The 57500-nt window shown below is 31.6% G+C and overlaps 3 protein-coding genes across 5 annotated transcripts in view; 2 read left to right on the top strand and 1 right to left on the bottom strand.

Moving 5' to 3' along the window:
• Positions 1–2541, bottom strand: part of LOC130796942 (uncharacterized) — a 2996-nt gene extending 455 nt beyond the window's left edge. Inside the window, exons 1-3 of the mRNA XM_057659391.1 lie at positions 2253–2541; positions 178–655; positions 1–91 (exon numbers count right to left, since the gene is read on the bottom strand). The exon at positions 1–91 is cut by the window's left edge and continues 455 nt beyond it. Of these exons, the coding sequence (XP_057515374.1) occupies positions 26–91; positions 178–654 (543 nt within the window). The 5' untranslated portion in view covers position 655; positions 2253–2541 and the 3' untranslated portion in view covers positions 1–25. The remainder of the gene's footprint in view (positions 92–177; positions 656–2252) is intronic.
• Positions 2542–5435: 2894 nt separating this feature from the next.
• LOC130796941 (protein SUPPRESSOR OF QUENCHING 1, chloroplastic) lies at positions 5436–33247 on the top strand. 3 transcript variants are annotated; one of them, XM_057659389.1, is made up of 29 exons: positions 5436–5707; positions 5798–5848; positions 7623–7723; positions 7843–7899; positions 7971–8065; positions 9130–9229; positions 10023–10081; positions 10316–10440; positions 10740–10815; positions 11106–11193; positions 11371–11449; positions 12257–12317; positions 12454–12529; positions 13305–13415; positions 13973–14068; positions 14487–14609; positions 16283–16480; positions 26384–26488; positions 26622–26686; positions 27462–27555; positions 27692–27849; positions 28567–28616; positions 28719–28840; positions 28979–29086; positions 29332–29424; positions 29908–29944; positions 30327–30574; positions 31945–32091; positions 32839–33247. In XM_057659389.1, the coding sequence occupies exons 1-29, from the start codon at positions 5488–5490 to the stop codon at positions 33001–33003; spliced, it is 3108 nt and encodes a 1035-aa protein (XP_057515372.1). In that variant the 5' UTR covers positions 5436–5487; the 3' UTR covers positions 33004–33247. The 3 variants fall into 3 exon arrangements, with proteins under 3 accessions (XP_057515372.1, XP_057515373.1, XP_057515371.1); XM_057659388.1 differs by having other exon boundaries at positions 5437–5848; XM_057659390.1 differs by lacking the exons at positions 29908–29944; positions 30327–30574; positions 31945–32091; positions 32839–33247 and adding an exon at positions 29661–29878 and having other exon boundaries at positions 5436–5848.
• Positions 33248–42310: 9063 nt separating this feature from the next.
• LOC130796939 (transcription factor bHLH149-like) lies at positions 42311–44145 on the top strand. The gene is made up of 3 exons (XM_057659387.1): positions 42311–42550; positions 42652–42737; positions 42835–44145. Exon 3 carries the CDS (start codon positions 42884–42886, stop codon positions 43535–43537), a length of 654 nt encoding a protein of 217 aa, XP_057515370.1. The 5' UTR covers positions 42311–42550; positions 42652–42737; positions 42835–42883; the 3' UTR covers positions 43538–44145.
• The last annotated feature ends 13355 nt before the right edge of the window (positions 44146–57500 follow it).

Genomic DNA, 57500 nt, shown 5'->3' with positions numbered 1-57500 from the left:
GCAGATAGACAGTAAAGAATACCATTCACATACACACTCTTTTTAAACCTCTCACGCCCAACATCATAATTATCTTTGTGGACATTCCCATCTGCCAGTTTCAGATGAATATATGTAGAAGTTAAAAAGTATACATTGTTACTCGATAGCAAACTACTTTGAAGTGAGGGGACCTACTTGGATCAAAAGCCAATGAAACATAACAATGCCGGGAAGCTTCATAACAAGTAGGAAATTCCACCCATTGTCCGGTAGCAGGATTGTACACACAAAAAAAACAAGTTTCGGATAAGAGAAATAACCATTGCAACATCCACGGAAATGACGCGACTTTGGCACAGAGGGAAATGCACGATAAAGGTGTTCAAAGGAGCTTACAATATCTCCACGTGTTGCATCATGTGGAACATGAGTTACAATCCAATATACATCCTTCGTATAAACAAGTTCACTAAGGTGTACAGAAGCAAATGCTTTAGGAATGCTTATATTAACAATAGTGTCATTCCATGATTTGCATACTACTTTACATCTCACCAATTCACTATCAGATAAGCGAATGAGTATATCGACTAACAAATCAATGGGAAGTTTAGACCAATCACGAAAGCTAGCTCTGCAAAAGACCATTGTCTCTTGTCCTTCAATTGCCATTCTGGAGAGGAAAAGTGAATAATGTAAAATGCAAAACATCAATATACAAAAGATTTCAAGTTATCGGAGAATATAAAACAACAAAAATTAAGCATGTGTCAGAATGTCCAAAGCACCCAAGCTGCTCAAATGAGCTACAATGTGTGGAAGTGAGAACACTTATGATATCTGGTATCAAAGGGGTATTTGGTAGGACAGAAAATGTTTACATGTAATACACTTTTCCACTCCTAATGTGTTTGGTAAGACAAGGGAAAATTAGGGTGAAAAACTAAGTGCAAAACACTTTTCTATTATAAATCATTTCATTTTTCTTTGTTGGCCCTTAACTTCGAGTTTTCCAACAAACTAAACATTTGAAAAAGTTATTTCCTTTTGAAATTTTCCAACTGAAAATTTTTCAGCCAAACCAAACACCTCTAAGACTTCAAAAACAACACCACCAAAACTTGAGAAAAAAAATTGAACATAAAACTATCCAATACAAAAATAACAAGATATACTATTCAGAGTGCAACTTTAATACAATATTTCAATTATGTTTATAATAATTTTGGTAAGGAAAAATTGTTAGAAACTACCTAGAAAAGCTCACTTTTGCGAAATAGCTTGAACAAATTATTTTGTCAAAAACTACCTAGAAAATTTAATTTGCTTGTGTTTAGGCTTAGGGATTTTTGTGGATGTATTTCATGAGCATATGAGACCTCCATTTATAGAAGTCATTACATTAATAAGTATTGCATACTTAATACAAGGAATTAACTCCATAATAAACAGCTCCAAAGAACACCAAGAGTCAAAAACCGAATCCAATGCTCGATCAAGGCAATGCTTCATTAGTTGGATGCCTCGTACAAGAATCTTCACCTTTTAGTTTTCTCATTAATTATCATTCATCAAGCCATAATTCATCTTTATTACACCCATGTTTAAGTCTCTTGTTAAATGAAATGCATCTTTATTACACCCATGTTTAAGTCTCTTGTTAAATGACTCATTTCATGCATACAACACCCACTTAAACTCCACATTCGTCTCACTGTTATGGGATTCCATCTCTATGCTCACACTAGATGATGCACTGAAGTCACCAATTACTTCCACAGGCACGTTATTTTCTGGGTAGTTTTATTTTACTTTTTAGTTGAATTTGAAATACTAACGGGAAAATAAATGGTTCTGATATAAGGTACTCTTTGACAAACAAATCAAATTTTCCATGTAATTTTTGAGAAAAAAAAAAATTGTTTTAAGTAGTTTTTCACAAAAATAAACTTTTTCTAGGTAGTTTCTAACAATTTTTGCTTTTGATAATTATTTTTGCAATATTAAGCATCCAATTCGACTCATTACGCATAACTCATTACCAATTTACCAAAAACATTCACAAAAACACTTTTTTTTTTTGAAAACACATAATTAAGCACACTCATTATCAATCCATTATCTCAAAAAATTATCAATTCATTAATACGTCATGCATTATCCAAAATAATCATCCCAAATTCCCAAGATTAATAAGTGATGACAATTGAAGAAATTAAATTGAAGTTTCAAACTAAAAAAACCTGATTTTGCTGATTTCAAAATAATACCTGAAATTTGAATTAGAGGTGGTGGTCTGGTGGGTAACGCCCGGCGGCCAGGATATGCAGCAGCACTCCGCGCGACAAGGGGCGGCACGCGAACTCCAACTCAGTCTAGGGAGAGAGAAGGCAGTGATGTGATGTGTCTTGTGTGCAGCGGTGGTGACTGGTGAGAGACGCCAGCGAGGGGTGGGCGTGGGGCGTGGGTGTTTAAGGTAGTTTTAGGTTTTAGGTTTTCTGATTTATGAATCTCAACCTAACATGGAGTATATTGCAAAATAAATAGGTTGTTTAAAGGTAGATTTCAATTAAAAATTAAAAAAAACTACATAAAATGGAGTAATATTTGGCAACTTTATAGTTTTATTAAAAACTAATTGATGTGTCTCAACAAAAACTACAGCCCATCTTGTATTTGACCGTCTTACGATGAGACCTCAAAACAAAAAGCCCATAAGTAAAATTTTTTATAACTAAACTAATTAATTTAAATATGAGTCGTCTCACAGTGAAATCGTTTCATAGAAGAATATCTAAAATCCAAGTTGTGACTAATTCAAAGAGACGTGACCCAAGAAAAATTAATTAAATGTGAACACTATTCCAAAAAAAAAAAAAACAAATGCCCAAAATTGCAATCCAAATTTACATAAAACCTTATTCCATTCATAAAGGCAGTTGATTCCATTGCAAAACAATACTAATTTCAGGGGAATAACACCGAAAAACACAGCATAAACAATTGTATTTGTACATATAAAATTTTTTTATATTAAATGGAAAAAAATTGTTTTAAAAATCCACCATAAAGGACGACTAATATCCAGGGCCGGCTCTGGCCGGGCCTACGCCTATGGCCCACTAAAAAAATAATTAATCTGTCATTAGGAGAATTTAAATTCAAATCTAATGTGTGGTAGATAGGATTGTTAACCATTAAATTAGGTCATAACTCTTATCTTAATTACAATGTTTATTGATTTTAATCAGGTATAATTGCAATAATTATAATATAGTGTGCACAATGGACATACACAAAATTTAAGTAGACTTTTAAATTATTAAACTTTAGGTAATTTTCCTAATAAATACTTTTTTAATTTTTTGTGAGTGTTCTTTTTTTACGATTATAAGTCTCATAAATTTATGAATTTTTTTATATTTTCAATTTCTTTCCTTTTTATATTGTTTTGCTTATGTGTTTATTTGACTAATTTCATTTGCGTTAATTTTATTATTATTGGTGAGTACCTTCAATATTATAGATATATAATTTTTTTATCTATATTTTATACTTTTTTTAGTTATATAATCTCATTGTGATACCACTTGATGTGACAAATAAATGGTGAATGTTATTATTAACAAACAGGATCCATTATGCAAATTACGAGACAAAACCGAATGTTACCTGATTCCTGAGCACCAAAGAAATTTGGAGAACGAGAGCGATTAGGTATTCTTGATTAATAGTATTTCCCAAAGTGACGATCCTTAATGTTGACACTTTTCATTCTCTTTGATAATGAGATAACAGTGAGAAAATTAATATGTATAACTTAGAGAGTAGAGACCATAACTACTATATATAATAAATTGTAGTTAGTATTCAGTCCATCATAGAATACGACCATAAAATGAGTCTCTACTAGGCCCGCGACCTATTGATACATTTAAGCCCAAATTATTTAACTTAAATTAGATCACTTTAAGTAGGGCATAAACACAGTTTTAATTCATTATAATGACATACAAATATTCACAAATTCTTTTATGAGACGATCTCACTGTGAGACATGTGTCATACTGGGTTAAATAGCTTAACAATAGAAACTTTTAGTTTATGGACTTCTTTTTTTGAAGTCGTCTCACCGTGAGATAGATAGTGTCATACAAGACGGGTTGATAAATATTTACATATAAGCCCAACGTTGGACCGGTCCAACAAAACTAACATAAAACACTTCCTGAACTCCTTATTACTTAATCAATGCACAATGTTATGAATCCAACAAGTGTGAAAGCAAGGATTTAATGGTGAGAAAAGGTTAATTAACGTGGCTTGAAGGCACTAATAATGAACATGACTATAATCTAAGTAATAAGATGACATTTGCAAAAATAAATGACAAACAATACTATCAAATTATTGAAAAATAAATAATCAATATTTCGTATTTTGTATTAAAAGATAATGGAACTTATAGCTCAACAAACAATGAAAGTAATACTCCTGCGATTCATTAAGCATGTAATATTTGAGAAGAAAAATGAGTACACAAAAATATGTAAATGAGCATGGAGTGAATAAAGATGCATTGAAGCCCAAGCCTTTAGCTTGGCTTGCCCTACCTTACTTACAAAGAATATGTATAGGCAAAAGTAAAGGGTATAAAAATAAAGTTGTTGAAACTTTGAAAACCATTAGTCAAAGTCTATTCCATCGAGTAATAACCAATAAGGTTGCTAGATCGAGCAACTTTAGTAAGAACCTTTTGATCTCTATTTTTATCGTTTCTCGCTAGAGTTATAGGCTTATTGGATTAAGTGTAAATATATCTGGCTATTTTCTCATACATTCACGTGATCGCTTTAAGTCTCCAAAGCCAATGTTCTCAATTTACTTAAAGACCAATCAAATGCCTTTTATCATCCTTCAATGCTATAAAGAGCAAATTTTAAGTAAGTCTATTGAAAAATAAATCACTTGTGATCCTACATCGAATAACTAGATAGATTATTAATATATAAGTTTGGCTGCCCTTTATGTTGTCTATTGATTTTAGGATTGAGCATAATCGAATTTATGTGCGTCAACTCAGATCTGCTTGAACGGCTTTCATATTCAAATACTAATCACCAAATTAGTCCATTTTCAATTCTTAATAATTATAAGCATACATTAATAAATTTCTCAACGCAAATGACTAGAAGTATAGGAGAAAGTCACACTCTTCACTATAATTTAAGCATGAGAACATCTCATCTCCAATGAAGAAGATGAAATGCAAAAGATGGATTTGGAAACGAATTCATGTGGAGTAGATTGCTTTAAGATATTAAAATTCTGTCCATCACCAAATCAAATATTATTCAATACCCAAACTACCCTCCATTAGTAAACTCCTTTTCAATAATAAAGGGTAGTTTCGACTTTTCATTAGCAGATAAAATCATAATTAGAAAAACCCACTTCCCCGCCACTCAACACCATAATCACTTGAAAGAAGAGAGAGAAACAAAAATGGCGCTGCAACTCTTCTCACCACCATCAATTTCTCTCTCTTCATCTTCTTCAACTACAACTAAATTATCCATTTTCCATCTCAGCACTTTCCGATCAATCTCCGCCGTACGACTGCAGTCACGAACCGAAGGTTTCAGGACAATGAAGACGACACCGTTTTGCGTGAAGGTGGAAGAAGGAGAGAAGGTTCTTGAAGAAGAGAGCGGAAAAGAGTGGGGTAAGGTTTCTGCTGTGTTGTTTGATATGGATGGTGTTCTTTGTAACAGTGAAGAACCTTCTAGAAGAGCTGGTGTTGATGTGTTTGCAGAAATGGGGGTTGATGTTACTGTTGATGATTTTGTGCCTTTTATGGGAACAGGTAATATATTATTTTCTATCTTTTGTACGATTGAATTTTTTGTGGAATGTGGTAAGAATTCATGAAGTTATTTGATTTTAGGTTGTTGGACTTTAATTATATTACTGAAGTCAATTTGTCGCAAAAACTGAGGCCTTGTTTTCCGTATTAGAACTGAACTCAACTCATCTGAACATATTGGAATTGAATTGAAGTATATTGATTGTAGCCTATTAGAACTTATTGCATTGTAGAGATATGAGTTAGAAGAAGATGGGAAGAACTTATTGGAATTGGAGTTGATAGAGTACATAACATATTCTTAGGCTACAACATTAAATCTAAGTTTTTGGTTGATATGGTTCCATGACATGGTATCACTAGTGACACACAAAATATCACAGGGTTCAAATCAAACTCTTCTCTATCAGACTATGGGTAAGTTTTACGGGTTCAAACATAGGAGTTAGGAGCAATATATAGGTTCGTATGACCTTGGGTGCTTCATGATTGTTTTGATTTATTTCTAGGGTTTTGAATCGGACTATGGGTAAGTTTTACTTGGAAATTTAAGCCACATTGAGCAGTTAAACCATCGTAAATTTGGGAGAGGGTGTGGGTGTGACTAGAGGTGTTTAACAGGCTGGGTCGGGCAAAATTTAAACGTGCCGAGGTGGGTCAAAGCCCGTTTAAACCTAACCCAACGCGTTTTTCAAAAGTTCATATAATAGCTTTTTTATTCTACTTTATAGCTCGTTGAGTCTACCCTCCTAATTGGTAAATTTTTTTTTTAACCAATTTCTTTAATTGTCCGACTCAACCCGGCCCGACCCTTTACACCAAGGCCATTTAATGACCCGACCCGCTAATGATCCGTTAAAATATGATTTGACCATCGACCCATTGGGTCGATCTGCCCCCTTGAACACCTCTAGGTGTGATAGGGGCAAGAAAAACATCAGCACTATGTTTGGAGTTTGGATAAAATTATGGAAGGGAGAGGAAAGGGAGGGAAAGGGGAGGAAGGAGATTAAAGAAAGGGATGGAGAAGATGGAGTTCCATTGCCCCTCAAAATCTCTACAACATTGGAGAGTATCAAAGAGGAAGGGAACTGGATCCGTCTTTAAGTCTTTCCTTTTCTCATTTCTTTGTCCTAAAGAGGGTTTTGTTATCCTTCCTTTGTAAAGTAGTGAGGGCTAATGGTGATGGTGGTGGATGGTATAGCCTATAGAGGATGAAAGGGAGAAGTGATTGAAGAGGAGAGTGGTTTAGACTTTAGAGTATGCAGTTCAATGAATAGAAATATAGGTCCATTTGGACTTTGGAATTATAACAATTTTCTTATCGAATCTGATATCCTTGCAGATTTGTTCGAAGATTGTTAAACTGTCAGGGAATGGTTCAATGGAGTTGATGTACATCATTATTTCATTCAAGTTCTCGTTTTATGAATAGGGAATACGGGTATCCAATATCCTCATAAGTTGTAATAAAATACTTAATTACTTTGAAGTATGGTAACAATTATTGCTCAACGGTCCTTTGGCCTATACTTTCTGCTGTGGGGGAATGTGGTCTTTTGTAGTTAGTAGAGTGTATTCAATCGAACTCTCTCAAGCTCCAAATTCAATTTGCTCATATTCTTATGTCCTTTAAATTGTGAGTGTATCTTTATCTTGGTTCCTTTTCATAGTAATAATATTAGAGTTCATGCTACTTGCAATGATATAGGTTTTGTTAGATGCTTTTAAGAGTTCTATTTTCCCTATGATCTAATTCAAATGTATTTGCTAGGGGAAGCAAACTTTTTGGGAGGCGTGGCTTCACTGAAGGGAGTTCAGGGATTTGATAACAATGCTGCCAAAAAAAGATTCTTTGAAATTTATCTCGAAAAGGTAACTAAAATTCTTTTTCTTGTTTGATTTTTGGGCAGCATTTGGAGTTGGGCAATTGGATGGTATTTGTGCTCCTCTCAAAATTGTCATTAGATTTTTACCCATCGTTTCTATTTCAGTATGCAAAGCCAAATTCTGGAATTGGATTCCCAGGCGCTCTTGAACTTATTACGCAGGTATGATTCTTTTTATTAAATGAAAAGAATAAAAAGAGATGTTAACAGAATACTAAAGTTCTACTGGACAGTGCAAAGCGAAGGGCCTCAAAATTGCTGTTGCATCTAGTGCTGATCGTATCAAGGTGGATGCAAATTTAGCTGCTGCTGGGTTGCCACTTAAATTGTAAGATGGTGTTTTTTTTGAAGTGCTTGTAACACTGTTAAATTTGATTGATGTTGTGTTTTCATTTGGTGTCTGTATTTACTTTATCCTGGTAGTTGGAACTGCATTCAATCATATTTGTATTCAATTCTAATAACTAATATATATATATATATATATATATATATATATATATATATATATATATATATATATATATATATATATATATATATATATATATATATATATATATATAAAGTACTGTGATGTAATTTGTCAGCTGTTAGGTAGCTCGAAGCACTCCTTTCAATTCTCAAATTTTGTGATGTATCAAAAAACAAATAAATAGATAAATAAAGTGTAAGGGTTACTGAGTTAAATAATAATCTCAGGAACGTTGCATGTTAAGTTGTCACGGACAGCATCTACTTTATCCTTTGTTTTCTTGCAATGGTACTCTCAAAAGTTAGGTAGTAGATACAGGCCTGAAATATCAGATTGGGTTGCATCAATATATAATCCAAGAGAAATGGCTTTTGTTATGGTGAAAGGTCTTGTCACTAGATAAAGGGATACATTAGGATCTTCACATGGATGTAAAAGGCATTTACTTCTGTTTGAATTCTAGGAAATCATGAAGGATGCTCATGAAACCAATGCCAGAACTTACTTTAATTACGGGGTATAAGAGTTGATCCGAGGCCTGACCATATCAAGATTCCATTCATATAACAATAAGACAGGAGCCCTAATGTGCATCAGATATTATATAACGGATTTAAGGTTCCAGTTTATCCAACATTGTTTAGGCATTTGTGGGTTTATGATAAATGTTCATGGCTTTTTACAAACTAAAAAAGATGAAGTAATGCATAAAATATGTAATTTATGTTTAAACATATGACCTTTCTGTGGGATGGCTGGGAACTGATGGTGCAAATGCTAAAAATTTTTGAATTTCTATAGGTGTCAAAGTCACTGCAGATTCTGACCAAGAATGATTGAATTTTACTTGAATGAAGAATCTTCCTTTTTTAGTGTTGTAGTCTGTGTACTCATGTAGTTTATTTGATATGAATCAGGTTTGATGCTATTGTGTCGGCAGATGCGTTTGAGAATCTGAAGCCTGCTCCTGATATTTTTTTAGCTGCATCAGACATACTTAACGTGCCACCTAGTGAGGTATATCTTCCACAGATTTTTGTTGCTGGCTGTTTATTTGTTTTTTTTGCAATGAACTTATGTTTAATAGAGAAGGGACTGCTATAGCTATTGGACATTTTATCTACATATATTTACATTGTTGTGCAACCGTTACCGTGACCGTAGTTTTGCACTTTGAGCACGTCATACCAATTAAGATTACGGTGGGTTCAAGGTTAGGGTTAAGGTTAGGGCCGTTTCAAGATTTGGGTCGCTTTAAAGATTAAGATCCTGAGGCCGGTTCAGAATTGGCATGCGAATTTGGCAATTTTTAAATGAAAATGTTTTAAAGGATATTCCAAAGGGCAGACCGATTCAGAGGCCTATTTAGGTTTCAGGGTCTAAAGTCATGACTGAAGATCGTTTTAGGGATAGGTTCAGTTTAGGATTAGGAGTGCTTTAGGATCAAGGTTGGTTCAGGGTTAGGGACGGTTCCAAACTGTTAGAATTTAAAGCTGAACCGGCATGATTTCTTGACTGAGTGAAAGCTAGTTTGATCCTGGCTTTTTGCTTTAGGGTTGGGTCAGTGCTCGCCCAATATCATCGTCACCTTTAATGATTTCCTCTTTAGTTATTTCTTATGTTCCTTCTATCTTTTTAGTTAGGTGGTCTTCTGCCTTTTCCAATTGGTCGATCCTTCTTTTGCTGGATGGAAGTGCATTTTTTGAAGGATATTTAGTGATTTTAAGAATTGTTAGCTTGTTTCATTTACTGGTTGTTCATCTATGTCAAGTCATGCCCTGAATTGTATGTCCATTCCTTTTTTTCCTAGTGCATTGTAATTGAAGATGCACTTGCGGGATTACAAGCAGCTAATGCCGCCAAAATGAGGTTAGTATATATTCATTGTTCAAATACTTTTTATTTGGCAAATGTTTTGTATTGGCATTCATTATCAGTAACTATAGTCTTTGATACTAGGTACTATATAATCCATATAGAGCGATGATATTCTTCAATTTTCACGATGAACTTGACTTCAGTTGTCACTTCAACGTAAGTTAAATCCCATAATTTTTTGTGTCTATTTTCCGTTAGTTTGATTTGGGACCTTGATGATTGCAGATGTATAGTTGTGACAACAACTCTTTCTGAAGCTGCTCTGGCAACTGAATCTCCATCGTTAATCAGGAAGGATATAGGGAACATTACTCTTGATGATATTATCAGTGGTGGATCTAGCCTCCACAGTATGTAGTTCCTTAGCGTTTCAGAGTGTTGTGAACTGTAAACTTTGGAGCTACCACTTCATCAGTCACCTGTTTAGTGATTTTAGTTTTCATCTGTGGATGATTTTGTCATTTTATCCACAACATTGGGAAAATTTTTAGCCTTATGGATACATGAAAAATTTAATGTTTAACATGAAATTGAGTTTATTAGCAATTTTTTTTATCATGAAATGACCATGTCCCCTGTAAAAGTTTCCCAATATCGACAATATCAAAGGTGTTTCGCAAGAAATTTTGATGTATATATGACATTGCAGATGAGAGGTTGCAGGCATCACCACAAACTGGAGCGGTGTCAAAAGAAGAAGAGAGAAATTCCTTCTCATCTGGAGGGTAAGAGGCCTTAGTCTCAGATAAATTTGGGGTACCTATAGAATTTTGGAAAGGAGATGATGGGAGCGGTAGTTGTTTTGCCACAAGAGTGATATAGCCTAATAGTTTTATTTGTGAACAATGAAACATATCACTTTATGTATAAGCAAAGTGAAAAAAAGCTCTTTTATTAAACATCTCAAATTGCGTTCAAGGGGGATTTTATAATGGGGAATTGTAAAGATGAAGAAAAATATTGAATTACTATTGAACTAAGGCTTTTATGGATCACGAAACCCTTTCATGGGCAGGTTGCAGGTTTCCAGGAGAAATATTCTCAGATATGGCAGTTTAGGGATTTCTGTATCTTGTTTCATCTTTGCCATCTCAAACTGGAAGGTATAACTCTCTTGGCATGGAAAATTCAAAATCATATCAAAGTTACTAAGTTGGTTGCTTTTCTCTATGTTAATGTAACTGTTCAAGTGATCACTTGCATGTAGGGAAAGTTCTATCTGGTATAATTGCTACTTTGTTCTAATTTGTATGTCCATGGAAGTTGTTGTGATCTTGCAGGCAATGCAATATGCATCACCAAAAGCTCTTTGGAATCTTGCATTTGGAGTGAACAACCCAAGTTTTGAAGCAAATGAAGGTGATAAATAATTCTTTTGTAATCATATTAACTTTTATCTTTTCCAATGTGTTTGTTATTCTTGCCTCCAGAAACTTGGATTCTCTTGCCTGTCCTGATGTGCTAAAACATTTATTTTTACCTGTTTCTCCATTGATCTCCCTTGGTTATAGTGATTGCCTTACGTTCTATTTTGGCTTCTTGAGTACATGTTCAAAATAAATGGATTATTTTTCTGCCACTCTCTAATTAGTGCACATCTCTGCTCAAATCTGTGACTGTCCGGCTTTTAGGCCTCAGCCTTCAGCTCATATTAGTATGAATGTTTTGCAACTATACAGTCCTTTTAAAAACCAATGGGGGGCAGAAGATAAGTTTACAATCAAACTGCTTTCAACTATTGTTCACTTAATATTTTTGTTCAAATATGTATTTCTGTGAAATGAGATGTATTTGAGAGCAGAGGGACTATACTTAAGGAATAATTAGTCTATTCCTGTGGGGCATTTTGATTTTTGGCTTATGGGTATGGTTCTTTGTGTAATGGGGAAACAGCTTGGTATTACTGTGTTCTATAAAAGTGGCATTTGTTATCTTCCCATGCTTGTACTCCAATATGACTGTTGAAATTTAGAAAGAAGATTAGGGGTCTCTACTCTCTAATGGCTATTGTAAAATGAATCTTTAGGACTTGTTCCAAGAATTGCAGGCTTTTAGCCAATGCTACTAGTCCTGTTTTTACTGAGTTTGGTCTATCTTTAGCCGAGATTGAAAAAGATATAGCTGTTGATTTAAGTCGTATTGTTTCTTCTATCTGACTGCCTATAGGAGGGTCACAATCTGCAAGGGTACAACAGCTTGTGAATTACATATCTGATGTTGAAAAAAGGTTAGATCTCCCCCTTGATATTTCCGTAGTTAATATGTTGAAAAGATTGATTTAATCAATATTAAGTGACTATCAATGTCATGTTTTTAAAATATTTTTCTTGGTGTTGAATTGCTTATGAATTCATTACTTACAGGGGAAATGCTTTGACTGTGCCCGAATTTCCTTCTAGACTTGATTGGCTTAATTCTGCACCCCTTCAGTTTCGCAGGGTAAGCTGTTTTTACTTGTTCCCAGTTTGAAAATTCTTTCTGATTTTTCAATGCAAATGTGGTAAAACAGGACTAAGTTATGTATTGATTATTGAATTCTGCATGACAGTTGTGTTCGGTTTTCTGATGTTATAGTAGGGTTAATTTGAGTGGCTAAAATTACTCCGTTGTATAGAGACCAAATGTTTGGCGAGAATGCGAGATGGGAAACAGGGACAGACTAGGGTGGAAAAAATGAATGGAGAAGGATAAAAAAAGTAGAAACTTCATGTAAAAAGGCTTTACTCATGAATGACATACATAGTATGTGCCTCTGATTATTATAGAGTTACTCTCTAGCGTGTTGCAAATCACCGGCATTACAAGTCACAAGTCACAACATTGTGACTATAATGTAAACATTTTTGAGCTTCGGCAACTGAACTATTGGCCAATCTTGAAATCATCTGCATTGACCACGAAAATCATTTCCCCGATCGTGACCTCTACCGTGCCAGTATCCTTGATTTTGCACTATGCTCTTTACTAAGTGTTGATTGTCATATGTGAAAGCTTATGGTCTTCTGAAACTAGAAAGCTTATTATCTTTGGTTAGAGGCAAATCTATGGTTGAGTCATATGTTCATTTATGTTTATAAAATCTTTTGCAATGGGATTAGGGCAAATTTGTTTTGGGCAAGTCTCTCTACATTTCACATGTACCTGCACACGATGTTGTAAAAGATATTTAATGATTGTAATTTTCTGTGTCCTAAAATAATTTTACTGTCGGCAGGATCTCAAAGGAAAAGTGGTAGTCTTGGATTTCTGGACCTACTGCTGTATAAATTGTATGCATGTGCTACCTGATCTTGAGTTTTTGGAGAAGAAGTACAAAGATATGCCAGTAAGAATTATTGTCTTACAAGATACTGTTTGTTGTATAGAAAGGAGTTTATGGTTTTGTGACTTTCCCTGCTTACTTGTATGCTATGTCACTTGGGTGTGTGTCCAAGTATTCGATTTGGCTATTTTGTGAAATTTTTCTTGATTTTGGTTCAAAATGAAGTGTCAGAGATTCATACTGATGCCAGCCTGTTGTGGATCCGACATAGTACTTAAGGTAAAATTAGAGTCCTAGTAACAAAGCTTACATGCATGCAGACCGTTTGTTTATGTTTCCTAGTAGTTAGTTTAACTTGTGAACTAATTGTGGCTTTGTTCATGCTTGGTATCGATTATATTTGGTGGTAAATTGTTGATTTGTTGTAAAAAAAAAAAACCTTTTAAGTGCAAGATGCCCCTTAAAGAAAGAGACAATTCCTTGATTTCTCTTATTCAAGTCCCCTGATTGTTCTGGACATTAACAATCAGAATTCCGAAGCTGGATGGTGATATTTGCTTTCATCAGCAGGTATACATCATTGTTTTTTTTGATATATTTGATTGCTTTTGCTCCTGCAGTTCACTGTTGTTGGAGTACATTCAGCTAAATTTGACAACGAAAAAGACTTGGAAGCTATTCGCAATGCAGTTCTGAGATATGGAATTACTCACCCGGTATGTTAAGTATTGCTTTGAGTAAAATAAAGTTTTTACTTATACTTCTCGATTTCTTACAAGTGAAACAATACATTGATCTAGAACTGGTGATTTTCATTTTGTAATACGAATGTTATTTGCTAACTCAAAGTATATATAATTTTGTGAACTAACTCATCCTCTAGTTTTCTAGTTCATTGAGTACTTCATATCTTAATAATCTTAGCCTATATTTGGCGGTATGCCAAATGAATCACTCTCGTCACCGCATCACCGTGTCTTTACTGCATTTTTGCACTATGCTTATGACTAAAGCTTTGACCATAGCTTGATAGCATAGTAGCAGTTGGTTTTATAATTGTTTCATGTATGTCCCAAATCTATCTTTTTGGTCCTTGTGTAAGTTTGGTGAATTTTTCGTCTTATGTGAATGCAGGTAGTAAATGATGGAGATATGTTTTTATGGCGTGAGCTAGGGGTTAATTCATGGCCAACTTTTGCTATTGTTGGACCTAATGGTAGGCTTCTAGGGCAAATATCTGGAGAGGGTCGCCGAAAGGTATCACCATAGTTATTGTTGCCGACATCATTTATGTTATTTCTTTTATTTTACTATCAAAAACCTCATGATTTCTTTCCAATGGGATTTGGAACTCTTGTGCTTCACATGGCTGCTATTTGCTTAAAATATGAACTTGAAACTGATAACTTGGTTGCTCTACAAGGATGGTGCTTAGAACTTAATAGGTGGTTTCAATTGACTCACTGTAAAATCATTTGAATTAGTTCATATGCTTGATTGGAAAAGTTCCGAGGATTAACCAGTGATGATTGATCTTCTAGTTAATCATGAAGGGGTTACAATTTGATCCTAGATTTTATCTGGGGCTTGGTGATATGTTATGATGGAAGACAATTTGCAAGTGAAAACCGAGTGTAAATCAATGGACACAAAATAAACAATGCAAGAACACAAAGTTAATTAATGGGGTATCTTGGATACCTCTTCCAAGACCCTCTTTGTGCACCTTCTTGCCTTGTTCAAGACACTCTATATGCACCTCATCAATGAACTCATGTAGTGTTCCAAACCTCAACCTGCCATACTTCCTTGCACTCCCAACTTCCTTCTCCAGTGTTCAAGCCATAGAATGGGCTATGAGATGAACAAAATCATCTCCTAAGCTAAGAGAGCTGACACTTGCACTGACACTTAGCTCTTGATTGTCAACATCTGGAAAAAGGTTGAAGTATTTCTCTTTGTTGATGTTAGGTTTGTAAGGAAGTATAATGGAGACTTAATCTGTAGACTTGGAGTGGTGAGGCCCTGTCTTCAAACAATTTGTGCTTTTGGCCACTATAATACTAGACATTTACATTTTTTCATGAGTCATGACAGCTAAATGAAACTCCATAAATCATTAAGCCTTGCATGTTTTAGAATTTCAAGCATGCGTACATATGTTCAACTGTCAAATATTTACATTGCGAAAAAATCAACTATTTGAATGAATCATAATTGTGTGCTTTAGTGTTAAATCCTTTGTTATGTATCATACATTTCATTTTTTCCATGGCTTTCTTTTTTTCCTTGTTCCAATTCATGATTCTTTTAGTCCAAGTCATAATTTCTTTTAGTACACCCTCCATTATCTTAGATGCAAAGACTAATGGCCTGCATGGTAAATGTCCCTTTTCAGGCTACTATTATTGCTGGGCATTGGGAGGGTAACCAAATTCAAGCTTTTTCTTGTCAATTTGGTATCGCCATTACATTGTTCACAAATCTATTTTCTGAAAGACTTGATGGCGAGACCTGACTTCTACGGAGTCCTAGTCCTGAACTATACAAGTTGTTATCTGTGCTAATATGATATCTCTAAACTCATTTACCTTGAAGATCTCATCTATCATCATTTATGCTTATAATTATCATTAATAATGTTGCTTATATAATAGTAAGAACGTGGATATAAATATTCCACTCTCTTATTCTCGTTTATCCCATGGAACATTTGGTATGATCTACTCATATTTGGCTCTTAGTGCATATGGTCATGTTCGTACGCTATTGTTGGACCTTCGCTTTTAGTTTTATTAGGTCAGATGGTCATTCTGATGTAAAATGCATGTCTATAATCTTGAAAAGATTTTCAGAATTTTAGTACATGTAAATTGTCTTACATTGTTGCAGTAGTGATTTCAGCATAATCCTTGGTTCTCTGGCTTCAGGATCTTGATGATGTTGTGGGAGCTGCACTTCTATACTATGGTGAAAGGAAGATGTTAGATAACACACCCCTTCCTCTGCGCTTAGAAAGAGATAATGATCCCCGATTACTTACCTCTCCTTTGAAGTTTCCGGGAAAACTAGCTGTGGATGTGCTGAATAATAGGCTGTTCATTTCAGACAGTAACCACAATCGTATTGTTAGTTCTCTTTTCTTCCTTCCTCTTGTTTCCTTCTTTATGATGCACAAATTCAAGTAAAATTTGTAAAAAAAACAAGGGGGTGGGACTAGAGGAGAGACTGCTAATGTTGTGTATGGAGTGGATGGTTGTGTGTGCGCATTGCAGTGAATTTAGATAATTCTATCCATGACAACACTTACCAGTAACTTAAATCTTTTTTTTTTTTTTTTGTAGAACCCTCTTTATGCAATATTTTAAACAATATTTTCCCTCAAAATTTATAATTCTCTTTAGAGTATTATGGCTATACTAATTTATTTTTAATTAACACCTGCTTTTTCATCCGTCCTTAGCGGTTTTGATTTCATGTAAGAGATCGAAAGTTCAAGGGTGTTACAAAACCTTATACCTTTGTTGCCATGCTCATGAGTATGGCAAGCGGTGCAATTAAATAAAAAAGTGTATTCTAATCATCTTTCAATTCATAAGAACATGTAAAACTCCGTCAACTTTTATTTCATCTTCACTACAATCCCAATTGTATGAAGTTGAAAAAACAATATATAATTAAGCAACTGATTTTTTTTTTGAAGGGTAGCACATTGTCACGAGTAAAGCTTTTAAACCCTAAATCTCGGGAAGATTGGGATTCTAGAAGAGATTAGAATACTTCAAAAATGTCTAGAATGTTCTAGAAGAATCTAGAAGAAATGTAGAGAATTCTAAAGTTACGAGTTTAAAAAGGCTTGCCTATTAATAGGCACCCATGTCATTTGTACAAACTATCTTGGAAAAGCCTTGTAAAGTTCTCTTAAGTAATACATACGAAGTATTCACTTATACACTTTTTCTCCTCTTTGCTAGTATTCTTTCCAACACCTAACCCACAAAAAGCTTTAGTACATAGTCACTAATGTTTCCCACTTAGCTTCGCTTGGCTTGATTTTTCTTACGATGGGAGTGTAAGCAAGTAGCTTGCGTATTAAGACTAGGGAAAAGTCTACACGTAACAACATGCCACTTCACAGGGAAAAGTCTACACGTGTCAAACTTTGGGAACTTGATATGTCAACTGACAAGAGTAGTTTATCGACCATGCCGGTATGGATTAAACTCCCAAAACTGAAAGTGGAGTACTAGGGTACAGGGAGTCTAAGCAAGATAGCTGGGTTAGTGGGGAAAGTCATAAAACTGGATAATGCCACAAGACAAAAAGCTAGGCTAAGGTATGCCCGAGGAAATTCGTTTCACAAATGTGTAGGATGAATTGATTACTCAATAGGTGATCTACGAATGGAAACCAATTCTTTGCAGTAGGTGTCATAAACTGGGCCATGATGATCGAGAATGTGGAATGGCTCTAAACAAAGAAAAAGCCCCTAAAGGTGATACGAGGCAACAGAAAGACAAGGACGACTTCCAAAAGGTTGTGAGGAAACAATACATGGTGAAGCAGAAACAACCAACCCAACAAAAGATAAATACCCCAAATTCTAAACAACACACAGGGGACACCCCAGTCTGTGGAACCAAAACTCAAACGCGAAGCCCTAGAAAGGACTTGCATCTAGATGAGGTCACTTCACCGAACCCCTTTGCTGCTCTCGCAACACAGACTGACAATGAGACCATTGGAGAGGACACTAATACCACAGAAATTCCAATAAAAGCGTTGGGGGCTTACCCCATCGATAACAATGAATAGCATCCTTGGAACGTGAGAGGACTCAACAAGGCCCATGAACAATTAGAATTGGCACGGTTTATCTCTAGCCATAATATGAGCCTGTTCAGTCTTCTCGAAACTAAGGTCAAGAGGCAAGGTCTAGGCGCTCTTTACCAACGTTTATGCCCCTCATGGTGCTTCACCCATAACTTAGCATATTATAAAGGGGGTCGAATCATTGTTAAATGGAAAAGTGATGAACTTAGAGTGGATATCAAGCAGTGCGGTAGCGAACTCATCCATATGGAAGTAACCCTAATAAAGAGAGACAAGTTCCACTGTACCTTGTTTATGGAGCTACTGAGAAGAGAGGAAGAGAAGACCTCTTTGTACACCTTACCAACATCAAAAATGAAGTTGATGGCTCGTGGATCGTAATGGGGGATTTTAACTGTATAGCCAACTTGGATGAAAGAATAGGTCAGAGACCGCGCTCGCATGAGGTGGAACCCCTACGGAGATGTATGGAAACTTGTGACTTACATGACATGAAAAGTACTGGGCGCTTCTTTACATGGTCCAACAAACAGGAGGGAGTGTCTAGAGTATTGAGCAAGATTGATAGGGTTATGAGCAACCAACTCTGGGATGACACCTTCCCCACGCCTGAAGCTGTATTCTTACCTGAGGGAGACTTTGATCACACCCCGATGCTTGTTCAGTTCTTCAAGCAACATCAAAGAAATAAACCGTTCAAATTCTTCAACCACTGGGGGAAAAGGGAGAACTTCCTTAGCCTCATACAGGGGATATGGAACTACCCAGCCCATGGCCCAAAGAGCTTTCTAATCACCCAAAAGCTTAAACGAGTGAAGCAGCTTTGCAGAGACAAGTTCAAGAAGGATGAGCATGCCCATGTTGTTGAAGCTGAAGCCAATCTCCTCTGTGCCCAGCAAGAGGTTCACGCACATCCGACTAATATCCACATCATTAACCTAGAAGGTCAAATGGATGATCTTCTCAAGAAAGCCAAGGAAGAAAGGGACTCAACCCTCCATCAAAAGGCAAAAATTGCATGGCTCACCATGGGAGATGAGAACACCAAGTACTTTCATCATTCCCATATGGAGTATACCTGAGGATAAAGCTCCCGGAATCGATGGCTTCAACAATAGTTTCTACAAGGCAGCCTGACCGATAATTGGTTCTGATGTAGTGCCATCATCAGCAGTAGACTCAAGCTGGTTCTTGTGAAGGCCGTAGCATCCTACATAATATATTACTTTGCCAGGATATTGTGAAGCATTATGGGAGGAATCACTGCTTGCCTAGCTGCCTTCTTAAAATGGACCTCAGGAAGGCCTATGATACTCTAAATTGGGGGTTTTTGAAAGACATGATGGTTGCTCTCAACTTCCCGCTCCAGTTCGTCAAGACCATCATGAGTTGTGTCACCTCTACTCAATACTCCTTGATCCTGAATGGCGCTCCACTTGAAACCTTCTCTGCGAAGCGAGGGGTTAGGCAGGGTGACCTCATGTCCCCCCTTCTTTTTGTCATTTCCATGGAATACCTCTATAGGATTCTTAATACAGCAGGGGAATCTGAGGATTTTAGCTTCCACCCTCGTTGCTCCAAGCTCAGACTAAACCACCTGACGTTCGCAGGCGACCTGATGGTGTTCTGCAAAGGGGATATGCCTTCAATTACGACCCTAATCCAAGGGATGGAATCCTTCTCCTCCAGCTCTGGGCTTTTTGCCAACAACACCAAATCCGGGATATACTTAGCTGGAGTCAGTGATGAGTTTCGAGAGTTTGCGGCCAACAACCTGGACTTCTCCTTTGAGAGCCTCCCTGTTTAGTACTTAGGCATGCCCCTCACCTCGAAGCACTACTCAACAGCTGATTGCGAATACCTTGTAGACAAAATGACAGCCCGAATTAGGACATGGCATGCAAGGAACCTCTCTTATTTAGCTCGCCTACAATTGGTTAACTCGGTTCTCATGAGCATCTCTAATTACTGGAGCCAGACCATTGTCCTCCCGAAGAGAACGCTTAGATTAACGCCGTTTGCAGAGCTTACCTTTGGCAAGGCGAAGCAGAGTCTAGAGCCCCAGGCAACTTGAATTGGGAAAAAGTGTGCAAGCCCAAAAAAGAAGGCGGGCTCGGAATAAGAAACTTAGAACTTTGGAACCTCGCAGCGATAGGTAAAATAGCTTGGCATATTAGTACGATGCAAGAATCCCTCTGGTAAAGTGGATGCATGAGGTCTATATGAAAGGAGGCAACTGGATTTTGTTCAATGCCCCCATCACCGCAAGCTGGGTGGTAAAAAAGCTCTACACTGTGAAAGAAAAACTTAGCAGATGGATGGGAAAACCACAATACTCCATAGCTGAGGTATACAAAGAATTAATGAGTACAGCCGGAAAAGTAGCTTGGTCTAGGTTCGTGTGGATTAGAGCAGCAATTCCTAGAAGTTGCTTCGTGGCTTGGCTGGCATATCATGAGAGGCTTAAAACAAAACAGAGACTCCTGAGTACAGGCGTCGTGGACAATGACCTATGTCCCACATGCGGTACTGAACTAGAGACGACAAAACACCTATTTTTCAGATGTAAATTCAGTCACCAATGCCCTGGAATATCAACAACCTGAAAGACCTACTTCGGAAATGCAGACTACCCAGAACAAAAATGAGACTAGTGGAGGCCATCTTCTGCAACCTTGTGTATACCATCTGGGCTGTGAGAAATGAAGCGGTTTGGAAAAAGAGTTATGACCGTGAGAAGGGTCGTTGAATCCCTAAAACTGGACTCCCAGATCAGATTCAAGATGTTAACTTTGAACAGGTCAACCTCAACTTGGCTTCGAAACCTCTAATCCTTAGCTTGTGGTCCTGTTAGGCTTTTTGTTTGCGGCTAGCACTTATTTTTTGGCATTTCCTTATGTAACGCCGTATGTGGCTCTTTTCTGTTTTTGAGATATCCCAGAATCTCCTGTGCACATGAAGAGTGAGGATGAGAAACTCTTCCTAGAAGGTGGGCTCATCTTTCACACTGATGCAATCTCTTGTCTTGGGTGCTCGTTAACCCTGGCTGTACATGTTTACGTTTTGGTGTTTAATAGAAAAACGTTTGGCAAAAAAAAAATTAAAAAATAAAAATAAAAATAAAAATAAAAATAAAAATAAAAATAAAAATAAAAATAAAAATAAAAATAAAAATAAAAATAAAAATAAAAATAAAAATAAAAATAAAAATAAAAATAAAAATAAAAATAAAAATAAAAATAAAAATAAAAATAAAAATAAAAATAAAAATAAAAATAAAAATAAAAATAAAAATAAAAATAAAAATAAAAATAAAAATAAAAATAAAAATAAAAATAAAAATAAAAATAAAAATAAAAATAAAAATAAAAATAAAAATAAAAATAAAAATAAAAATAAAAATAAAAATAAAAATAAAAATAAAAATAAAAATAAAAATAAAAATAAAAATAAAAATAAAAATAAAAATAAAAATAAAAATAAAAATAAAAATAAAAATAAAAATAAAAATAAAAATAAAAATAAAAATAAAAATAATAATAATAATAATAATAATAATAATAATAATAATAATAATAATAATAATAATAATAATAATAATAATAATAATAATAATAATAATAATAATAATAATAATAATAATAATAATAATAATAATAATAATAATAATAATAATAATAATAATAATAATAATAATAATAATAATAATAATAATAATAATAATAATAATAATAATAATAATAATAATAATAATAATAATAATAATAATAATAATAATAATAATAATAATAATAATAATAATAATAATAATAATAATAATAATAATAATAATAATAATAATAATAATAATAATAATAATAATAATAATAATAATAATAATAATAATAATAATAATAATAATAATAATAATAATAATAATAATAATAATAATAATAATAATAATAATAATAATAATAATAATAATAATAATAATAATAATAATAATAATAATAATAATAATAATAATAATAATAATAATAATAATAATAATAATAATAATAATAATAATAATAATAATAATAATAATAATAATAATAATAATAATAATAATAATAATAATAATAATAATAATAATAATAATAATAATAATAATAATAATAATAATAATAATAATAATAATAATAATAATAATAATAATAATAATAATAATAATAATAATAATAATAATAATAATAATAATAATAATAATAATAATAATAATAATAATAATAATAATAATAATAATAATAATAATAATAATAATAATAATAATAATAATAATAATAATAATAATAATAATAATAATAATAATAATAATAATAATAATAATAATAATAATAATAATAATAATAATAATAATAATAATAATAATAATAATAATAATAATAATAATAATAATAATAATAATAATAATAATAATAATAATAATAATAATAATAATAATAATAATAATAATAATAATAATAATAATAATAATAATAATAATAATAATAATAATAATAATAATAATAATAATAATAATAATAATAATAATAATAATTTGTAGATATAAAACTAAGGATAGTAAGTGAAGGAGAGTTAAAGTTTACAATTTGTAATTATTTGTAATTAGTTTATGTATTTATTTCCTTAATTATTTTTTTTTCTCCAAAACTGTATACTAGAGCAAAAACTGTTCTTTATCTTAAAGAATCGTTGGGCATATTTCTTAAAATATGCGATAGCATATCAACCAAAAATCAATGTTTATAAAGATTTGTCAAGTAGCAATATATTTTTTAACAACGAAGTCCAAAAAAAAAAGTGATTTTTAGCTTAGCTAATAATTTAATTAATATTGTTTTTTAAGTTTTAAAATATAAGACATGATATCATATATAATAATGTTTATCTAAAAATTTGCAACTAGATTCATGAATGATGAAAGAAAGGTGTTTTTGATGAACAAGTTTAATAAAGGGCAAAAAAAAAATATAGAAACATACCAAATTGAATATATTATGCTATGAAATAAAGTGATACTTTTTAGCTTACTGAATTTTATTATTTGAGATATCATATTCGATATATATTGTATTTAAAGCCACTATAATAATTGACAATTTGATAAACAACAAATCACTTCCACAAGATTGGGAATGCACATACTACAAATTATTGAAGATGATCTATTTTCACGCCTAACTTTGAAAAATGTTAAAATCTCATCCAAGGCAAGTGTCGAAGAATTTCAAGCTCTTCGAAATGTCCAACTTTTAGCTTGTTTTTCAGTTTGCCATAGATTCCGCCGATCACACTGAAAAAAATGAAAGGAAAATAAAAACAATTTAGAAAAAGTTAGGCAAATACTCCAATATTTTCTGATTGAAATTTTCTTTGAAAAGCTAGAATTCTGTTTCATGTTAATTTGTATATTCTTGGTTTTAAAAAAGCCATTAGTGTTCAAATAGCTATGAATGTTCAATTAGTTGTTTTTTCATTTGAATAGTGCCTCGGCTTGATTTATTCGGGTATCCTGATAAATCGGGTTGGGACACCGGGTACCCGATTATATTTGTAGCGTTTTCTGACTGAACTTATAGCAGTTCTCACTTGTTGTCCAGGATTGTTGAATGATGTTGTAGCACTTCTCACTTTCTTACATTTAAGTACCTCTGAGTAACTTATTTCATTTCAATACATGAATAACAATATTGTAATTAGCTTTTTAAAGTAAATTTATAAGTGAAAATAACATAAGTTATGAGACAGCTTGATTTTGTTGGGAGAAAACCAAAAATCAAGTAGTGGCGCAGAAGATGCCAATGCTCCAATTGCTAACAAAGGGTATCGAACTGAAAGTCTGAAACCAGGCAGCTAACACTGGATCAAAGATGTTAGATTCAATAATTATTATACATGATCTATTAATTGATAAGAACGGTTATTAATTGATAAGGAGAGTGAAAGTGAAAATGGGTATAAGGAAGTCAGAAAGAGGAAGGAAATGGTGAGATTAGTCACAAATTACACTACAATATACTTAAAACTCTAAATAAAATTTTTCTCTAGCGGGTCAACGGGTACCCGTTGTAATTTAGTTTGCGGCCCATGACCCGACCCGGAACTTGTAGTTTTTTCAAAAAAATGACCCCGCCATTTAAGATGCGGGTCGGCTATTTTTGAACAGGCCTAAATGGGATAGTAGTGAAAATATAGTAAAAGTAAGTTGATGAAGTCTTTCATGTTATTGTCGAATTGAAAGATGATAAGAATACACTTTTTTCTTTGTTGCACTGCCTACATATAACTGTCGAGGTGTTCATTTGGGTCATTAGATTGATTTCGGATTAAGTGTTTCATGTTAATTTGTATATTCTTGATTAAAAAAAATCATAGTGTTCAAATAGCTATAGATGTTCAATTAGTTGTTTTTTCATTTGGATAGTTAAAAAAATCATTAATTCAAACCCAACGACGGATGTGCGTAATAAGTAAGGGTGAATGTACTACCCTTCAAAAAAAATCAGTTGTTGAACTATATAGTGTTTTCTCTACTTCATACAATTCGGATAGTAGTAAAAATATAATAAAACTAGATTAGTCTTTCATGTTACTGTCGAATTGTAAGATGATAAGAATACACTTTTATTTTAGTGCACTGTCTGCATATCACTGTCAAGGAGTTTATTCGGGTCATCGGTTCGAAATCGGGTTAGGTGTTTCGGATCGGTTCGAAATCGGGTTTTGTGTCCATATTTTTTTTTACATAATTGTAAATTATTTTTGAAGTCCGGTCAAATCGGGTTCAGTTACAAGGTCGGTAAATTTCGTAGGTCTTTTTTGAAAACCTCTGTCATATATGAAAACAGAGGTATAAGGTTTTGTAACACCCTTGAATTTCCGATCTCCTACATGAAATCAAAACCGCAAAGAATGGAAGAAAACTTAGGTGTTTGTTAAAAATAAATTAGTATAACCATAATACTTCAAAGAGAATTATAAATTGTGAGGGAAAAATATTGTTTAAAGTATCCCCGTTGGTTTGCACCACTTCGTCTCGGTCATCGTCCCTCTGAATGGTTCTCCAGTCTCACATTCTGTCTCTTTTGGGACTTATCAGTTATCCCACTGCTTATATTGTTTAAAGTATCCCGCTGGATAAGATCTTCAATGTTGATACAATAAGAACTCACAATGTGCTATTGAATCATTCTCCACCTTCTTTTTGCGAGCAGCTCTTTTCCAGTGGGCCTCGTTTTTTGTAGCTGGTAAATATTGGCCCTGGACTCTCTCAGTGGGGTGTATTCCAAGAAATTCTAGAGCTCTAGGAAGTTTGGATCTTCTCTGTGTACCGGCTTCCTCCAATCACCCTGATTATTGTTGTTTTTGCTCTTTCCCTTCTCTAGGTCCTTCCTCCTTGACTCTTCTATAGGCCGCCTGTAGTACTTTTGAAGTCTTCCACGTCCACATGGGACAGGGCATATTCTCTTACTTCCTTCATGGTCTTCAGGTAAGACCATTGATTACTGAACTTCAGGGCCTTGCTTGTTAGCTTGTTTGTGTTCAGTCTTGTTTTAAGGCAAAGGTCAGAATTCTCTTCCGAGTTCAGCATCTGCGTTCAGTAACTTACATTGCTTTTTTTCTTTTTTTTCTTTTTTTTTTCTGTAGAACCCACTTTATGCAATATGAATCATTGAATGAATGTAAAGACGTATGAACCTTTTTCAAAATTGTGTAACAATTTATAAAATCATTGATTATACATTTTTCATAAAATGTATACAACCCAAGATGGCTAGTGTGTAACAATACAGTAGGTACGCTGGAGGCCATTTGTAATGATATTACAACTTTAATGTAACATGGGAACATGTACTTGTGGCAGCCGAGTGAGATGATAGAAGTATGGAACTTTTGGACTCTTACACGGGAAGCCATTTAAGCGAAATTCTTAGTGTGCGTTTCCCATTTATGGTCATCCTTTGCTTCTTTATGTCGTCGTGAGTGGGTTTTGTGTGTTTAGCTGACCAGTTCATATATTTACCACAATATGCTACAGCCAATCAACATGCAAAAAAACTTGAATCCTCATGCTTGCATAGATTAAATATTTTCTGAGTTCAGTATGCACTATGCAGACCTTTGTCCAATTAAGAATTTGGTATTATAATTTTGTTTTCACTTTTCTCATACTGCAGGTTGTCACTGATTTGGATGGGAACTATATTACACAAATAGGAAGCTCCGGAGAGGAGGGTTTACGTGATGGTAGTTTTGATAATGCCACTTTCAATAGACCTCAGGTAAATATTAGGTACTTTTGGATGGGAACTATTCTATCTCTGTTAGACAGTTGAGAAACTTCTCATGTCTGAATTGTAATTGTAGCTCTCAGCTGTTTTCCAATTCATAATTTGTATGAGTGTGTTATTGTAGGGCCTTGCATACAATGCAAAAAGAAATGTTCTTTATGTTGCAGATACTGAAAACCATGCTTTGAGGTGTGTTACATCTCAAACATATCATTCTTGATTCTGCAGTTCGATAGCAAGTTTTCTATCATTTCGATCATTATTCATTATTGCTTCCTTTGATTCACGTTTCCAAATTTTGGTTTTAAGTGATAGCAAAATGTAGTTCCCTCTGTATTTTCAAGTAATTAATTTTGAAACCTAAAAGTAGCAGAATTTGTTATTTTTGTTTATCTGTAGATTCTAGTTAGGGGAAAGATCATTTAGCATTTGACATTCAATGTGACATCAGTAAAGCTATAATAGTATCTTCTTTTCTCACTACCATGTAGTCATATATAAATCTTCTAATATGTTGCCTAGCTATAAGTTGTGTTATTTGTTTGGTAAAGAGTACCTGCTGGCACCATTTTTCTTATTAGTTTTGTTGCTATGTACCCATTTCTCTCCAATCCTCGTCATTCCTGTAGTCCATGGGAAACTTATTTATTCCTCTCTTATGTTTTGACCTTTGGATCTGGTGTATGGAAGCATCATATGCCCTTTGAAAATACAACCCTATACTAATCCTATAGTCCTATGTGCCCTACATGCTCCCTGAGTCTATACTCCGAGGGAGCAGTGGTATAGCATGATGTTCCTGTCGTTTAACTATCCAAAACTAACAAAATTTCTTGTTATGGGCTATGTGAGTATATAGCTTGAACTCATTTATGTGTCCAAGTGTCTCAACCATTCAGATATGTGTCTAATTATAGGATCCTGCTATTCCCCCCCTATTTTTGATGTTTCTTTGACTTTTTAGGGAGATCGATTTTGTCAACGAGATGGTTCGCACCCTTGCTGGCAATGGAACAAAGGGCTCAGATTATAAAGGGGGAGGAAGAGGAACCTCTCAGGTACGTCTGGGGAGACTGGAAGTCTTTTCCCTTATGCGTACGGATTATTTTTCAGATAAATTGTCTACTTTTAGTTAAGTTTAAATGAATCCCTTGAATATCTGGCTGTTTACAAGCTTTGGGCATTTGACTCCAGCTCCTCAATTCTCCATGGGATGTCTGTTTTGACCCTGTTAGTGAGACAGTTTATATAGCAATGGCTGGCCAGCATCAGATTTGGCAACACAATCTTTCAGATGAAACCACAAAAGCTTTTAGTGGTGATGGTTATGAAAGAAATTTGAATGGCTCAAGGTAATATTATGTCCCTTTTGTGGATGTGATTTCGCTATCAATTATAGCTACTTGTGATTCTTAAGTCTTCTTTATCAGTAGCATGTCTCTATGTAGTCAAGTATATAAAACTGTATGCCTCTTTGACATCACCATTGTGCTTTGCCTGTCTCGTTTTTAAAGTAATGATATGATGAAAACATGAAGTTGATATTAATGGAATTAAACAGAAATTACAGATGATTAAGTGCCGTTGTAAAGGCCAGAATCTCCCCTGATTAGCTGAATGCTCTTACAAACACGCTGAATAATAATCTGATGTACTCTTTCTATTCTCCCTATCTATAACAATGTCACATTTTCATCTTACTTTCTTCTTTTACTGACTAGCTTCTTTTGCAAGCTACTAATAGCAAACTGTTACTAAAATATACCCTCCATATCGGTGCATTACAGCCTCTTTGACATCACTGCTGTAGTGTTTGTGCTTTGCCTTGTTAGCTGCTAGTCATTTAGAGCAAAGTGATTTATATGGTCATTATTTATTTCCTTTGTTTATCTCGTTTCTGTTCATGAGTAGTAATCAATTGGTAATTAATTAAGTAGGATTATCTTTTGTTTCTGAGTTGCTAGAGCAATTTTCTTCCTTTTGAACATTTATTTAGATTCTGACATTTGCCTAAGATCGGTCATCATACTCTGAAGACTATTGCTTATTATAGTTCTTTTTTCAAATAGCCCTACAACCACATCATTTGCACAACCTTCTGGAATGTCTTTGTCTGCAGGTAATGTCAAAATGCATTCGCAATTCTTATAATATGTTTATTGATACAGCAACTATTTGGGTGCCAGTGTCCCAGTACCTTAGTCTGGTTTGTGATGTATAGATTTGAAGGAGGTGTATATTGCTGATAGTGAAAGTAGCTCTATACGAGCTCTTGATCTCAAGACAGGCGGATCAAGGTTGCTGGCTGGAGGTGATCCTTTATTCTCTGACAATTTGTTCAAGGTATCTATATTTTCTTGTTCATTCTAATTTTTAAAATTTGGTAGGTTTGTGAATGAGCTGCATGAAGATAGGCATGTTCTGTAATTAGATCTATAACTGCTAGACTTCTAAGTTTTAACTTTGCTGCTTCTATTTCAGTTCGGTGACCATGATGGAATTGGTGCTGAAGTACTTCTTCAACATCCATTAGGTGTCTGTATTGGACAAGATGGTCAAGTTTATATTGCAGATTCTTATAACCACAAGGTATTTGAGACTAGTTGAAATAAATTTGTAATTTCTAATAAGTGAAGTTTCTTGCTAACCACAGCACACTTCCTGTTTCTACCTAGTTGCGTTCTTTGATCAACTCTTGTGATTGCTTATGTCAAAGAAACAAAGGAAGTGTGCTTCTTAGCTAGTTTATTTATAACAGGAAACTTCTATTTAGGTTTTGATGAAAATTTATGAAATAGAGCTTAAAGTTTCATGTAATCATACCTTGTAATCAGATAAAGAGGCTTGATCCATTGAATAAACGAGTCATTACCATTGCTGGGTCTGGAAAAGCTGGTTTCAAGGATGGTAAATCTCTATCGGCTCAGGTGAGATGTCTGTTTGCAAAATGGCAAAGTGGAAGTTGTTAAAAGTTTATTATGTTCATTGCTCACTTGAAAATATGCTGCTGAATTGCTCCATTAATTTTATTATTGAAAACCGATTGCTGTCTTATCTGCGGGTGACCCCAAGATATTTTTTGTCAATTCTTTTTGATTCCTCTAGTTTAAATCAGCTTCCATCTGATCTTTTCCCATTTTGTGGATTCTTTGTTGGTTTGTAGAAATCCTTTCGTAGGAGTTATATGGGTAATAATTGGTTCTGGAACCGTGGACAATACACATATGGTTGTAAAGGTTGCTGTCTAACGTTATTTGTGTCGAAATCCTGAACTTTAGTTGTCTCATTTGTCAGAGGAACGAAAAGGGTGAAATGGTATTAAGAACTAGCTGATGTTTGGAGCTATGATCATTTGGGTTAGAAGTGGAATCCCAAATACTAATTAAGTGCATATATTTTCCTGTTTGCAGCTTTCAGAACCATCAGGGGTTGTTGAAGCAGGATTGGGTAAGGCTCTTTTCCTTCTACACTTGTGTCTTGTTCTTGTAGTCATTAGACATATTACATTTTATGATTTACCCTCAAATAGTCCTTTTGCACACAGCCATTTTCCTCTTAATGATTAATTCATCTGTGCAAGTTTGAACCTTTAGATGAAGGCACTTAGCATGTCAACTTACTATCTGTTATAACCTTTTTGACTCATGAGGTATCTGACAATGCTTGTCTCACTAGTCATTATCATGCAATGATCAGTAACATACATGCTCATCCTTCAACCATCAAATGATAGATACAATATTTAAACCTCAGATAACCATAATTTCATGCTGTATGCCTTTTAGTTTAGTACTGTCCGTTTGACAGAGTTATATTGCTGTAATTACAGGAAGACTTTTGATAGCCGATACCAACAACAGTGTAATCCGATATATAGATTTAAGCCAAAGCGAACCTGAGCTTTTTACATTGGAGTTGAAGGGTGTTCAACCTCCTGCTCCAAGGACCAAAACTATGAAACGTCTAAAGAAGCGGCTATCAGCTGATACACAGATTGTCATGGTGAATGGTGGTTCATCAAAAGAGGGCAATTTGTACCTTAGGATATCAGTACCTGAAGGGTACCATTTTTCAAAGGTCTCTCTCTCTCTCTCAATCACTCAGTAACACAAATGTCTACACTTGCACTTGCACTCACACTCGCACTTGCACTCGCATTCATACGCAAACACGTGTTTAGTTTACACGCACAAAATGCCAGTCCTACTCATTTGTCGTGTCACTGTTTTATATTTGCTATGGTTCCTTTTTGAGCTCTCTTTTTTTGGCTACATACCTTATCAGCCCATTGAACCTTTGGTATCAAATGGTGGAAACAGTATTGAAAATTTGACGTAGTTGGCAAGGAAAATCACTTGAGAAGGTATATGATCATGCGTAACCTACTATAGTCGATTTTTTCTTCACAAAATATATTGCCGTCTATTACCACTTGGGAGAGTGGTAATTAGATGGTTAAAGAAAATTATAACGATAAGCGCACATTTGTCGATGAGAACTTTATTACCATGGGAATGTTATAACACATTGCATGAAACTTAACATTAAAACTCATTTCTGATATCACCATTCTTGACCGAGTACCAAATGGGGCTAATTGAGCTCTTTCTATCAACTCTTTTTCTTTCATTAAAAGTGTGTGAAAGGCAATGTTGCGTTGTATAAGGATTGCAGGAGCATACATATAACTAGGGGTGTTCATAAAAAACCGACCCGTTGACCCGCCGACCCGCATCCTTAATGGCGGGTCATTTTATGAAATAATTAAAAAGTTACAGGTCAGGTACCCGACCCGTCTTAACCGGATCGGGTCATGGGCCACAAAATAAATTGAGTTGGGTACCTGTGACCCGGAATATAGAGGCTAAATTAAAAAAAAATATTTTTCTACCCAAAATGTCGACCTAGGCACCTAGCCAATCCTAATTTTTTTTATAAAAATCTTTTAGTAAACCACTACCCTCCTCAATTCATTATTTATGATTCTCAAATCCTTTTCCTGTAGCCAAACATAAAGAATTCATGGCAACCCTGAAAGTGAATTGTTGTTTATTGCTGTTCAAATTGAAGTATCATTCTTAACTCCAACTAGAATTGCAGTAAACAAATAAACCTATTCCAACTAAGAACAAATCCCAAAATGTTGAGTAGTTGAACAATTTTTGTAGAAAGTTCAAGAGAAATTGAACTGAACCAGCATAAGAGAGAATAAAAGACTTTTCAAATAATACAACTGCTTAAGTCTTGTTGTGTAAACCAAAAGTGTTCTTGAAATAAAATCGGGTACATGATGTCCCGACCCGATTTATCCAGGTACCCGGATCAATCGGGCCAGGACATGGGCCACCAAAACAAGTACCTGCTGACTAAGCCGGGTACCCGATCATGAACACTCCTACATATAACATGTCATATCTGATACACTATATATGGGTTGCATCATGCAGGAAGCTCGTAGTAAATTCAATGTAGAATCACAGCCAGATAATGCCGTAATTTTTGAACCCATGGATGGGAATCTCAGCGAAGGATCTGCCATGCTTCATTTCAAGAGATTTATCCCTTCAGCTTCTTTGGGAAGAATAAATTGCAAGGCATGCTTCTTTCTACTCCTGATCTATTGCTCAGAATATCTTTAGACCCTATTAGATCTTTGAAAGCCAAGTTATGTTATCTTGTTACAATAGATATTTTTTGATAAATACTCAAAATATTTTTGTCTATTTGTTACGTTATTCAGTCCCAAGTAACTTTCTAGGTTTTATGGAACACCCAAGTGTCAAGCAAGAACATTACGCTGGATCAAACCCTAACAATGCCAAAGGCCAACTCTGACATCACTGAGATGTCCATGCTTAACCATGACTAGTGTCGAAACCTAATGTCATAAACTCAAATACCTTCTGTCCAAGCTTTGACACCATTGTGTGAAGTCTGAAATCGTAAAATCTGATATTATATCTGCGTGAAGTCTGAAACCCACTTCTTGAACTCTTTTAGTGAAGCATCTACTGTTTTCACTTATTGCCTTATATGACTGCTAGTTGATAGAAGAAACAATTAGCCCATTCCCATCCCTAATGAGAGCTGCATGATGAGAAAACCTGATTTTTTGTTATTTTTTGGCCAAACATACTCCATTTTTTGTGGTTGGTATTAACATATTTTACCACTATAGAATTTTCCAGCAGCTTTGCGAATGTTTTGTATTTGTCTCGCTCTCATGTGTCAAGGTTACTATCTGCTATCCAACATTCAGAAGCACAGAAGCTGTATTGTTTCTGGATAATCCATTTCCTTGTCAATTCTAATCATCTCATGAAATTGTCTTCTCTTTTCAGGTCTATTATTGCAAGGAAGATGAAGTTTGTTTGTATCAATCATTAGCTTTTGAAGTAAACTTTCAAGAAGAAAATTCAGAATCATCGCCAGCAGAAATAACTCTTCAGTATCTTGTGAAACCAAAAGGCACTAGAGACACCCTCCAGTTACCTCCTAGCTCTTGATACATTTCCCAACGGTATGCATGCGCTCACAAGGATTGTAATTGCTACGCAAGTATACTTGTATAGAAAATTAAACAAGAATCAGAGCAAGTTCTGTTGGAACACGTAATATTTTCGGATTGTATCCAAGAAAAAGAATGTGCAAGTTAAACCTCATTTTCAAAACTTCGTACAAAGTAAAATATGGTTTTCTGTGTAACAATGAATGTTTCTCAGCTATTTGTTCAGTTTCTTCAGTTTTCCAGATGTCTCGTACATCAGATATTATGATTCTGATTTATGCCAAGACTATCATACTTCTCGTTTGACTGAATTGTGATTGTTAGCTACGCCTTAGGCTCCTGTCCCACTGAAATTGTTACATTTGATCTTTTTCATATGACAGTTTTTAGGGTCAAAATGTAATAATCTGGGCAGATGAATGAGTATGATGATTATTTATGTTTAATCATGAAAACAGATGCTAAGAAACATTTTACGTAAATTTGTCTCAGGTGTAGAAGACAGCTAAATCGTGATTAATATCTATTGTTTAGTTTGTCAACTGAATTAGGTTTGTTGCAAAATTTGAAATAATTGATTAATAGGCTTTAGCCGTACAATAATTGAGGATATAATATTGTGTTAAGCGTGTGATGATTGTCTTTATCCTGTTCTCGAGCCCCTGCCAAGTCAATTCTGGCTCGACCAGATCATATGCTCTTCCCTTATTTTCAGGTATTTCTCAGTTCAACTTATCTGCTTCACCGATTTGCCCTATTTTTAGTATTTAATGGTCTGTCTTTTTTGTTTCCTTTTGATCATTTGTCTCCTGTTTAAATTATGTTTAAACTATCCTTAGTTTATTTTGAGTATACATAATTAGATATATTAAACATTAAATTGGTGTATTAAACAGAATATAAAAGACAAAATAGAATAGTTTTATTGGACCAATGGAGTACTATATAGTATAACATTATGGTGTAATATATATAAAGGCAAGTTGCATAGATTTTAGTGTATTCATTCGACCGCTCATATTTATCTGTTATATATTTAAATACACGTTTTTTTTACGTAATATATGAAGGGGAGATAATCTAAAATTCATAGTTTTTTGACTCTTTGATCTATAGCTAGTGCTTAAATTTGACACATCAAATATGAGTTTTAATAACAACCAAATTTCATAAATATTTCTCTTACCTTTGTAATAAGAACATTAGCTTAGAAGTGATGCAATGATATACACTAATGATAGCTAAATGTATAGCATTTGGTCATTTTAAGGAGTACAATCTTTGTTTATGTGTTAAGCCAAAGATTGAATTAATTCTAACAAATTAAAGCCACCGGCTGATGTGCACATGCCTATCACTAGAATAAATCATGAATGCATCGCCTACATTTATGGACAATTAATGAACATCAGTGTAAAGTATTTCTTTATATTAATGGAAATTAAACAAATTGTCATTAGGTCCAGATTAGTCCCCTTCATACCAATTACCAAACAAATAGCAATGCAATTAGTACAATATCAATCTAAGGACAAATCTTTTTAGCAAACCGTTAAACCAAATAATCGGAATCATAGTATATAGGAGTATATATATGTATTGCATTTATTTATGCGTAATTGACAGCTAACGGGTTTGGACAAATGATTTTTGCCTTAACAATTGCAAATAAGTGGTAATTTTCAAATTATTCTACTTATATCTTCTAAACTTATCCGATTTCTAAAAATTATATTTTTCTATATGATATGAGATTTATCATTTATAAATTATAATTTAGAGAAAAGAAAAGACATTATTCAATCTCTTAATTAACTTTTATTTTAATGCTTAAACGAATAAATCAAATTAACTATATATGACATATATTGCTGCCATTTTTTCGATCGAGTTAAAATTGCTTTGCAAGTTATATCACTATCCATTGACTTAGCTATTGTATCCACCTTTGACTAGGAGAGTATGACTTATTAGGTTTGTGTTAGTAGAGTGAAGAGCAAAGAGTGTAGATTAGTGAAGAGTCGATTTAAATCTATATTAGACTTAATTTGTTTTGCAAGTTATATCTCATATACTATATAGTTCTACATTACAAGACTTTTTCTGTTTATAATATTAAGACAGGATTCAAATATAAATTTACCTAGACCATAATCGGATTCATTTAATTTAAAATATTAGATATGTATTCTATTGAATAGTATTTTGGATTGGTGTAATTTTTGATACTACAATGATTATAGCGATTCAAGTTGTATATGCAGCTCGCCTATCACAGATCTAAGAGGAAAAAAGTTTAGAAATTCGTGATATAAACAACAATAATTAATGGATCATATATTCATAATCCAAAGGTCTGAAATGACATCTTCACAGCTCAATTACTATTTCACCTTTACATAACAAGTTGATTGCACCATCACTTCACTGCTAGTCTCCAAACTTTTGCTTCAGATTTTTCCTAATAGTATCTTAACCGTAAGTTAATCATGATTGAACTAAAAAAGTTTTACAAATTATAAGATTTTCGACCGTACAAAATATTTTAAATAAAAATGATTTTTATATTAGTTTTGTATAAACGGGTCCATACTGTTTTAGTGTGCACCAATTTTAAAAGAAAAGTATCAAAATAATACTTTTAATTTTTTTTTAATTGACAAATACAATCATTTGAAGATTAGTTGGTCTCTAAAGAGACATATCTCAAGTCCAACCCATTAAAAATTATTGTCTACTTATTGTATTCTTAATACCTATTTACATTATATTTAAATATACTTATCGTATCTTTAATGTCTACTTTTAATATCGTAAATATTTACTTGCATTATTTTTACTGTCTACTTACATTATATTTTAAAAAATGTATAATGGATCAGCCTAATTACAGACACATGAATTTGTGTTAGAAGATATTATAGACCAAGTTTATGAAGACTTTTACGGATAAGCAAGTAGCAAGCATGCATGTTTGTGATCGAATTCATAAGTAATATAAGTAATACCTGCAGAAAGAGGAAAATCTAAGATAGTATAAATGGTTGATGGTCTGAGGCGGAAAGGGAAAGGGAAAGGGAAAGGGAAAGGGAAAGGTGTAATAAGTAAAATTTGTTTCCCTGACATAAAACTTGTTGCTTGCTAAGCCAACAAAACATTTACTTCTCTTTGTATTTTTTATTTCCCCAACTTTCAAGTAATACTCCATACTTCTATGACATCAATCTTCCCTCCCCAACTCTTTTTTTATTTCCTGGGACTTCAGAGGATAAGGATCACTTCAGCATTCCTTTTTGTTATAATTTTATTTTTAATTAAAAATTAATTTATATTTGGATTTTCACTTTCTTAACAACAAAAACTCTTGGTGGAAATTTTTAAAATATTATTTATGAATGAGCTAAACTAAACTAAACTAAAAAAATAATAAATATATAAAAGTGATAATTAATGATATATTGAATTGAATTAAACAACACTTATGACGCAAAATAAGTTTGATTTTACCTCATTATTTCCACAATAAATTTAGCTATATTGATATATTGCTCTATTAGCTATGGAGTATATATTATTTAAACTAAGATTAATTGTGAAAAACTAAATATATATATATATACTTCTTATAAACAAACCAACAGCGATAAAAAGATAATAAATTTATTACAAGTTGATTAAATTACAATGTTAATTATTTAATTAATTTGGTGATCTAATTGACAATGTAATTCTACATCTTAAGATTAATACTTATATTTTTATTTTGTTATAATAAAAAGAATCAATAATTTTAAAAAAAAAAAAAGTATTTTGGAGGGAGTGAATGAATGAGGCCAAGAGGTGGGTTGGTCTCAAGGAAGGAGGCAAATATAACTGGCATGTTTCTTCTCAAATCCCAGAGACCCTAAAAACAAACTTCTCACATTCACATGATTTGATTTGATTTTTTCTGATTTCTTTTTTACTTTTAAGTTTTTCACATTTCTTAATTTTGTTGTTAGTGTTAGGCCTTAGTAATTAGCATGTGCCTCATTTTTTGGGATTGCCTAAACCACATATGCCTCTTGCTATCCCCAATGTTCATCTTGTGACTTTCATTGTGACATCCTCTATATTATTTAATGCTCCTTTTATCAATTTTTTAACAACAAATTACGAATTTTAAATTATACTTTTCCAGTTTTTTTAAATTGCTCCACTTTAGTTTATCATTTTATTCAATATCTAATTTTAATTTTTAATATCTTTAATTGCGTATGATATGATTAAAATTTTAAAAGTTAAAATTATATAAATATGCAATAAGACAAATCAATCAATATCTTATTTCCATCAATTTCACATTATATAGTAAAAAAATTCTAGTTACTGACTAGAGTGACTGGAGCAACCAAAAAAATCCTAAGGAAATACAATAATACGTAAGTACTATTAGCGCACCTTGGCTTCAACCACTCGGGGCTCGACCACTAGCTCCAAAATCTTTTTTAAATTGATAATTTTTTTTCTTAATAGAGTTGCCTCATATTAATCGTTTAATATCGATCGTTTATTATAGACACATATATTTGATTATGTGAACAATATTAATTTTAGACTTAAAAAAGAATATTATTATGTGAGTATTATTGTGGACCTAAATCGATTACAGATATTCCTTGCAAAGAAAAAAAGTGATTAGAGAAATAATGAAAAAGACATAGCTTGTCGAGCATATATTTTCATTTATGTCTTCGTATACTAAAAAACAATCAAGGAATGCTAAACGAATGTTGTTGTGCATTTCACAATAACTACAAAACTCTTATCAAAATTCATAACAGGAGACATCTGTTGCAATAATGACCTTGTGAATCAAATATATGGATTAATTAATAACTTTTAAAAATATTCCTTTTAGCCTTTTATATAGTACAATCAAATTTATTTAATTTAAATTCAAAATTATTAATTATGAAAATAAATTAATTTTCATGCCAATATTAATATCAACAACGGCCTTATAAATAATATGGTTTTCAAAACTTTTGTTTAGTAATATAATTACGAAATAATGTGTATAAGCACATTAAGTTTATATATTATAGTATAAGGTGAGTCGAATATTCATTTCTATATATTTATAGAATCAACTCGCTATGTCACAAATTTATAATAATACTCGTGATTGAACTTTTAATTTAAGATTCGGATCATGACCGATGCAGGTTTTGATGACCAAATGTTTATCGATGAAACGTCTCTACACCGAAATAATTATAATGGTGGTAATTGTTGTAGAGATGATTTGACCTCATCTTAGATTCTACATTAACAAATAACAATACTATCTATCAACTTAATTTACATTTATATCAAAATAATTATCTATCAAGTATTCTAAATATGCAATTTACTTCTAGCTTGTTATTTATGACATTTTCAAATGGATTCCAAAAAATTTTAGTTTGGCTTGCAAAGGTCTCAAGTCAAATCCAAACTCCAATAAAATAACATTCAGATTAATTAAATTTTGACCAAACATAATTAGCTTTAAATAAGGTTAATAGAATAATACTTCATGTCATTAGTCTTTTAAATATTTGCTAATATATTTTCTATCAAATTAAAGATACCTTAATTCAATTACATTGAAAATCAAATTTTATTTCAATTATAACATGTATTACTTTTTTCATGTAAGATCATGAAAATAAAGTTAACTTTTCCTCCAAAACTTACGCATATGTAGTATATATTATTAATTTATTATACTATAATTAAATAATAAATTTTTTTAACTTGAAAACCTAATCCACATGCTTATTCTCAAGTTATGAGAAGCTCACATACATGAACTTAACCAAAAATAGGAGATATAGAAGTAGGTCGTTTATCGGAAAATTGTAGCATCGCAGCTGACCCATAAAACTTTTTAGTTGAGCAATTGATGAGCACTTTGTGTGGTGCGTGCCTTCTGCCTATAATCAAATTAAAGAATTCTACTTTTTGTTTTAATTTATTAAAAATAAATAAATAAATAAATAAATTAGAGGGATTTTAATTTTGTTTGTCCTTGTTCTCACTACGAAGCACCAACCACAATGCATAGTGCTTAGCTACTGGCCAAACCTGCAATGCATGTGCTTGCATGTTTTTTAAGTGCCTTTTTCTTCACAATCAGATGCATTCTTTTTTCCTTTTCATTTTATGGTCTAATAATGTTGTACAACATCATTTTACATGTATTTACACATATTCATCATCCAAATACGTCAAATAACATTTACAAATTTTGTGTCACAAAGTGAATGACTAATATCAAAATGAGGTCACGGAAAATAAGTTAATATATATATATATATATATATATATATATATATATATATATATATATATATATATATATATATATATATATATTTTGAATGCTATTATTGAACTTTTAAAATAAGAAGTAAGATGTATGGCTCGACAAAGATTAGGCTAAAAAAATTTTAATTATGGATAGGCTTAAAGATGAAAAGGATTAGATAAAATATTTTAACCATGATTTATTATACAAGTAGAACTTTGATAATTATTCTAACTTTTAACTGAAATTAATAAGACTCAATTTTCCAGGCTAAATTTAACTACACCATTTGGCACATTAATTCAACTGACAAATGATAATCCTATGTTAATTAAAGATGTCAAAAATATGAAATAAAAAGTGCTCATTAATTCAACTCTTAGACGGTCATAGACTCTTAGTGACGTCAAAACTAAGATATGCATGGACTATCACAAGTATTATTATTATTATTATTATTATTAGTCATCATAACAAAATATAAATTAAAATAATAACATATGCGTTAGTCTTCTTGTTTTCTTTTTCATTCTTAATCAACATCAGCTAATTTATTCTACTGATTTAAAATAATTACATTATTTTACATCATTCTTAAACAAAATATAAATTAAAATAATAACATATGATTTTACATAATAATAATAATCTCATTCTCTTTTTTTAATTTCAATCATAAACGTAATTTTTTACATCTTAATCACCACTTATCTATATGATTCACTTATTTATTATTTTATTTGACAATTTAATTATCATTTTCATTAATTTTCATGTAATAAATAAATTGTGCATTTTGAGAGCGACAACCTTTCACCCAGATAATAAAGTTGACCTAATTGCACATTTGTACTTTCTTAATTTTTCTTACGTTTTTAAGTAAAGTCCAAAGATACGTGATTGGCTTAAGGCATTAAGTATTTCATCATGAATGACATAAAGGGAAGAATTAGGTAGACTCCATTTCATTTCATTGGCTAATATCTAAGATAATGGAAGTTTAAGATAATCATGATTCATTTAACAACGTACATTATCTAAAACTGCAATATTATAATATTATGCCTTCTAAACCTATATATAATTGCTCATAATTTCTTAATAATATGCCCAACCTTTTAACTCCAAAATATCATAATATAGACTTCCATTTTCATAATTTGTAGTACTTTGCTTAAAGATCTTATTATGGTTTTAATTTTTACTGAGTATTTATATAACTCAATGTTATATCAATACGCTTGCAACAAAAATAGTGGTTATTTCAATTTTTTTTACTTTTGTGACAGATATTTGACATTTTAACTAATTGTCGAAAAAATATTATGCAAAAACAAAAAATAAGAAGACATATGTGAACCATAATGTTATCAACAATGATATTTATTGTACACTAGTATAAATTGATCTGCACTTATTTGTCATGGATAGAATAGTTATTTTAGCTTATTTCATGAATTTAATAGTTTATTTTAATTACTAGAAGTATATATGTAAAAACGTTTTATAAGAGCGAGAGTTACCTTATTGAACTTTAATTTGTATTAATTTACATTAACTTAACAACCAACACAATGAAAACCCAATGATAATGCGCAAAAGAATCGGATTCACCTTAAAGAAAGGCCCTAATCAAGTTAATTAATATATCATATCTTATGTATATGATTTAAGGTATATGATGGTGTGATAGAGTATATATAAATAAATTTTTAGACTATATTGTTTTTAATCTGTGGGTAAGTTAGAAAATTTCTATAAGTAAAGGGAGAAAGAAAATGTCTATCACAAAAATGAAGGAGAAAACTTTCAACGTAATCATTATCTAACCTATAATCTTTGTGTAGGCTACAATTAAATATTTTTGCTTTTGATTGAGTTAATTTATTGACAAATAATTGCCAAAAAGTTAATATAAATAAGTGTTAAAGAGTTTTATCTTTCACTTTTATAAATAAAAAGGAGAATTAAGCTTTATCTCAGTTGACACACAGTACTATCTTTTACAGGTGAGGTCTCGCGATTGAATGTCATAGCCCTTTCCCTCAGCTTACCTAGATAATGAACATATTTTATATCGATGCTAATTATAAGTAGAAAAGATGCCGAGACTATAAGAATATATTAATAAGAATTTAATCAATATGAAGTATGTAAAGACAAAGATTAAAAATATATGATTAAAAAAATGAAATGAAACTAGAAAGTTTTTATAGAAGCTTCTCAAAACGAAAATAAGAAAAATATTTAACAATAGAATAGAAACAATATACTACCTCCTATTCATCTAATTTGCCCCATTTACTTTTGGGACATTATTCATCTATCACTCCTAAATTTCATTTTACTATTAATCTATAAGTTAAAACATAGTCATATGGGATCTTATTTGATTCGTTTTGATGTAAAGATTGTTAATATCAACGTTTTATAATTTTTAATTATACATAACTATATTAAGGATCAAATAAGTGCATTTGATAAAGTGCATAAAGTAAATGAGACATTTTAGATGAATGGAAGGTTGTATTATTCTATTGAATAATAAATTTTATGGTGGAAAAACATAGACATAAGCATTAAAAAAATATAAAAAGATGTTAGTAGAAAAAATATAGGGACCTTAACTATTATAAAAATATTTTTATAAAGTTATTGGGAAATATATGTGGATCACAAGCGATATAAAAATGTTAAAATAAAGTTAGAGAAAACCAGAGTTGAGCGGACCATAAATATTATTAAAATAAGGATAAATAAGGTTAATTTTATCTAAAATTTTTGATATAATTTTTTTTAGGTTATTCTTATGAGAGACCGTCTTCCAAATAAATGACTTCAAAATATAAAGCTCACATATTATTTTCTTTTTAATTTGTATTAACTGAACTTTGTCACTCGCAATGTGATAACCAAATTAAAAAAAATAATAAAAAAAATAAAAAAGCCTCGGCGCACAAAAACGGGAAACAAAACAGAGGAGACAATAAATGTGAACTAAGAAACGCCGCGTGGTTGTTTCTCTCTCTTCCCCGGCCCCTCCCTCCCTCTCTTTCTCTCTGCTTCTCAACCGAGGTGTTTAAAGCTCTCGTTTTCTTTTGTTTTTTTACTACTTCATTTTCGTCCCTCACTCTTCTTCCCTGTTCCTGTAAGCCATTTTTAAATTCTCACTAATTATACTTTCATCACTCATCAGCAATTAATCCTCCAGGTATCGTTAATTTCGAGGTTTCTCAGAATTTTTTTCTTTGATTGTTTAAAAATTCATTAGTGATGAATCTATTACTTAGTCAATTTTACTCTTGTTTACAGGAATTTCAGCCTCAAATCTCCCTGTTCTGTGGCAGTTGTTGATCAGATTTCCAAATTTTCATTGTATAAACAACATTCTCAATCAGGTAATTTGTTTTTTCGAAACAAAAATTTGAGATTATATTCATCACGGAATTTGTTTGTAATCTTTTTTTTCTTTTTACGTTTCTTTTACGTAAGTAGGATTTTATCAAGATCAACGAAGAAATATAAAGACAAAAAAGAATTGGTAATGGACTCGACAATCTCGACTTACGAAGAACATACAGAGGAAGATACATCAAGAGAGTTATCAATGAGGAAAAAGCGACGAAGAATTGACCCAACCGTCAATCAAAATCAATCGAACAACACTCAAAATCAAATTAGATGGAGATCACAAGGAGAACAAAAATCCTACTCCTCTAAACTTCTAAATGCTCTTCGACAAGTTCGCCGTCGTAATCCTACATCAGCGCCGGTTTCAGAAAGCCGAGCAGTTCGTGATGCTGCTGACAAAGCTTTAGCGATAGCGGCTAAAGGTCGTACTCGATGGAGTCGAGCCATTTTAGCTAATCGGCTTAAGCTTCGTCTTAAAAAACATAAGAAAGCTAAAGTTCGTTCAAGGTCACCTCCACAACCACCGGTTACTGGAACTAGCCGGTTATTTGGAGAAAATAATGAACAACAGAAATTAACGGCTCTTGATAAACGTGTTAAGGTTCTTGGTAGGTTAGTTCCTGGTTGCCGGAAATTATCGTTGTCGAATCTTCTAGAGGAAGCTACAGATTATATTGCTGCTCTTCAAATGCAAGTCGGAACTATGGCAGCTCTTACAGAGCTTCTTACTGGTTCAAGTTCCGGTTCAAGTTCCGGTTCGATGGAAACTAATTCAACTGGTAGTTGACTCGAATAACTGCTTAGCAAATTTTTAAAACATTATTTTATTTTTCTTCTTTTGCTTTTTATTTTTTGATAAGTAATCGAATGTATTTTTATTGTATACATCTGGCCTTTTTATATAAAAAAAAATATTTTTGGACCATGTAGTTCTTTTTTTCTTTTACTTTTAGTAGCTCAGCCCATGTGAAATTTTATTTCATTTTTTTTTTTTGAAGAGAGTGAAATTTTATTTTTATTATGGTTCTCTTGGCTACTTTAGGCCGCCGGCTCTTTCTTTGAACTGAAAAATAGGAAGTTTATTTGCTATATATTTTATGTTTTTTTTTTTAATGTTTTGCTATATTTTCTTTATTTATTAATTGGTTTGATTTTTATGTTCATTAGACAGACATTCACAAGAAAATTAAATTAGAATAGTAAGTAGAAGTCATTAAATGGGAACATGGCAGCTAATAATGGATGTTTGTACTAAAGTGCTGGAAGGCGGTTGGGTATCCTTTTTATAGGGGCATAATAATTAATTAATTGGAATTTTGAGTTCTTGCTTCCAAGTTCCAACCATATTCTTGGCTTTTATATTTTTCTAAAAATAGATTAGTTTATCATTCCTCTTTCGGAAAGGTCAAATATACCCTCAAAGTAAAATAAGCATCATTTTTGGGGCTTATTAACGTTTGGGAGTTGGTGATTAATCTAGTTGTTTTGTATGATTGAACCATTATTGTAATTTTTTTTGTTCATAGCGTGGTATAGTAATGTTTTTGCCAAGTCATTATCATGTTTGGTGGAAGTTTTTGTGTTAGTGGTAGATGAGTTACTATTATAAATTATTTTTGCATTTGTGTACATTATATCCACATTTATCTAATATAATAATCTTTGAATGTATAATTTAGTAGTTAAATATAATAATCTTTTATAGAACAAAAAAGTAAACTAAAATTTACTCGTGTCCAATATTAACAAAATGATTTTGAATTGTTTGCATTAATGTCTAACACAGCCTTTGAAGCAATTGGTAGTACTTGATAATGTCATGAAACTCACGAAATGCCCAAATTTGATAATTTTTTTTATAGATTATGAGCAACAACATTATACTCGTCATATTTCGTTTGTAAAAGCTAAGCTATGATCAGATGTCTGCAAATGAAAATACATTATATACATATAATTAGGTAAAAAAAAAAAAATTGTAAATTCCTGTGTCATAGAGTTACTTATTACCTGATACAAATAGGGATAATTTGGATGGTGAATGGAGATGCATGAATCTTGTCCCAACCCGATGAGCAAAGAAGTAGGATGAAAAAAATGGGAAGCAGGGTGGGGCACGGGAGGCAAATGGGTTTGTCCTTTAATTTCCAAATGGTTCTGACCCAATTTAAATTACAGTCAATTTACCAAAAAGTTGTACTCACTTTAAACCCATGCTTTTGTTTATAGGGCCCGTCGGCACGCCGATGACCATCTTCTTCTTTCTCACGTTGGTAAAATCCTTGGGTCCCCATCTCATTCCTTTAATTTTACTAAGTTTCAAGAATTTTTGACTGTGAAAAAGTTTTAGAAATAGGATTTGTTGGAATTACATTGGAAAATTAGGGATCTCAATTGTCAAGTGCATGTTTTTGTGTAGTTTAACTTTTTTTTTTTTTTTTGTAGAACATAACTTTACACTTCATTAGAGTATGTAAGTTAGCTAACTTGTCAAGTCTGTACACCATAGGTTTGAGTTAGGATTTAGGATAGTATTTGTGGTTAAAGATGGAAGTGCACATCACAAAGGATGATGCAACTTGGCACGAGTCACGAATATGGGCAAATCAATACGATATGATTTTCATTGTCGTAACATTTTACTTTTGGGTGATTAAGCATGACACGACACGACACTGTACATACCACGACTCAACACAATATGATTTGGTATGAGGCACGAAAGACACGACACATAGATGACATATGATACCACGACATAATTTCCATGTTTATTTATTTATTTGTCCTAATATAATATACTCTTCTCTTGCCAAAGGTGTTGATTGTTGTATATTGGTTTATATAAATGTCTCATTGAAGAGGTTGATTGTTGAACTATAAGTATTATCACATGACTATAAGCCAATTAACGAATTTGAAAAGGTCGGATTTTCCTAATATCATATCAAAAATTTTGAGAAATTTATTTGTCTCATTATAAAAATTACTCTTCTATCCTTAAAAGTATTTTTTATCTTAAAACACAATCAATCCTCCAAGAGGAAAGATAATGGATAGATCATATGATCCTTTAGGATTGTACTAGGTAAATAAATCTAGGTTGATATGCATCTTCAAAAACATTGTTCACAAAACTACTTTGTTATTGGTATACACATAACATAGTATTTGTTCTCCTACATATATAGATCAACAATGGCTAGCTAGTTGAATTCCTTAGGCTTTTTGGAGGATAAAAAAAAAAAAAAAGAAAGAAGTGACCTTAAATTTGCACACTTTAGCATCTTTTAGTTAAAATGTATGGGTGTAGATTTGTAGAATGAGAAGCTTCATAACAAATTCAGGAATTGAGAGATAGTAGCAAGTAGGTTGGCACTAAGTGCACAACTCACATGCAAGTTATGATAGCTTCCCATGTGAATGAAAGATAAACCCACATGTATATATCATGACGTATAAGGAGTTTTATCATTCAATTCAAAGAATGGAATGCTAAAGGAAGGGAAAGAAGGTTTGGGCTCAAAACTATAATAATTCTCATAGCTTTGATACTTTTAGTTTTTTATACTTTGCATTTGCTCCAATCTCCATTTTGGTCAATCCATATGATGCTCCAACAAGTAGAGTGGATTTTGATTTGACTTCTTTACTATGATGGGTTATATCTTCAAAACTTACATGAGATTTGTGTGCATCTCAACTTCAAGAGTAACTTATGAAACCAATTGCAATATTTATAATAATAAATAGTTTCACTCTTTGTTTTTTTTTATTCTCAATTTATATGTTAAAATATAATTAAATGTGTTATGTTTAATTCTTTTCAACGTAAATCATATTAATATCAACTTATTATAATTTATAATCGAGCATAATTAAAAATATTTAAAATTAAAAGTGCATCAACAAGTTAGTGTACAAAATCAAATGAGACATTTGATTAAGTAGGAGAAATTATTATTTTTGGAAAGTACAAGTTGAAATGCTTTTTATTTGATTGGAATTTTTTTAATTGTGTATATAATAAAGTATATGTTATAGTTTCAATCATAATCTAAAACTTATATTTTAGTTGGTCTTTTAATGTAGTACTCCTATTAAAATGTCTAGGTCACGATTTGATCTCATTACATCTTGAAACTATTAGTATATGAGGAATACTATATTTGTACTTTCCTTATACCTTTAGTTTAAACAAAAGAGCAAGAATGTTAACCAAATGTCAAGTTCATCGAGTTATTTTGACAAAAGATTTTGAAATATAATTTATTTCTTATTTATTTTTAGACTGGTGTTTGAATATTTTTAATTTTTTGATGTGTATTTTTTAGACATGTGGTTTGTTCATTTTTAATATGAATCTAAACGTCAGTTTATCTTTTGTGATTTTAAAATATAAGTAAAGTGGATAAATAAAAAAAACGAAAAGAAAGTATCGTGTAAATCAATGTGATTACTTTTAAATTTTTTGTATTTGATAATATACAAGGCAACACCTTGAAAGTATCTCTTAATCCTTACTTTAGTCCTTAGAAGGTGTATACTTAATTACTTATGGTATTTTCATAATAAAATTAATATGAATCCGAAGTATGTTTTTGGGTGCTAGTGAAGGCAAAGAAAGTGCATGATCTTAAATCTCAATATAGCCCCAATGACATGTGCTTGAATGACCCTACAAATTTAAGGGCACTGACCGCTATTAGGGAAGCTAGCTAGTAGCTAGTAGCTAGTAGCTAGTTAGCCAAACACAATTGCAATGACATTAGATTTGCATGTGATAAATTTAAAAGTGGCCGCATTTGAGGAGTTTCACATGCACTTGTACATTTTTGCTCTTCTACTTTTTCATTTGGTCCATCTTTTGCTTCTACTTAAGGTGGCAACTTTGGATACCCACTTATTTTTTTTTAGTTCTTTCCTAGATTTTTTTTGTTTCATATCATCCAATAACTATTTTCTTTTTCTTTTGGGCTCAAGTGTTTTAGTGTAGTAACAATTTTTATTTTTTAACCAATTAATTGTATTAGAAAAATTAATGAAATCAAGTTGTGAAAATTTCTAAATTCAAAATTAAAGTAATGTTATTTTTATCTAAATAAAAATTTCATTTAAAACACTACTTGATATGGACAGTCATGGTATAAAACTCAATTTTTTATTTTCATATTATTATTGTATACATAATATATTTATAATGAATTCTTTCTGAAAATGGTTAGGATTGATTTATAAATTGTTTTATATAGTGGTTGATCTAGAAAAAAAAAAAATTAATGTCTACAGGCTGCTCACATATATGTAAAATAATATATTAATTCATCTAGGATATATTTACATGTAATATTTAATTTAATTTTTATTTTAAATGTTGTCAACTAAAATCAGTAACCTTAAACTCAGTAACCTTAATAACATCACGAATTGTAGTATACATGCGATGTATTATTGGTACTGAACCTTGGTCTTAGGCCACGAAATTTGATAATGACACGTCTATTTACTATAACAATCTCTAACAATAGTGTTTACCAAGTACTTCTACATACTATCTAAATAGCTACATCTTGTTCACTATTCAGTATGGTCGAAAAATTTGCAAAAACTAATCAAGAATAGAATATAATAATGTATACACAGATATTCTTTATTTTTCTAGTATATTATGAAAATATTCAGTACAATACCAAAATAAAAAAAATAAAAAAAATAGGCCTGAAAGTAAGGCTAGATAGTTTGGTCAATCTACAATCCAATTAGTAGAATCACCGATCCACTCTATAATGTTACAAATAAGATAAATTGAATAAACCAAAATATTAAAAATATAATTTTCATTAAAAAAAATAACAGAAAATACTTTGCAAAAGATAGTTATTGTTGGAACACAAATTATTACTTGAAACCGTCATTATAAAAGACGCATCTCAAATGAGCCGGCCAATATTAATAAAAAAAATAACTACCACAAAAACGCGCGTTGTGTAATCTTATTTGAAGTTGGTGTTATAACCTATTGAAGTTGGTACTATAACCTATTAGAGTTGGTATTATAACCTATTAAAGTTGGTATTATAATCTATTAAAGTTGGTATCTTCAAATAGTTTATAATACCAACTTTAATAGGTTATAATACTAACTTTAAATATCAATTTTAATAGGTTATAATATCAACTTTAATAAGTTAAAACACCAACTTTAATAGGTTATAACACCAACTCTAAATAGGATCAAACGCGCACATCCATTTTTATTTCTCATTTTTTTATTTGTTGGGCCTGAACCTGAAGAGCTGTCTCTTATAAAGACAGTCTCTCAAAAGAGGCGTTATTGTCAAAAGTTAACTAGAACAAATTTTTTTGTTAAAAGATACATAAAAAATATATTTTCTTTATCAAAATGTACGTGCTAACTAAATCCATCCAATATTTAATCAGTGTGGTCATGTGAAAGGCATTTACAATTTGTTTCATTTATAAAACACATTGAAACACTAAAATCACATATTTTTTGATTCAGACCTACCTAATTAAATTTTTTTAATTTTCATATTAGAAAAAGCCCATGTTATTAGTTGACGTTTATAGACATTAGGATCATCCATTTCCAATGGCCCAACCGCCTGCCATTTTTGTTAGCTTACTTCCACTGCACCATCTTTAACACTAAATCTACTTAATATAATTGTAATCTATTATTATCATTGGATTTCCTTAATTATCCATCTTTCATTCCGGACTTAATCCGCTTGGCCCTATTTTATATAATCACTATATGTTTAGACAAAAATTTTAATAAAATAAACTATCTCACTGTGAGATGGTTTAATAGGCTGCTCCAATTTTAATTTATTAACAAAATAATTTAGATGCAGTTTTAAAAAATTTCTTTAATATAAATTATTTAGGCTATTTGTATGGATCCGTTTCACAATGTGACAGTCTCGTACAAGGCTCCTTGATATTTTATTACCCGATCATATAATGGCTACTTTTTTGACACACTGCCTTTGAAGTATTAGTAGATAGTAATTCATAGAAGTTGATTTGGAATCTTAATTATAAGTTAATCTCTCTTTTCTAATATTCTTTCTATTTAGATATTTTATTTTGGAGAGACAAATTTGATTAAGATTTTTAAGATATATATAAATGATAAAATATATTTATGTGATATCTCGTTAGATTCGTCTTAATGTATATATATTATTATCATATATTTTTTATACTTTTTTATAATGTATATTTCCAGATATTGAGACTCGAATATTGCTTTGAAAATTATGCAAAAAGTAAATGGAAAGAAAAAAAAAGAAAGGGAGTATATTTTACTAGTTTGTCCTCTGGAAGTGAAGTATTATCTTATTTTGTACTCGGTAGAATATTAGTACAATTTTAGTACTACAATTTATTTCTTTTTATTCCATATAGACTTCGTTAATAGTACATTTTGAACAAACCATTTATGTTGATTAGTACAATTTGTTTAGCTTACAATTTGAAGTATAAGAAAATGGAGTTATTAAACTTCGCCATTCCTTTTTATTTTATCGTCATCTCCTTCCCCAATTTGCCACTCCCTACAAATTTCTTACTTATAATAATAATAATAATAACAATAATAATAATAATAATATCAATAACAACAATAATAATAATTATTAACTTTTTTATATTCTTCAAAAAGAATATAAATAAAATTAATAATAATAACAGTAATAATAATAATAATAACAACAATAATAAAATTAAAAATAATAATAAATTATTCAAAAAGAAACGAAAAAAATAAAAAATAAAAATGAATCGCCCAGATCTGGGCAATTCATTTTTAATTTTATTTATTTTTTTTTTTTTGGAAAAATTATATTAATTTCATTTATATTATTATTATTATTATTATTATTATTATTATTTTTGTTGTTGTTGTTATAATAATAATAATAATAATAATAATAATAATAATAATAATAATAATAATAATAATAATAATAATAATAATAATATTAATTATTATTATTATTATTATTATTATTATTATTATTATTATTATTATTATTAAATTTTTATATTTAATTTTTTTTAATATTATTATTGTTATTATTATTATTATTATTATTATTATTATTATTATTATTATTATTATTGTTATTATTATTATTATTATTATTGTTATTATTATTATTATTATTATTATTATTACTATTATTATTATTATTATTATTATTATTATTATTATTATTAAATTTTTTAGATTCTTCTTTAAATTTAATTTTTTTTAAATGATAATTGTGTTATCAAGTGCAATTGGCTCGCGCTTTTTCCTGCGACTGTCTTCTTTTTTTTATTTGAATTTCGAATTATAAATAATATATTATTATATTATTATATTATTAATTAGTTTTGAATTTTAATAATTTATTTGAATGTTTAATTATTTTTTAATAATATAATAATATATTAATTAAAATTTAGTTGTTAATTAATAATTTAAATAAAAAATAATAATAATAACAATCACAATAATAATACTAATAATAATAATAATAACAACAACAACAACAACAACAACAACAACAACAACAACGACAATAATAATAATAATAATAACAATAATAATATAAATAAAATTAATAATAATTTTTTTTTAATAAAAAAAAAAATCCATTCGCAGGAAAAACCGCGAGCCAACCGGGGTTCAGTTGCGGAAAAAACTGCAACTGGACCATGGTTCAGTCGCACGAAATTGTGCGACTGAACCGTGGTCCAGTCGCGATTTTTTCTGCGACTGAACCCCAGTTGGCTTGAGGTTTTTTGTGCGACTGGGTTTTTTTTTTAAATATTATTATTAATTTTATTTATATTATTATTGTTATTATTATTATTATTATTATTATTATTGTTTTTGTTGTTGTTATTATTATGATTATTATTATTATTATTATTATTATTATTATTATTATTATTATTATTATTATTATTATTGTGATTGTTATTATTATTATTATTATTAGTATTATTATTATTAGATTTTCATTTTTGTTTAAATTATTATATTTAATTTATTTTTTTAAATATTATTATTATTATTATTATTATTATTATAAATAAGAAATTTTAAGGAGATGGTAAAGTTGTAAATTTTTTAAATTTAAGGGCAATTTTGTAATTTCATTTGGAGGGGAGTGACGATAAAATAAAAAGGGTGGCGAAGTTTAAGAATTGGGTAAGAAAATCATATGTCCAAGATTTGATTACTCAAAGCAAATAAGTTATAAACATGAAAATTAAGTCTAGACATATCTAGATTAAAGGTCGAATTTTATTATTAAAAATACTATTAATTAATGTATAACACAAGTAATTAAATTGATTTAGTGCACATGTAAAAAAAATTTCTAAATAACTTTTTTGTTTATTTTGTCATCAATATAAATTTACCATATTAAATATGAATAAATGAATTAAGGGTTGATGACTTGATTCAAACAACATATGATAAAAAAAAAAAAAGAAAAGTGTTATATCTCAAATTTTATGTCCCATTTTAGAGTTAAACTTTGACATTGTAATTTAAAATGGATAAAATAAATGAAATCGGTGGATTATAATGTTAGAATTATTATACTATTCTTTTCTTTGCCTATGTGTGGAGCACGTGGAGATTGACCCATATGCTCACAAGTCATTCATCAATGATGCAACAGATGCAACCATGTGCTCTTGTGTGCGTCCTTTTTTTTATTTTTTTATTTTTATTTATCTCTCGTTTTTTTCCCTGGGTGTTTTATTTGATCGCTTATTAGAGCAAAAATAAATTTTCCTATTAAATTTCTAATCCTATTTGCATTAAGTAATTAATATATCTTTAGTTAATGAATATAACTAGTAAATCCTTATATGTGTTGCATCATGTCATATCATTATATTCGCTTAGAAAAGGTAATTTTATTTTTGTAGTTGTTAATTAAAATGCATATTCAACATTAATTCAAGTGAGAGTTTGATATTAATGAAAGTGATCACAAAAAAGAAAAATTCATATTAGACGACTACTAAAAATGAACAATTACAGTTTGACATTGTTATGTTAATACTCAACAATAATTAATTTATTAATAACATTTTTGTTGGATCGACAATGTCTGATATTTATTCAAACATATTTTTTTGGGTGCAATATACACTGAAAAAAAAAATTAAAGTTAAGAAAAAACCAGCAAAACTCGAACTCAGATTTCTCATAAGAAAAACGGTATATATTTCAATTGGGAGCAATTAAACCCAATTTTGTATTCAAACTTAATAGCAGTACTTTAATTTGTTTATACTCTATCATCATGCTTATAATTAAAACCTTTATTGATTATATATTTTATTATACTTATATTTAGCGTCTCAAAATTCATTTTATATATACACTATCAATAATATACTTATATAATTTTATAATAAAATCAATTAAAAAATATGAAAGAACAAACATTTTGTTAATTTATCAATAAAGTAGTCTAAATCCATTTATGAAATTCCTTCCCAAAATTATAAATGCATAGGCGGACGCTATAGGGAGGCACTTGTACATCATGATGCTATTTCTATCACGTAAATTCTTGTGAAAGTCGATCATATTGTAAGGCATTCTCTATAGATGGACTAAAAAGTCCAACTAATATAAATAGTAGCATATGAGTTTTTTGTTTTTCATCTCACCAGACACCGAAAGACGGTTTCTTACTAGAGTAGCTCTTTCCATTAACAAAGTTAATTTTATAAATATTTTGGAATAAATATTAGTATCGACAATCCTACCTAAACCTAGAGTATATACAATTTGTCATTATTTTGGGATAAAGATTACAAATTATCGACTAATGGAGTAAAGCTCAGCTTCAGTTTGATGAGATGAAATAAAAAGTTAAATGTTTATTTTAATCATACTTACAGAACTAAGTTATTAATTATTTTTGTTGAGTTTATATTAACAATTCAACATCAATTGTGTTTTATAATTTATTTATATAATTGGGATGATGATTGTAGGCATATGGAAGGTATATATGTTTGGTTGGAACATAATAATGTTGGATGGATTTGGAAAAGGTCAATTTCATAAATGCCAGATATGGAAGACAATAAAAAAGCAAATATTAAGAAATGGTTAAGTGTCTGGACGTATAAATCTCCAAGTCTTCAATGGTTGGCCGAAGAGGTAAATAGGTAATCCAGTAATCTGTCAATTTCATATGTGCCAAATATAATGTTGGATTTGTACCTTTAGCTGGTCCCAAATCTTGTCCTACCAAGTGTATTTTAAAATATCCATCCTACATCTAAATTAGAAATAATCCACTTATAAATTGTTTTCTACAACATAATAAATTTATACAACATATATATTCATCCTATATTTATTGTAATTTAAAATATTAGTTAATTATTTATTTAATTATACATAGATGAGATTTTTGCTACAATATATATAATCGCTGCCATCGCCATGCTTTTTATTTGACGTAGACTTTTTTTTTTACTAAGGAATCTTAAATTTTTAATAGATTTATACACTATTTACAAAGGAATAAAACTTTAAATTATTTTAATAAATGGTTTTTAAAATAATTGTTAAAATAGTACTTTATCCATTTTAAAAAGCTTGTCCTATTTGAGATGAAAAAATCCGAAAATATTTTTTTATTTATTTAATATATGATTTAAAAAATTTTTAATACAAATATTTTATATTTTTTTATGAAACACATTTATAAATATTAAGTAAAATTTTTGAAAATGATATAAAGAGAAAATAAGACAATTTTTTTAAAACAAATTGAATAACAATTTTTACAACTAATAGGGCCGAAATAAAGTAGGTCAAATATGAGACTACATAATTTGTGTCAAACACGACACAATACGATATGACACTGTTCATGACAAGATTTTACAATGAGGCACGACACAAGGACGTTGATCACAATACAAACTTCATGGTTGAACCTTAATTTTGGTGGTTAAATTACTACACAATACGATTTGACGTTGTTTATGACACGATTTTGCATAAGGCACGACAAACGTCTAACATAGTCGAAAAAATAAGACGATTTTTATGATTGATTAATAATTAATAATTACTTAAAAAGGCTTGAGATCGAATGGAGGTAAAGAAAAATCATACTACATTAGAGAACGATATGACTTTAAATTGAACGACCATTGAACTCACAATATTGTTGTTAATTTAAAGTTTAGGATGTTTCTTCATTTATGATTATGATTTCCAAGCCTTACTTCTCAACCAATTCTACATTAATAGGCATCGTAACACAGCAAATTTGATTTACTTCTTTTCATCTGTATTACACTTTAATTTAATTTAATCCTCTTTTTGGTGTTAATTAACTCCTAATTAATAAATTCATTCGAATTAACTTCCATCTAATCAGTACCAACCAATAGGCTTCCTAATACTATTACATTAAAGTAGAACATATCCATGTACTGTGCATCTTCCACAAATCTTCTTAATTAGTAATACTTTTACATTAAATTGTTAGAGTAATTGGTTTGACGAAAAATATAAAAAATGAATTATGAACATAAGTTAGTTGTTTCTGGAGGGCCAAAGATAGACATAACTGTCACAGACAAAGCAGAGATGATAAATAAATGGGTGGCAGAGATCATGCCACGTTATGTCTATAATGGTGAATCAACGGTGGTGGGATTAGACATGGAATGGAGACCTCCTCAATATTCTACTATGACAAACAAAACGGCGACGCTTTCAGCTTTTCGTTGACTATAAATGTCTTAGAATTTTTGAAATTCTTAAGTGAAAAAAAAAAAAATAATTAAATAAACTAACTTTCAAACAATTTCCAAAAGTAAGCGTCCGTACCACAAAGCTGTGCTTTGGAGCTGTTCGCAGTTACTAACTGCGAACAACTATTTTGTCTTATATGCCGTTCGCAGTTACTAACTGCGAACAGCTAAGTAAATTTTTTTTTTCCTTTATTTTTGAGTTGTTTGTTGTTGTAATTGCACTAGAGACATTAAAATAGGTAATTACAAGTCGATGTATCTTTAAGGCGGCATGATTCATCGCCAAAACTCCGATCATTCATAAGTCAATTAAAATATATATGCAACAAAATATATACAAATGTTTGAAATATACAAGTCAATTAATATATATATATATATATGTACATAGTCGATCCAAATACACAAAAGGTAATCGTTAACGCTCATGAACCCTCATCTACCCTATCCAACTGGGTTGGTCTCCTTCGCCTCCTACGATAGAAAGAGGCGTTCGCGTGACGCTCTGGCAGTGGAGGGGACTGGTACTGTGATGGCCCAGCCTGTGAGGTCCCCGCAGCGTCAACGGGATATGAATGATCCATCTCCTCCAAATGGTAGTCATAAGAAGGAGAGCATGCCATGTGCGTATGGGAGGTAGTCGGTGAGTGCTGTGCAGCGACTTCCGGTATGAAGTGCTGGAACTGCGAGCCGAAGAGCATGCCATGTGCAATCTCCCTCACCGGCTCCTCCTGGCTGTACCGCATCACATTTGCCGCACCTTGTGCCTGCAATTAATATTAATAAAATGTAACATTTTATTATTTAATTGGCAACTTAATCAAATAAATACAAATTAAGACTTACAAATTGGGTCATCGCAGGCGTAGCAGGTGCGTAATGTGCTGCTTCCAAGAGGGCACGTGGTGTCATCCATCGGCGCGTGATGGAGAGGAACCACGGCATATAGTCAGGTGTAGTAGGTGCGCCGACAACATCGATTCGCGCACCTTGTGCCAGCAGCTCAAGTCTATGTTAAGTATAGGAGCTGTATTTGGTTGCTTGTTTTATCGGCAAACAACACAGCACCTATCAAATATAGGATGTACGCCTTGGCGTACCTTGAAATGGTGCCCTCATCAGCATCTCCGGGGAGTTGTGAGAAGGTCTGAACCAACCATGTGCATCGCAAACCACTCCCTCTGATCACTTCCGGTGGAGGGCGCTCTCCCAAAATGCGATGCACCATGTCACGCCAGTCTGATAGCTGGCGTCCGCCTGTACAAACGGCACGTCCCTCTATGGGAAGCCGCGTTAGTAAGGCTACATCAAGCAATGTGATGGTAGCCTCACCTAGAGGGAGATGAAATGTATGCGTCTCCTGACGCCATCTCTCGACCAGTGCCGTGATAATGGCACGGTCAACTCTGCCGTATGCTACGAGGTGAAAGTTGTATAACCTCATTAGCTCTAAGTATGGGATGATCCTATCATCGATCACCCATGGAACAGAATCTGGATGCCTGGTGCCCAGCGTTTCCGCATCAGACACCTAAGAATATTGAAATATAAATAAGTTACTTGTATGTACGCAATAGTAAAATGTAAATCATAACTATCGTAAACTAACCTGGGCATCCCAAAGAGGAGTACTCCTGTGCTCATGCTGCATGGTTAACACACTAGGGTCTACGGGTCCTGGAGTTGCTGGATCCATCTCCTGTACTCCTGTGTTCGAGTTAGTTTTAGTTAATATTACTATTATGTTCGTATGACCTCTTATCGATCATGGGCATGAAGTAATGTTCGTATGTACTTGCATAACTTTGACTAGTAATGTTCAAATCCATGTTCGAATTGCAAGCAAACAACTTACGTCTTCCCCCAACATACTATAGTGACGCGAAATGATGCCATTTTCTACATTAATACAAAGAAAA

This window comes from Amaranthus tricolor, chromosome 12 (genome assembly GCF_026212465.1).
Source record: "Amaranthus tricolor cultivar Red isolate AtriRed21 chromosome 12, ASM2621246v1, whole genome shotgun sequence".
Taxonomy (NCBI): domain Eukaryota; kingdom Viridiplantae; phylum Streptophyta; class Magnoliopsida; order Caryophyllales; family Amaranthaceae; genus Amaranthus; species Amaranthus tricolor.
This window is presented reverse-complemented; position numbering and strand designations above follow the sequence as displayed.

Bases quoted from the DNA above. Each gene is read 5' to 3' on its own strand.
- LOC130796941 (XM_057659388.1), top strand. From the start codon at position 5,488: ATGGCGCTGCAACTCTTCTCACCACCATCAATTTCTCTCTCTTCATCT. The intron at 10,441-10,739 runs GTATGTAGTTCC...ATGACATTGCAG, and splicing joins TGGTGGATCTAGCCTCCACA to ATGAGAGGTTGCAGGCATCA. The intron at 10,816-11,105 runs GTAAGAGGCCTT...TTTCATGGGCAG, and splicing joins AATTCCTTCTCATCTGGAGG to GTTGCAGGTTTCCAGGAGAA.
- LOC130796939 (XM_057659387.1), top strand. From the start codon at position 42,884: ATGGACTCGACAATCTCGACTTACGAAGAACATACAGAGGAAGATACA.